The sequence below is a fragment of the Cyclopterus lumpus genome, chromosome 5 (genome assembly GCF_009769545.1).
Source record: "Cyclopterus lumpus isolate fCycLum1 chromosome 5, fCycLum1.pri, whole genome shotgun sequence".
Lineage (NCBI taxonomy): Eukaryota > Metazoa > Chordata > Actinopteri > Perciformes > Cyclopteridae > Cyclopterus > Cyclopterus lumpus.
Window position 1 is genome coordinate 22,354,444 of NC_046970.1, and position 60,948 is coordinate 22,415,391.

Below are 60,948 nucleotides of genomic sequence, written 5' to 3' on the forward strand. Positions count from 1 at the left end.
GAAGTTTTTACTCCCAAGCCAATCAGAGCAGAGGGGCGGGGCTTAAAGCAACAAGCGCTAAAACTAAGCTTTTCAGACAGGCAGTGTGAGAAAAGTAATGTTTTAACATTACTAACATTAAAGCACTTCTACTAAGTCCCTAACTACTTAGTATGAGCCTGAAAATGAGCACGACATGTCCCCTTTAACTGGCACTCCAGTGGTTTAGCATTGCGCCTCCATTAAGTTCAGGGACTAGCGAGAGACATTATCGTGCAGACGAGGCCGAGATATTCAGACTCGTGGTCCCTAATATGAGTCAACAGTGGATGCTGCATTTCTCATAATGCAACCTGATGGCATCTTTTGGGAGGATGCCATCAAACTCCACGAGCCCCCGAGTTTGCGTCGTGGACTTTTCTTTGAACCGTGTTGTCGTCTTCCGGCACCTACCTGAGATATAACCATGACGATATCACCTATTTTCTGAGACTTTAGAAAGCCTCTCCAAAGCCACAGAAAACGCGATACACCTGTTTAAACAAGCTGCGCGGCACCGCTCACGACAAGCAAACTGATCCTCGTGGGTCAAACGGCCCTTTAAGTAAAAAAAATAAATAAACAGATTACAAACTTTTTGTATTGGCCCCTCCTCAAACTTGTCAATTCTTTGCCAAGGGAGAAAAACAAAAAAAAACACATGTGACTCCCCTCAACTTTGTCAGTTTTCTTCATAACCATATGCCGCCTCCTGACACCATGTGTCGGAAGAAAATAATGCAAAGCACACACACACACACACACATCAGCAAAGTTATTGCACTGTTTGTATTAACAACGGTGTGACAATCTGGAGGCGGTACGCCATATTGCAACACCGCCATCTCTGCACGCCGAGCCCTGCCAAAGCTGCCATCTGGCAGGTGAGCTGCACGCTTTCCACCTCCCTTTCCCTTCTCTCCTCCACTGTCAGTTACCGCCTCTCTCTCTCTCTCTCTCCTTCTTTTTTCTTTATAAGTCCTTCTCATTCCTGCCTACCTATCTATTTTCACCTCCTCCTCTCCCTGTTTCGTCCCTGTTCTCCACCTTAATCTACCTGTGTATCAACCTCCCTCCAGGCCTGGATCACACACTGAAACAGGAGGAAACGTGAAGATTGTAAGTGTGTGTGGGGGGGGGGGGGGGGGGGGGGGGTGACGGAGAGAGGAGAGAAAAGAGGGAGGACGACGGCATACCGCTCGGGCAGTATTTTGTTCTCTCTCCTTTTCTTTCTCCCGTCAATGTCGGTACCATATCGCTATTTGTGTGTCTCTCTCCTCTCTCTCTCTCTCTCTCTCTCTCTCACCCTCTCTATCTCTCCCTCTCTCTCTCTCTCTCTCACCCTCTCTCTCTCTCTCTCTCTCTCTCCTGCCATCTATTGTATTGGCCCCTATGCAGAGTCAGTAAATCCACATGTGTCCGCGCACAAACACTACCGCACAAACACTCCTTCCTCCTCGGGCTGTAGCATCCGAGCCGTCGCGTTCAATCAGTGTCTCTGTTGGCAACGGGGCTCGTGTTGGGGGGGGGTCGGAGGTGCAGGGTCTCCAGCCATGGGTAGTCGTCGTCGTAGTAGTAGTGAGCTGCTGTGCACTCACACGGCGTGTAATTGTGTTACATACACTAATTCCCCTAATGCATTGCAGCGACTCCTTTGCCCCTGACCCACAACGCGTCTCCCTGATGTTCAAATTACTCTAAAATCGATGTCACGGTTTTTGGACCGGTGGTCATTTTACATCAAACGCTGTTTTTTTTAACGCAGCTATGGAGTTGTGTTACTGATTTCTTCCTCTTTTATTTATTTATTTATGGTTGTCTTCTGAAAAAACGTGCACTGGAGCTCATTAATCTCCGTAGGAGCCTGAGATAACACTTAAGTCCTGGGCTTGTGGGGGCATTTTGACAGAGACAGATGATCTAAATGACTTCACCTACAGCGGTCCGGCGTCGTCTCCTCGGTTCAACAATATATATTTTTTTAATGATGCAGTTTCATCTGCAATCTCTGTGCATTCAAACAAAAAACTGTAAAGAAAATCAATAAAAAATACAACGCTGGGCAAATAGAAATCAATGAACAAGCCAACGAACGATCCACGCTTCATTTTGTGTGCGTTTTCCATTTTAACTTTAAAGCTATAGTGTTCAGCCATTAAACTAATATCTGTAACTAAAGCCACTGAAGTCGCTGCCCCCCCCCCCCCCCCCAAAAAAGAGTGGAAATGAGTTTGTGCCTCTCAAATCATTGAAAAATGACCTCGACAGCATCCAGATTACACTGGATGATCCACAGATCCGCAGATTTAATAAATAGTCCTCCTTTGAAAGTAGAAAACTGGTCGTCGGTGTGGTTGTCACTGAACATGTTTTTTATTTGTCAATTGCCATAACAATATATTCTAATGAATTGATGTATATCAGAGATGAATATCTTAAAACACAGAGATGTCAGACCAAAAATATATCTGTATGGCTTGAAATCATGAGGAGCAATGGGGAAATGTGTGTCTGTTTGGGTAAAGTGATCCTTTAGAAATGTCTCTCAGAGTTTAGATTGGATAAACCCCAACTATACATTACTAAAAGTGCTTCAGATGAACAGCAATCATCACAACCCGAACCTCATTTGTATGTATTGCCGTCAAACGCTACAAACAGAGAGACAGAACTGAAAGTGGAGATTCATTTAAATTCTAAAATTAGCAGGCAATTGATAAAGTGCATGACTGGCATGAACGATGCTGAGGGAGAAGCCAATCTTCCTCTCTCTCTCTCTCTCTCTCTCACTCTCCAAGAGAGGCTTTGCCCTCTCTGGAGGGGCCAGGAGAATAAAAGCTTGTCCAACTGGCCTGCCAGATAAGCCGGAGCAGAGAGAGCACGCGGAGGGAAACGGGGCTCGTGTGGTTTGAGAGTCAAAGAGCCGTGAAGCCAACAAACGGCACTACTCACCCCCTCTAGCACCCAAACACACACACACACAGACGGGTGCTCCAAACACTTGGTCAACAGCATTGTTGAGGTTGGCACCGCTGCAGCCGTGTGTGCCTCAGTTATTTCAGGGCTCGGATCTCAGCTCCTGCCCATGCAGCCTTATCGGCGTCCCAGTGGCTTCTGCTCTGCCCAGACTGCCAAAGGCTGCACCAGCTCCGGCTGTAGGGAGGCGTGGAGGCGTGGAGGCGTGGAGGCGTGGAGGCAGCAGAGCGCCGACTGTCTCCGGGCTAAATACTTCACTCTGGTATTCTCCTGATGACCACTGATATCTGATGCTGTGCCCAGAATAATCCACAAGTGTGAGGAGTTCTGCTACAGAAGGCTGTGAGTGAAATGCATCCCTCTTACAATGCAATGATGTTTAGCACCAAACCCAACACACACACGCACCCACACACGCACCCACACACACACACACACACAATCCTGCTCTGCCTCCAGTCTGTGATGGGTGCTGAAGCTGAGGCACCAGTCCACATCTGTTGGTGGGTCCAGGTGCCCCAACCCCCTCAGCAGAGACATCATTTTGCTCATTTGCTCATGCAACGTTTGATAGAACACCTCGACTCATACTGTGCGCGCGACGCCTTCCGCTGCGCCCTCGAGACGCGTAAAGTCGACCCAACTTTGCCCTCCCGCACGCCGCCGGGCTGCTGCTGCTGCTGCTGCTGCTGCTGGCTTCAGCGAAGGAGAGGCTACTCACCTTGAAATGAGAGCAGGCTCGTTCACGAGGAGCGCGGATCCGGTTATATCGCTGGCTTCTTCTTCTTTTTCTTCCTTTTTTTTTTTGGGGGGGGGGGGGGGGGGGGGGGGGGAGGAAGGTCCCGCGTCCGTGAATGTGTGTGTGTGCGGACGCAATCAAGAAAAAGAAGGAAGAAAAGAAAAAAAAACACACACACACACACACACAGCAGCTGAAGACAAACAAGTTAATGCACGTATTCAACGCGCTGCACGCGACGCACAGCCCGTAAAGTCATCTGGTCAGCCGCGGAGAAAAGAGACGAGTGACCCTGCCGCCTCGTTCAGGGATTGATCGTGTTCTGAGGCTCTCTCTCTCTCTCTCCCTTTTTCTGTCTCTCTCTCTCTCTCTCTCTCTCTCTCTCTCTCTCTCTCTCTCTCGCGGTGTGGATGCCGGCGCTACATGAAGTCACCCATCAGTTCACTTGCACCTCACGTACAGTGTGCGCTTTTAGACCCAACCTTCCGTCGCGTCACCCTCTTGGCACAACTTGAGCGCGCTGCGATACGCGTGATGTCTTTGAGGCATTCGAGGTGTCTGCGGATGTACACAGCGAGGCAGATGACATTTCACAAACGATCAATACACGTGAACGTGTAGAAATCGAACATATTAGAAACATAATTGGACCCAGCCTGGATGCAGTACGTTATCAGCAGCGCACATGCATGAGTCTGAAATAGGCACATTTGTCACATTACAGTTATCTCAATATATTTTTTTTTTGTAAAACCACTGCTTTCCAGTGTAAAAAGGGGTTGTATTTTTTAAATGTGCTGTATATTTTGAAACCTGTATTCACACATCCTAATTGGGAGAACATTTGAAAGGAAATTGTGTCCCAGCAGCTCTCATGCTGGCCCACTCACTCAGTCAGATATAGACTGAGTGTGTGAGTTCCCAACACCACCTTTCACATTTAATTTTGCATTTTATGTTCATTCAGAATTCCAGATTAAAAAAAAAAAAAAAACGCACAGCGCACACTCCCAAATTTCCTTTGAAACACCGCCATCTGTGGGCTGAAGGACGCAACCGCACGCCCCTCTGTCACACACCTGTGACGTCACAGAGATTTTTACAGCCTAATTATTGAGTTGTGTTGTTGCTTTCTGCCTCAGGTTAAAGATCAAAACACGTGTGACTGTGGAGTAAGAGGCGGTATTATGGGATGCACGGATTCCCCTGACTTGGAAGGAGAAATGTACACACACACGCACACACGCACACACACACACACACACACACACACACACACACACACACACACAGATAGGCAGCAATGTGTCCAGATGAAACTGTCACAGAACTGCTGACGTTGCTTAAAAGCTCAGTTGGCAGCAGTTTTCCTGGTCTTGGTGGAGGGGAGTGGGGGGGGGGGGGGCAGCCAGCTGTCCTCCGCTCATTATCTGCTGTTTGGGGGGTTGAAGATGAGTTGGAGATGTCAGACGGGTTACCTGTTCGGGGTGAGCAGCTCTGGGTGGCCCGGGGACTCCCTCAGGGCCGACCAGATGGCAGCGATACACTCGGCACTGGCCCGGCGTCAGGTGCTGAGGTTCATCAGGCCATGTTTTACACTCACACACACACACACACACACACACACATACTGCAATGCAATTCACACACACGCCTGCAGACCTACAAACACATATACAAACATACACCTGAGGCAAGCCTCTGCACAGCCACAGCGATGAAAATAGGCACGCGGATGCTCACGTAGCTGGAGGGAAACTATAGTTTCAGGCGAGGGGGAAAAAAGTGATAAAATAGAAAAAGGCTCAGAATAAAGAACGCTTTATCTGACGTATATATATATATATATATATATGTGTGGCATAGGCTTTTAGAGATGTGTGATAGTTTCACAATTCATGTATGATTGTTAGGATTATATCTTTCTCCATGTTTTTTAGTCCTTTCATCCCATTCATCACTGAATGGTACACGTTGTCCTGGAAAGTGCCATTCTCCATTAAGCATGATGAGTCATGCGTGTGTCATGCGTGTGTATGAGTGACACACAGGAGGAGTTTTTTCATTTTTTTCTCAACATAGGTCAAGGCCTTCGATGAAGATTGTGAGTGGAACTGAGCTGTCGACGCTTGCACAAGTGAAATGACTCACCGCTGTCCCATTCAAGGGCCGGTTTGCAGTTTGTTAATTAGTTTTCAAATCGCGGGTTGCAGACCTGCGTTATCGGCGCCTTGAAGAGCAGCACTCGTACGGTGTGTCTTCGAGTCTCTGGGGGGGTGAGGGGGGGCTCACGGAGAGGAGAAGCCACAGGTTAGCTATCTGAATGAGGCTGCTGCTGCCTCTTTGAAACACCTCATTATATTGTTGCTGTTGAAAAGTGCTGTTTGGATTTCCAGTAGAATGTGCCACTCGCAGCAAAACAACAATGCGCGTGTCTCTCCCTCCGCTGCGTTTTTACTATGCAGATGGGTTAATATTTTTTATTAGTGTATTTACAGTACATCAATGTTCATGGTATAAACGCTGATTTAAGAGTCCCTTTTCTTAAGCTTGACTGATAAATTAGCCAAGACCTCTAGATCTGTAAAGGACTAAACTGGGAGAAAAAGATTGCAACGCCTTAGATTACATTTTAAACGTTTTAAAATGCTCACTTTTTTTTTTTTACGATGTCTGCAAATGGCTATTTTTATATGACTAACGTATGGTTGAAGGTATGGTTAGGGAAAGATACGATCTGGTACTATACACAAACTGTCTGATGTGCCCTTGACACTCTTAATTTCCTCCTCGCGTAAAGGACACACTACTTCCTGTTTTGGCATCGGGCGTTGGCATTGGACCAAAATCCGGGAGGCGGGGAATTGCGCAACATAAATTCCCTATAGGATCCTGGGAGTTTTATTTTTAAATGATGTCACGTATTTATGTAAGAAAGAAAGAATACTTGCTCGTATTCCTCATATGATTTCGTATTTCCCACTGATACAAAATCTATCAGTGTCATCCTCAATAATCGATTGACGTGATGTTGGTAAGCGTGTTATGAGAAATAATGTCCGTTGTTTCCTGTTTTGTGGCCTAACACCATTTTTCTTCTTCAGTGAAAGATAGTACAGGAAGTCTCTTACTCAGTGGTGTTTGATGACAATACTTTTGCATGTTAAAAACAACAAGTTGTAAAGTCTTTTTTTAAATATATATATATATATATATATATATATATATATATATATATATATATATGTTGCACTTTTGAGCCTAATGCAAAAAATGTAATACAAAAACTACTTTGGGCCAGATTTGTTTTGCTCTGTGATTTTCTCTCAATTGTTTTGAAGCAGGATTCGTCCCAAAGGGGCATTTTTTGCATGTTTTTTTTCGATTTAACTCGATTGTTATTATAACATCACACATTTGCCTTAAAGTGCTTTTCCAACATTTGTCAACGCCTGTCGTAAGACCGAAAGACAAAAAAAAAATCCCCTTAGAAAAAAACTAGAGAGGAGGGATCCTTCCTCCAGATGCGCAAAGAGCACACAAAAGTAATGATCATGAAGTTATGGACAGTCAAATTACACCAAACACTGAAATGACGCACTTCATTCTTAATGTTGCACCAGAGGGCCACCTGAGCACCTGATCCCCAAAAAAGGTAACCCCGCACACAGCAGAGACGTGTTCATTATGATTATGATGCTGTTGCTCCGAGCTTCTCCGAGCGGAGCAGCCAGATAGATGCAATCTACTTTATGAAAATTACCATAACAACACAAAGCTGTGGAAGGTGGCAAAGGGGGAGGCACATGCAAATGGTGCGGCAATGAAATAAGATTGCAGGTACAATCAAGCTGTCACGACACCCAGAATAATAACAACTGAAAGCCATTAAAACCCTTTCGCTCCGAACCGTTACACCTCACTGTGCAAAGAATAGGATTGAGAGGCCCTCATATACCTCGTTCTTCCTAAAGAGTCCAGCAACACACAGCACGGCTATGTGATGCAACTCACATCCGTCATCTGCAGATTATAATGAGGCATTCATCAAAAGGAGTCTGGCGTCGTGAAAACAATTACCCAACCCCGTGTCACGCGTTCCTGTTTGTGCTCTTCATATACATTTATTTCTCTTCTCTGTCGTCCGTACGGACGTTTTCAGACATTTTCCCATCAAACCAGCGTCATTTTTTTTTTTCAGCTCAGATCGATGATGGTTGGTGTTTAGGTTTTAAATGTGTCTGTTTTCAAATCACCAGCACCTACCGGTTATTCCTCGTTGTCCCCCCCCCCCCCCAAAAAACGATTAAAAAGACGTACTTGAGCCACAGCTTTAACGTTGCCCTTCATTACTTTTTTATTTTTTACTTTTAGAACAGCTGCCCTTATAAAGTATACTGTTGCATGCAGTATGCTTACATTTGGGACATTAGTGTGTCTGTCATCTCTGCACAGAATATTGTATATGACCGGGTGCAGGAGAACATCCTAGTGTTTTTGGCATACTGCATTTGTCATAGCATGTATTGGGACATACTTCATCCTTTTTCTGGGATACTAAATAGTAAGTAAGAAAGGATATTGGAACGCACTCCTTGTTTTCGCTTGCTTTGTGACCTGTTTTTAAAGATTTCTATTTCTATTTGTTCACAATACAAAAAAGAATATACATATATATATATATATATATATATATATATATATACACATATATATAAAGATATATAATAATACAAAGTTTAATAAATAACAACAGGGACACCCCTGATTTCATGGTGCTTAACTCGATTGAGACAACGCCACCTCTACGTCCTTCTTTCAGCATCGTGAGACAACCAGCAGAGAGAATGATCTATTACCTGAACTGCAGATCTATTACCTGAACTGCAGATCTATTACCTGAACTGCAGATCTATTACCTGAACTGCAGATCTATTACCTGAACTGCAGATCTATGACTTGAACTGCAGATGCATCGGCCACGAAACCTGCGTGTGACGCAACATTGGGAATTGCCCTCGTATCTGCCCAAGAACAGCAGTCTCAATGTAATGCTCCCCAACAGCCAGAGAGGAGAAGCCTGAAGAAGCCAAAGGCACGTCCTCAAACCCTCAACACGCCCACGAGTTTCAAGAAAGATCTACTGTGAGCTTCACAAAGCCGAAGCTCTAAGCAATTCACCATTTGTTAACTGTCCAATCATAGCTTAGCAACTGTAACTAGGCATGGCCGGCCTGTCAGACTTCACGAGCCAAAAAACTATACGGCTTTATTACAAGAGATGAATATAGCGCTCCCACTCACCCTGTAAGTCCCAGTGGCCGTACTGCAGTGGAACCCCCCCCCCAGAGACCACTTCCCCAGAGACCACTATTATACAAGAGACCCCTGGACAGCACCAAGGTCAACCGTTACTCTTTGTATTGAAGGTTATGTAGTCATAAAGTTCTCCCACAGCCTAGAAAAGTGATATGAAAGTGAAGGTCTTAGGGCCGGTCTGGTATCCACTTCTCATGGGGCCAAGAGTGATGTTGGTCAATTTAAGAGTTTGTCTTTGAGTAGAAGGAGGAATGGATTATCACACAACGGGCCGTATGTTTTAGCTGTGACCGTCGCAGGTTGGAAAGAAATCGGTGGAGTGACGTAGGAGTGAGTCCTTAAACCTGGAGATGAGTTTCCGGTTCCCTTGACTCGAAGGCAGTGGGTTCGTGAATGGGTTCTTGGTCCGATGCATGAACTAAGATCTCCGGTGGACGCAATTTTAAGAGATTTTAAATGTTCTCACGCCGATTAGTCGTGGTGGCGACTTGAATTATCATAATTATTTATGCGATTATCATAAATGTTTGTCAAGGGAACATGAATAAGTATATAACAAAAGATTATATACATATATGTGAATGTCTTATATATATATATATATGTCATCCCGGCTTCGCTCTATTGTGCAAAATTAAATGAATGTTGAATTTTTCTCAACTGGTTTTAAATTTAGAGAAAGCCAATAGACACAAACAGGAAAACCGTCCTTCACACATACTCAACACGCAACGAGTAATGAAGCGATGACTGTAAAATACCAGTTGATAATCATTTATATTGAAGATACAATCATCCGTATTGTAGACCAATTAGTTCCGATTTTTCCAAATTAAAAATCTTTTGACTTTATAACTCCGCCTACCTTTTATTATGCCCCGTGGGAAATGTGTCTACGAGAACACAATCACTGGTGCTTCCGCTCTCAATTAAAATCCTTGTTCAACAACAGTGGCTTGATCCATTGAGATGAACAATTATTAATTTAATCACAAACGATCTCACCCCAGCGAGATGCGAACACTCGAGCATCAACTCATTGACATCAGAGTCGGATTATCGGCTTTTGATTGGTATCTTAGATATATCTTTGTGTTTGTTTCTTCATGTATTTAACATTCTTCAAACAATGAATGCTGTTCCGTCTTCTAACAAGTGTTCGCTTCACGGAGTGTGAATTTGGGGATCTATTAATTGTTCATTGTGAGTATAATGACATTCAAATTGTTTTAAATGTATCATTACGGAATTTTACATTAATACCGTTTGTTTTCCTTGTCTGAAAAAAAAAGGAATATAATTATACTATAATATGCAGGTTGTAAAGCAACGTGAATCCATCACATAATAGAACGATAAATATATATATATATAACGGTCATAATTTCATCAAATTGGAACAACAAAACAAAGGGATAACATTACCAATCATATCAGTTGGACACTGTCCCGTTGATGTTAGATTTATAAAAGATATATTCATTCATAATTACTCTTAGATGCGTCTAATTTTGTGTGTATTCTGTATTCATACGTTGAAGCTTCAGTTCAATAAAAAGTAGAAAACACATCTATCTTAGGAGCCTCTCTCACATCTTTTTCACTCTCTTCACATTCAGCTCAATCCGTTCACAAATTAGATCAAACTGCACATTATAAACTAATGACAGAGACCTCATTCACAAAATCTTGACAGACTGGAGATAGGGCGAAAGATTTATGAATTTTTATAAACAATCCGCCTCCTTCCGCTGATTGAATTTGGGGGGTGAATTGACCCGTTTCGGGGATCGCGGCGGTGTGTAAGTGAAGTTCTCTGATCTGTTTATGCGAGCGCAGCGTTTATCATCAGTTTATTACCCTCATTGACTCTGAAGGTGTGTTTTTGTTCCGCAGTGAGAACCCAATTGTGTGTGAATGTGATATGAAAACACACAGTTTCAGTCGTGCATTTTCATCCAGCTGACATTTGCTGACATTTTGTGGCTTCCCTTCTTTCTTTCTTTTTGATCCGAGGCGCCCATAATGAGACGAATCAATACTGTAAATATTGAGAAAACTAAGCAGAAGTGGAGGACCGCAATGATTTTATTTGTGATGATGTTGCGTTGATGTGGAATTTTAAAATGCATCCATCCACATTCAGTTATTTTCTTTTACATTTGAACCGCTTTTTTGCAGATGCATCTTCCTCTCAGAGCCTCCGTAGCTTCACAAATGGATCTGTTTTTCTAAATAAAGGGCTATATACATATTTATAATGTGCTTTTTTTTTTTTAAAGTGATTCAAATACCAGATGGCACCTTGTATTTCCAAGGTTTTCTCACTGTCTTACACGTCTTTTGCCCGTCATTTCAGTTTTGGGTTAAGCTCACTCCTCTTTTCAGCACTTTATTTTTGGAGTTAATGGCTCCGTCACTCGGCTTTGCATCGCCTGCCCTCTTGGCTTGAGCATGAACTTACCCTGCTGGGATGTCTACCTTTTTCCTGGAGGTCATTCCCTCTTCGAACAGGTGGGAAGAACTTAATCGGCCCACTCAGCATTTCCCCATATCCTGTGGAGCAGGATGCGCTCTTTAAGCCAAATCGCTTTGGTACCCTGCCCACTGCACACATTTGATGTGTACGCACGAGTTCTTCACACAAATAGGTTGTTTTTTTTGGGAGGGAAGACGAAATACAATTTCATTGATTTTAAAAGTGAATTTAAGAAGCTCCCATATCTTGTTATCGAGCAGGCCAATCAAAGGCTGTTGTGTTAAAAGCCAGCACGCAGGGCAAGTGTGCGTCTCACTTTAAGAGCACTGCCATATTTGAACCAACATCAGACCATTTTTATTAAAGAATCCTCGGAAGAAATCTTGAATATGTTTGACCTTCTTTACTGGAATTAATTTCCATCTGGCTTATTGGATGAAAGCAATTTTGTGTGCCACGTAAATTTGGCATTTTTCTTTTCAGAGGAAGATACCGGTGTAAATATTCAGCAGGAATAGACTGCGGCCCTTTTTTTTGCAGTTAATGTGGTGAAATATGAAATTGGGTTGTGTAAGTGTGAGATCGGTTTGGTCAAGAGGGAAAAAGAGAAAAATCAAGAAGTAAAGAAAATGTCTATCGCTGCCATTTAACCAACCAGCTCAGCGGGATTTCAAAAAACAGCCCCTCTGCAGATGTTCTGGCGGTCGCCTTTTGAAACCTCAGCACAAATATCAGGGGAGGGTTTGGTTTAACTGAGGAAATGTTCCACGGACCTGATGATAATTCTGAAACGGGCTTCTAATTAAAAAAAAAAATGGCTGCCGACGAGAACCGGCTTGGGCACACCGGCTCAGTACAATGCGTGGTCGCTGATTACATCTCTGCAGGGTTTCTGTCGCTTTCAGTTTGTTTATTATTGGATTCTTTCACAACGCACAGCGAGGATGAAGCCTGGCGCTCGGGAACAGAGTTCAAAATGTGCGACGCCTCCACCTGGCCGCAGGAAATCATTGGCACAGTGGTTGAGCAAATAAAAAGACAACGGGCGGAGGAAGAAGAGTGCGCTTCAGCATCCATCCCTGGTTTTTAGAGAGGATTTGAGGAACCGTTAGAATTATTATCTAAAGTCAATCACAGGGAGGGTTTCAGCTCTAAAATTCTAATAATTTTTTTTTTTGACTGCCACTGCAGATTTTTGCATTGCTTTTTATGGCAACTGTGTCAGTATTTATCAGTGCGTGACCTTTTTTTGGTTTTAGATATCTGATCTCACAAGTGATAGCGGTGGGCTTTCTGCTGAGAGGTTCTGTACGGATATTTCTGGTTGCCATGATGTTTCCTACTGACGTTGCTGATCCTGTGACCTTTATCCTAGCGCCATTGTGAGATTGACATGTGTGGTTTATGAGTGAAATATCTCCACATCTTACTGGATGAATTGACATTGAATTCAGTACAAACATTCATGTTCTCCTCGGGATAAATTGTATTAACTCTGGTGATCATTAAATGTCTCCGATAATTTGGGTTTTGTTGCCAAATACCCACAAAAGTTACTGCAATTCTAAGTGCAATACCAAGAGGTGCCACAAGGTGGTGCCTCATTTTGTTGTTGAGAGTTGAGCTGCGATCGATAACCGAGCTGCTAAATCCAATTTACAGTAACACTATACAAAATAGCTGCATAAAGAGTACTTTTCCATTTTGGATATTTTGAGTATATTTTGCGGAAAATACTTTCATATTTCAGTAAAGGTTTGACGGGCTTTTATTTGTATTTTCACAAAGTGAACTAAATTAAAGAATCTCAATACTTCTTCCACCACTGACAGTATGAGCACAATACATATTCAGTCTCACATTAAAAAACAGTCTTTCCCTCACAAGCCTGAGACCAAATGAGGTCTGTAACGAACGCGGCTCGCTTAATCATAATAACAATAAAACGCTCCGATGTGAGGAAGGCATCAAGTTAGACAAATGGTATTTTAATTAGCATAGAAGAATGCTTCACGTCATGTGAGCAAATGCACCCAAATAACCTGCTCTAAAAAAAATCACGAATCTTATCCCGTCAACTGCAGGTGTAGCAGGAATTTTAAAAAAATGTCTCATCGTGTCTCATCGATCCAAAATAAAAAATAGCTATTGTAATAAAAGTAATAAAAATAAATTAATTAGCCTTCTTTAAAAAAAAAAAAAAGATGCAGCTCACTAATGTGTTTATTTGGCACTTTGCCGTGAATATCTGTCAAACCTTTAGATAGGGAGAGCAAACACACATCACAAGTCTTTGAATGTCGATTTCAGCACCACGGGCAGCTGCTCTCATCCTCCTCCTCATCCTCCTCCTCATCCTCCTCCTTCAAAATTGCCGGTCCAAAGCAATCACAAAAGTTTTGATGAGTATATATCTGCCTCCGCAAAGTTCCCGATGTGACACATTTGCCCACAGAATGCCTTCGGAAACAAGAAAACACACACACACACACACACACACACACACACACACACACCTGGGGGCCAAATCCATATCTCTTCTTGCTGTAAAATAATTACTTCTCTGACAGGCCCGTCCGGCCCTCACATCACGCTGTCATCCCCGCGGTTTTTTCTTATCATGGTTTTTTGACGTTTGAATTAGGTGGTGCGATGTGCAACACGTTCAGGACGTGAGGCCGGCTTGTGTTTGCTGTCGCAAAGAGTCGCTACGGGAGAGATGATGACCTGCACACCGTGCCTTCGCTGAAAAAGCTCTAATAAGCGTGGCCTGACGCCCGGCCCGGTGGAAGCGCTCCAATATCCAACCGTCTGATCAGCAGGTCAGCCGGGACGTGCATCCTGATGAATGAATCATTTCCTCTCTCGTATGTCTTCGCAAAACACACACCGTTGTCCAAAAAGGCCGGATTGCGAAGGACTTCAAATACAAGACAGGGATGTGAAGAGAGGAGGACACACAAACACAGTGCTGTTATGAATATGTGGAAGAAAGAAAATTAAAAAATAAAACACTCTTCAGGGAGAGAAACATGTTGAGGGCAAGAAGAAATGATTTATGTCTTCAAAAGATGTTTTGTTTTTTATTTTGTTCCTCTCGGTATTGGTGGATTCCTGCGAACGCGTCGGCTGCTGTTCAAGCTGGTTTTGTCGCCGCCTCGCTCGGTGGGACAAATTATCAGACAAGCACTCGGTCCCGGTTCCCCGTCGCTTCCAAATAGACCTCGCTCAGTATTTGTTGTTGCGGATGGATAAATATAAAAGAAAAAGAAAAAAAAACGTATTTAGCCATGTATTGTTAATCTAATGCCACACTGAATTACCTATCTTTAAAGCAATACTATATGAAAATTGTCCCCGTTCATGCACAATTTTCTCTATTACTTCAATTACATAACTATATGTTTGAACTTTTGTTAAGATACACATCAACGGAAAACAATACGCTTTGGGCTGAATGCTTTGAACGCGGCGGGGAAGTTGGAAAATATCAAACGGTGGACACATTGTTCTCTTTTCATGGTTGATCAAGAAAGAAAAATCGAAAAAGTAATTACCCACAAAGGCAAATTTAGTTTATGTGGGTTTAAATAGCACATGTCTTCCATATGGGAGATCACTATTTATACTTATACGCTGCAATCCTACAATTAACACAGGATTACGTGTCCTAAACAGAGGATTTCGAGCTCCGGCTGCCTGTATCGTGAGTGAATCCACGCTCATATTCCCCCAACCTAAACGGTGATCAACTTCCGAACGCCGCTTTTCTCCCACAATAGCTTTTTTCACGAGTCGACTAATCCCGGGTTTTCTCCGCTAAGACGAGCCGACACATTATCAAAGGTTAAGCTACCTCGCAGACACGGAGGGAGCCCGTAGAATTCAAATTTCGGTGCGAGTCGTGCGAGGCGGCTAATGAGAGCTGGGGGGGGGAGGATTATCCGAGTTATTGGCCATGATCGGGTCAATTGGGAAGGTGGTCGTGGCATCGGGAAGGCCGAGTTGGGACCGTGACGTCTGCCGGAGGGAGGATGAGAGGGGCGGGGCGGGGGGGGGGGTGTTCTGTCTCAGTGACAAGCAGACATGCTCCGGGGTCATGCACAGTGGTAATTCCCAGAAAAGGTCACACAAAATGACACCCTGCCTTGGCGTTAAGCCCGGCCCTGCCTCTCTTTCCTCCCTCTCTCTATCTCTCTTCAGAGCTATAATCTGTCTGACTCGTCTTCCTGGCGCTGCCCGTTGTCACCTCTCAGCCTCACTGGAGCCACCTGTGCGAACGAGAGGGTGTCGTAAAAAAAGGGCAATCTCTGTCACATTCCTCAGATGTGGTGTTTCTCCAGCTGCTTGGTGTCCGATTTTAAAGGCACGGTGTACGGCAGGGAAATCAATGAAAACGGATTTCACGGTGAACGTGTATCAATTTCTATTATTTCTTTTCTGTTCTTTTTAGCACCTGAGAAGGAGGAACAGTGTGTCACAGGATTTATTACGGCGTTAGCGATACAATGCTAAAGCAATTTGGTCAACTCCGGCAGTAAATTGGCTTGTCACATGAGGTGGCATTACCAAGATGAACGGAAAATGCCAGAGAGCAAACATTAAATTATGAAGGATGGGAATTATATTAACATTTAAATGAGACAGTCGCGGTCCAGTGGGATTACAAGTGGTGGGTGTTTATGGTGTGGAATGATGCATCGCGAGGATATCGGAAATATCATTTATTTTTTTTGTGCATTTTATTACGTACCAGTGGCAACGGCAGTTTACCTCCGAATAGGCATCCTGATGAAACTCACACGATAACTAATCATCGGGATTGGCTCATTAACAACCGGTCTATCACCGGTTGGGTGTAAATAAATGAGATGTGGGTGGGAAGAAAAAAAAACGAGAGCAGCGACGGAGTTCACGTTCCCGTTTACTCCACACATCTGCTTCCTCGGCTTCTTGTAAGACGAATGTTGTCGCGTGAGTATTTTCTCCGAAAATCACAGCTCCATGATTCCCTCCATACTGCAGCTCCAGCAATCACAGAAAGCAAAGAAAAAAACATGTCCGTGGGGAAAACGGGGAAGGAAAATGAAAGCGGCGAGTTGTGGCCAATGACCTTTGCAGACTCCTCACATCATAAATGTCAAAGGTTTTCTGTTTTTAATTTGTCAGAGTTTCCAGGGAAGCCTGACCTATGCCTATACTTTCAACCACAGCATTCCCATCACAGCAGTCGCTGGAGCGGCACCTCCAAACCTATTACTACCCTGCCTTCGCTGAGGCCGGTGCTGTCAACGCTGCAAATTAGCCCATTTGCAACCTTTTCATAATGCGCCGTAGCAAGCGGCGGCATGTTTTTGGGGAGGGAGGGCTGACGCTGAACATTGTAATGTATTGCAAATGTGACACATTGCGGACAAACCGTGAGAATATACATTGAAATGTGGCAGGTGTCACGTTCGTGCTTTCCTGCAATCCATTATGCTTTCCTAGCGCATGTTGACCTTTGTTATGTGTTGTATTGTGAGACGCCGTTACAGAAAAGCACTGTTAACTGTGTGATAGTACACACGTCCTTAAATTCTTTCACACGACGCCATCAATACAAATTGTGTGCGTGTGTGTACTTAACGGGGAGAAAAATAACATAAAGGTTAGCTTTGGATTCTCTCAACGATGGACTCGTCCCTCTTTACACATAGTCTATTTGGTACTGTACCTTTTGATTGGAGCAGGACTAAGTCCTCAAAAGCCTGTTTAAATGTTAGGAGAACAAGACTAAAAGAGTCATGAGGCTGTAATTAAGCTCTTAGCTAAGTGCTAATAGCAACATGTGTTCACAATGATAATGCTAACCTGCTAATGTTTAGCGGGTTTAATGTTTACTGTGTTCACCGTCTTGGTTTTAGCATGTTAGCATGTTGACATTAACTAATTTCTATTAAATATAGATGATATATATGTGTGTGTGTGAGTCAGCATGGCAACATGTGGTCCTGGAGACACCTACAGTAGGAAGAACTACCACAGAAGCTGTTTGGAGTGCAAAATAATGGCTCAGTAATAGCAAGAGAGACAGAAGTAGGGTGGTGGGAAGTGTGGAAGGGGCCATTGGTCCCACTACGTTACGGACCCGCCACCATTTGGCGTGGCGGCTGGTGTGGTCCCATCACAAGATGGTCTCTATGTGTCAGGGGATCAGCAAAGCCAGTGGGAGTAATCTTCTGGGGACCATGAACAATCCTTTTTCAGTCTGAACCAACGAAGGGCTTCAACCCTTTAGAGCCACCGTGCATCGCAAAAGTGAATAAATGAGCACAGTTCGTGAATTTGCCAGCACATTCTATAAACAATCAAATGTTTAGATTTATTTATTTAAAACTCTGTTCCACTACGGAAATGATTTCCACAGCCATAGCTTCCTATAGCTGGATTGATGAGACCTTGATTTTCATCTTAGAGACCCGATTAGTGATTTCTGAAGTAGAAGTGGATTTCCCCCCCCTCAAAGCGTTCTTTGTTCCTGTCTTGCAGCGCTTGATCAATGAAGGACTCGTAGTCATTAGAAGACCTTCTGGTCGATTCCACATTAGACTCCGTAAATTGACTTTTTTCTTTTTCTGCTTCCGCCTACACGGTGCTCTCCAGAAAGCCGGGATTGTATTTTCAGATGAAAGTGTTGGCGGCCTCGCTTTACGATCTAAATATAGGAGGGTGAGGTCTGCTACAAGCGTTTTTAATGTTTCAGAGCCTCTCCGGTGACACAACAGCACTCAATGTCACATATATTTCTGATGCAATAAAACAATCCATTAATTATGTACCCGGGCCGAAAGCCCAAGACTGAAGATCCGAATGCAAAATGCTTGACTTGAGGGGCGTCTCCTTGGAGGTGAAAGATAGAAGAGGGGAGAAAACTCTCTCATAGCAGCAGAGCTCCTCAGCATGCAGTGAGGATGCAGTACGCTGACCTTCATCCCGTAACCCCCCCCCCCCCGAGACCCGATAGGCTGCTGGTTTGGACATTTGCCGAGGTCAGGTGGAGGGCCTCGGTCCTGCGGGGAGGCGATGAGGTGATGGTGTCCAATGCCCTCTACTGTTAATGAGTGTATCGTGAGCGACCATTGGGGGGTAGAAGGTGAAACTCGAGGTGAAATGGTCTCACACCATTCACTTAAGTGGGCCAGATGTGTGTCGTGCTGTTTTTGTTTATGTGTGTGTGTGTGCGTGTGTGTGTGTGTGTTGAAGGCTGTGGAGTGGGTGGTGGAGGAGGAGGGGTCGTATTTTGATCTTGGTGCAAGAAAAGTATCCGCTTAAATTCAAATTAGACACAAAGATCACTGCGGTGTAATTATCTGCGACGGCCAACCTATAAGCAATTATGTCTAAGGTTGAAAATTGATTTCAATGAAACGAGATGAAAAGGTTCTCTCCATCTTTTTCTGCTCCTCTCTCTCTCTCTCTCTCTCTCTCCCTCTCTTTACTTCAAGGCCGGGCAGCTTTGATTATTGCTCGTGTTTTTTAAGTAGATTTGCAGTGGAGTTGCAGTTATGAGATCAACAAGGGATCATATTATCATGTCTTTCAAGACGAGTGTGATCAATAATCAAATTAATGAAGCAGAAGTCGAAACATTCATTCATTTTTTCTTCTTCTCCAAAGCAAAATAAAATACATATGTAACTGTCATTGACTTTTATCTGCGTGATTATTTCTTTTGCCTACCAGATATGATTTAAAATCGATAAACGGAGGTTGAGTTTGAATCTTGAGTTTAGTTTTGAGGAGCAGAACACGATTCATGTCCCCGACTCTCTACCACGACATGAATTTGGAGATATTCATCAGGAGAGTTTTCTAATGCTGTACGGCAGACGGTAAAAAAAAAAAAACATGTCAACACTGCGTTGTGCGTTATTTACATTGTATGGTGACAACAACACATATAAAGGACATGAACTAAAACGGAAGTAGTCTGAAACTTGTCGAAATGTGTGGATTTTAATAAGAATTCTTACAAAAGCTTAAAAAAGACTTTCTTTAAACCAGTCAAATACATTTTTTTGTGAAAGTTTAAGGCTCTTCAAAATGACACAACTGTGACACATGAACTTATTAGGTCGATTTTAGATTTAGAGTCATTATAAATATATGCGTTTTATGTCGGTGCAAGTATAAACATTCATTTATAAACCCCAAAAACATAAGCAAGGCTGGAAAAAACCCCGGGTCCCCAAAAAACCTCCAGAGGCCTCAACATGTCAGCCCTGTCGCCTTGAAATGACGCAGTTACAACATTGTTATTTACTTTTGCTTTTAACGTGTCACAGATAAGTTTCATAGTCATTTAAATTCAAACCATAAATGTTGAGGTTTTGTGGTGTTTTTTGTTTGTTTTTTTCTTTCAGTTTAGAACGATAACCATCTGTTATAAACTTTTTTTTAAACTTCAACCGTAATCTGGGAGAGAGAGAAAAAAAAGTTTCCCTTCGAAATGTAATTAAGAGTGCAGTTTATTCGTATGGTAATGCAATTTTGGAGGAGACACGGTTGTCATGTTCACAGCGTCAATTGCTTTTCAAATGTTACAACTTGCCAATTTGTTTTCCACTAGAATACAATTAGTACTTGTTCCTGCGTTATTAAATCATCTCGCGGCCTCTTTCAAGCGGAATATTCCCAGATCAAAATGTGTTTCATTAAATTGCCACGAACCAACTGACCTACAGAACGCCATCTGGGTGCAAACAAATATAAGAAGAAGCTGCCATCTTTTACTGTGTCACAGTTTAACTCGTGAGAAATACTCATTAAAAAAAATGAAATTGTACCAAAGGTTTGATCTAATTAGCATCTACCACGTATCAGCGCCGCGCGGCCTTCATTCTGGTTGCCCCTTTTATTGCAGTTACCACAAATAATCAACAGGTGGCGCTCTCTCCTGCCCCCTGTTTCCAAAATGCACTTCCAAGTGTGCGCTGCCAGATTTAGTGATGCCACAACTCAAACTCCAAAATGCTCCTCCCAGCTCACAAATACCTCTTTCAAAAAAAGGTCAAGTCCTAAATGAGTTGGCTGGACTCCGTGAGCGTTAACGGAGCAATAACGGAGGCCGCTACAACCCCAAAAAAAACCACAACCAGTGTGTCTTGATTAGTGAGGTGGTCCTCCTCCTCAAGCAGACCTTGGAAAGCAGAACGCATCTCCTCCTGGTGTGATGTTCACTCAACCGGTACAAAGCTCCGCTCATGCCTTTTGTAATTACTCCGACAGCAGCTGTGCGATGCACAGAGCATCCATCGGATCTATTATTCAGCTTTAAGTGGGTGGAGTGACACCACTTATTCTGAAAGAGCGCAAAGGAGACTCCATTTTTTCAAAGTTAGTTGGAGCAACGCTCCCTTTTTCCATCGCACGCCAACATCTCCCCACCGCGGGCAATGTGTCCTCTTATATAAACCCCATGAATAGTGTAGCACTGTAGGTGCTCCGTAAAATACAGCATATGGAGAGGAACAACAACATTTGGGACTGTTACAGTAACTTTGGCTCCAAAGAGACGCCACGTTCTCGTCCCTTTCCTTCCTTGGGTGAAGGGAGGTGCTAGCCGGATGAAATATGTGTGGCTGTTGTGTCCGCACATGCCCACGTTGCATAACTTCACAAAGGTCTGTGATTGCCATCTGCGTCTGTTTAATAGAGCGCTCGTAAACGTCTCCGACGGCTTTTGGATTCAGAGTGGCGTGCAGACGTCCTGCTGAGTATAGGGCTTTTTTTGTTTTGCCCTCCAAACAAACACACACACACACACACACACACATCAAACTACTTCAGCAGAATAGATGCCATACGGACATGTCACTGGTTCACAATCAGGGATGACTTGGATCGGCTCCTCTCTGCAGGATCTTTGTCCTCACAACAGGGCAGAGCTGCACTTTTTTTTTTTGAGTAATAGCTCATCAAACGCCCCGGGGCCAGAATGAAGGCGGTGGACACAACGTGCACAAGCCGAGCACCTCGACGTGCAGACAAGATGGAGCAGGGCTTGCTCCATCTTGTCTGCATTCCACAGCGAAGTCAGGGAAGTGGCTCGTGGAAAATTCCACCTTTGTGGCATTTAGAGGGGTGTGTGTGGGGGGGATAAGATAAAGGGCAGAATCCTTGTTACTGCTACGGCGTGAATTTGGACATGAGGAAGGTTACGTTTGCCTTTCCGTTAAAGGTCGTTGTTCGGATCCGCTGCTTGATTTGCAACCAATTTGAAGTCGTGGAAAATAGGATTTGAAGGACTATAGATCAACAATTTGGGGGATAAAGACAGTCGTGGGCTTTTTAGATGAGGATGAGGGAGGATTGACACCACTCTCAAGTCTTTTTTTAAAAAAATTTATGAGGAGACCATTTCAACAATAATCCAGGAAGTAATTGCACTCGGCAGAGAAACAGTCTGGCACACAACCCCCCCATGAAGAAGAAAATTGTCGTTTTTACACTTGTTATTGACAGAGCTGCAGTTTCCCCCTGTTTGCAGTCTTTGTGCTATAGCTGACCGACTGCTGGCTCTATAGCTTTATATATATATATATATATATATATATACCGTATCTAAAATACCAAAATATCACACTATTACTGTCGCTATAGGCTTTGTTTAAAAGTTACAGTTCAAAGGTCAAGATTCAGTCGACTCTACACATGCAGTGTTGAGAGCTGCCAGCCTCCACAAACACAAGTCTCATAATCACATAAAGTATAATTCAAATCAACACGTGCACTTATTCACCGAGAAGAAGTAAAGAGCTGTTTTTTTTTTGTGGGTGTTTGTCGTATGCAGAACTGGTTTGATGTCGGTCTTGCATCATATTCAGGAACGTCACAGCACTTTTCAGTGATGCAGAAGTGCTGAATTTTGCATTTAGCTCCGTTTTCAGGCCACATTGAAAAAAATAAAGAAATCATAGGACCGAGCAGGCAGCCGCAGATTCATCCTCGCTGTTATTCCTGGAGTTTAATTCAACTTTTACATTTTTTTTTTTTTTTTTAAAAAGCCGCGTTAGCTGCCTTTTTAACCGAAATCATTTAAAGAGATTAAAATCTGGGCGCTGGGTTTATGCATTCGCACATCACTCGGCATGAATCAGCGTCCCTGAGGGACACCGGATTGGCTCATCAAAGGATAAATCTCTTCAAACCGACATGTCGGTGAAGCCAGCTCCTCCCTGATATCCATTCATTTCTCTCTTGAAATGAAATCGTTCTATTTAAACAGTGATCTCGATCTCAGTGAGACTACCTGAATAGAGATTAAAAAAAAAAAAAAAGCTCATACACCCCTGAGTCATACATTATAAGCCACAAATTGAGACGTAGCGCTTCCTGATATTTGGTCTCAGCTTTCAGTTCAGCCAAATTAAACGGTGACTCCTGGTGAAAGATGAGCAATATTCTGTCATTTCTCATAAGTTCATGTGACATTATTTACATGTTTGTTCATAGAGGTTTTTTTCTTTCCTTTTTTGGTTGTTTCTCCAAGTCAGCAACTCTCTCTTTCTCTTCCCTGCGTTGTGATACGCTGCCGGATTGGGCGCAGTGCATCTTGAATGTCTTTCAAGTCTCGGCACAGCAGTTGCATATCTTACCTGAGAGCGGTGGAGTTGCTGCTGCCCCGGGGGCCTCAGAGCCTGCCACCCCACCCCCACCCTCCTTCAGTGTGGCCCTTGGCCCTCAATGGTACACTGGGAATGGGCGAAATCTGCTCCACAGTGTCCCTTGTCAGGGATTATGCACACATATTGTAAAGGTAGTGCTTATCTAGACAAACGTGTTTTGTCTGTTGTGCAACATTTAGCTCTTTTCTCCAGCTGAATTTCACATTCTCTCTCCTTCGAGTGGATTTTGACTGATTTAAAAGAAGCGTTTTTTTTTTTGTCTTGTGACGTTTTCTAAAAAAATAAATAAAAAAAAAACGACTCTGATTGTAGATTAAATTAAAAGGAGTTCTTATTCACTCTCTCGCCCGAGAGTCAGATGGGAAGCTCAGTACCGCTCTCATGTCTGCACAAGAAATATGACGCAGAAGATGCAGCCAGTTGGCATCGGGAACGAAAAAAAAAGACCAGTGCCTGGCTCATGTTGTTGTTGTTTTTTTTCACACTTTTAGAGATCAAACTAACGACATTTTGTTTTTAATTAGTGCGCTTTATACGTTGTGTTAGCTTTGGACAGAGTGAGGCTAGCTGCTGCCCCGTATCAGAACGTCTCAGAGAGAAGTATCGATCTTCCTATCTCAACTCTCAGATGAGAATAAAAAAAGTGTTTCCCAATGTGTCAAACTATTCCTGCAATACGTTGTTGCCTCTAGATTGCCTGAACTATAAAGTCAACCATTAAACCCCCAGGAGCCTCCGGATTTATGTGGATGTAAACCGGCAGCATTTCAGCCTCTATAACAAAAACGGGTGTTAATCAGGATAAATCCAGAATTTATTGTTGATTTCATCACAAGAAACAGGGCCGACCGTAACTCTAGGGAGACTTCTTCCCACCATCTTGGACACGCAGCTCGTTGCTGACGTGCGCTGCAGCATTCCAGGCAAGCTGAAACACGACCGTGTCCTTCCCCTTGTGCGAAGGGAATCGGTTAAACTGGGTGGATGCGAGGAAATGGATCACACACATGCAACGCCGTAACTTCAGAGTGCAAAAAGAATACAAAATAAAACATTTAGCGTTGAAGTGTTCTGACGTCAAGTTTAGAGCGCGTCGCTTTCACATAATTCAAAGATGTTGCACTCATTTGAAACCACTTCTAAAGATACAATTAGCCCTGCACTTAAAAAGAAAAAAGGCCACTGAAGGACTTGATTTACATAAAAGCAGTTATTTTGATGGCATTCTCCATCAGTAGCTTCACTCCAACAGCAAATAAATCCTCTAAACAACACGCCTAAAGAAACATCCCTTTGAAGGAAAGGCATAGACAGTATCAGCAAACCTAAAAAAAAAAAAAAAAGGGCTTATTACATCCGTCATTTCCATAAAATGTGGGTTTTGAAAGTACCCCGGGACGTGTTTATTACTGATACATTCTCACCGCAGTAATCAGCCCCAACGTTTCCAGTTGCTACAGTCAGCCAGAACCTTTCTTAACTGGAAAAAAACATCGGAGAGATTTTATGGGATTAATAACCAGAATAACTTTCTTCTTCACTGGATTCACTTGATAATTTAGACGCTAACAGGTTCATGCTGCTTTGAAAAAAATGCTTTCAACGTATTATTATCTACTTTTTTTCTTCTTTCCAGAATTGATTTTAGGAGGTTAACGTGCTCGTTTACATTGTTTCCATGCATCAGCATATAAATAGTCAATTTTCTCCCGCATTAGTGTAACCGGCACAATGTTCAGCATGAACACGACAAATAATGTTTGTGTAACTTTAATTATATATTTTTCTTTTGTATGGGGGAGGAGAGGGTTTGGTTTTAACATTCAGTTCCAGAGTAAAAAAAAAAAAAAAGGGCTATATTAGGGTGTGGACTGGCTTCAAGGCAGGAAAAAAGAGGCGAGGTTTAACCCGGCTGCTGCCTCGCTATTGGTGGACACGGGGGACAAAAATGCCTGTACCTGGTGCAGGTAAACAGACTGGCAGACACAGCAGGGATGGATCGGCCGACGGGATTTACTGTCACCCTCGACTTCATTTAATCGTCACTCTGAACAACTTCACAGCTGAGTGTGTGGCTTTTGTACAGGTTTGTGTTGTATTCTCTGTCTATCTAAAAGGAAAAAAACAGAAAAGGTTAGCATTTATAGGATTCATTTTTTTTTCTTTGATAAATATCAGGTGCCGGTGCTTCATTTTCCACACACACACACACACACGGTAGTTTGAGCATTTCACACGTCTGGCCTCGTCTTGCAGGTGAGTTGCAGTCCGAGGTCGACGGCCTGCGTCCTTTAGGTGTCGCAGGTTCTGTTTCGGCTGCAGAATGAAGTCTCGGAGGGGAGACGTGAGAGCTGAAAGTTGCCGGCGATTTGAGAGTGCAGGCGCGGTAATAGAGGGTTACATCTGTGTGGGTTTTGGTCTCGACTAGTTCTGCAGAAAACCACTGGGGGGGGGGGGGGGGGGTTCGAAAGACTCGAGAAGGATGGAAAACCGTGAAGAAACAGGTTGGGTCTTGTGCAGGGAGAGGCCTGGTCTGGTCTGGTCTGGCCTGGTCTGGCCTGGCCTGGCACGCCCCTCCACGCACGCGCTCACAAAGAAAGAGAAAAACCTGTTTTTCTTTTTACGGATTTGTTCTTTTGTTCTTTTCTTTTTTTAAACTGGTGTGCAAAACTTCTTTCCTGACAGGAAAAAAAGAAAGAAAGAAAGAACGACATTGTTTTCGTGTGGAAGGAAGTCAGCCGTGTCAACTGCGTCTGCTGCCCGGGATTCCTCAACGCTGCTCCAACGAACCCATCCATGTATTCTATCCTTCATTCCACCGGAGTCTGTGTAAAGTGCCAATCAGATTTCAGTGGTTTGAAGAGTAAAACGCATGGAATTTGTCATCAGAGAGAGCTTTTCCTGAGAATAAGGTCACACGGAAAAAAAGATGCGTTAGCTGCCTTTTTTTTAATGGTTGCAATGTTTTCAATAAAAGGTGAATGTTACTCTCAAAAAGATCAACCTCGTTGTGTGGCATTTACTGTCTCTGCCGTTGAATGCAACAGTTCTGCACAAGCACAGAAAGAGAACTTCTCCCCCCCCCTCCTCCCTCTTCCTCCTCCTCCTCCTCCTCCTCCTCTTCCTCACCTGCATTGCGACAGCAGTTGAAAAGCGCCGCACTGATTGCACTTTAGAGTTATTGCAGGATCACAGAGTCCTGGCAGCCCCACTTTATGTCTTTTGGACTGTCACTCAGAGGTTGTTATGTCCTCACCATGTCTCCCTGCCCTTGCTTCTCTCCGAGACATGGCGATTACATAATGACTAAATTCCACACATTACCACACATCCCACAACAAACCCTTCAGGGGTTTCGTACCAAGACGTAGTCGTGTGTCCCTGAAGTTCTCCACTTCTTATAACCGCACCCAAAGAACTCATATATTGTCGCCATTGTCTTGAATGATTCAGTATTGAGTAATGAACATCTTTTCTCCAAAGAATATAGTTTTCCCATCAGGTTTTTAACTAATTCTCTGTTGGACAATTAACCTGACTCATTAGCATTAGCGGATTCTATTCAAAGTCTTAATTATAGCTAAATGGGCAGCTGGAAGTCATTTGACAGCTACATTGAGCCCCGAGTCACCCGGCAATAATTCTTCCACCCAATTAAGATGGAGAGAACATAAAGAGCAACAAAGCCACATAGTGCCAGATCAGCAGAGATGCACACAGACCTGCGTTGAGTAACAGCGTTGTTGTGACAGTTTTCTTGCATAATTATACACAGCGAGACAGTCGGTTTCCCCTGCCCGCACATACACCATTTCATCCAGAATCACAGCTGCTAAACTAAACCCTCGACAGTTAATGAATTTTTTTTTTAAGCATCATTATTATGAATTCACAACACAAAGGAAAGAAGAGTCTTTCCTGCCATTCACAAAACAGAACACACCCAATATATAGAAAGGACCCGCGTTATAGAAACATGGCTCCTCATCCTCTCGGCTCATTCTGCTGCCCCTGTGAACAAGCGGCCGTCCCAGCAGGCCTCACATCGGAGAACGTGTCTTTCTCCCGAAGGGGCTTCCTCTTCACGTCACACCTAAGCCGGCCATTCACCTTCCTGTTGGACGCGATGATGACCACGGGGCTCAGCGACGCGTAGAGCGAGGAGAAGAATATACGCAGGTCGGAGATCAGCGAGGAAGCCATGGCCTTCCTCGCGGTGAGAGTGTAGACCCAGAGCCCGTTGTCCACCCCGTAGAGGACCACGTACAGGGTCACGAGGGCTACCACGGCTTTGGCAGCTCGCCGCTCCGCCCCGCCTCCCATACCGCGCAGTCCCTTCACCTGCTGGCTGTGCTTGTAAAGGAAGACCAGGATGATCAGACTGGCTAGCGTCATGAGGGCCATGGGCACCACGTCTCTGCCCACCTGGGCCGCCCCGTTCGCCTCGATGGACAACTTTGAAGGGAAGTTGACGTAGCAGAATTGGACGTTGATGCCGTGGTTTGTCTGGCTGGAGTTGTTTTTGGTCCCGAAGGAGAAGAGTATGGCTGCCGAGGACATGCAGGTGTTGAGGAGCCAGAGGAAGAGGAACACGAAGCCCAAATGTTGGGCTACAGCGGTGCGGAAGGAGGCCCAGTGTGATCCGGGAGGGGCGACGCTCAGGCACTGGTAGACGCTCAAGGCGAAGGTGAGCCATATCGAGAGGGACCGGGACGTTCTGTAGACGAAGATCACGGCCTTACAGCCCACGTCTCCGAAGACGTTGGCCAGGCTGAAGGAGGCCAGGGTCTCCAGCAGACAGCGGACGGCCACCACCAGCAGGTTGACGCAGGCCAGGTGCAGGACAATGACATCAGATGGGAGGAGGCGGCTCTCCTGGTACAGCAAGAGGAGGAACGCCAGGATGACGGTCGCGTTACCCGGGACTCCCACAACAGTGAGGGACAGATAGAGCATCCCGCGGACAAACACCTCCGATGGCATAACCCGCTGGGGTCGGAAAAAAAGAGAGCACAAGGCCACGCCACCACTTAAATAAACAAGGTGTATTCAGGTGCAATCAGAAGAAATCACTTCCGGCGTTTACACCCCTAGAACAGTCGAGGGTAGCGAGGGCTGAAGTGGACCTTCTCCCTGATCCCTCTCTGCTGAAGGAGTCGGGTTGTTTGTGCTCTTATACTTGCAAACAGGTGACAGTTGTTGGATCTGTTTTTCATGGTCCATTGACTTCTCTTCCCTCAGCCTCCAATTACTGGAGATCAATTCAGATGACTGATTCTGTCACCTGGCTGGGTTTCAGACAGGATAACAGATCCAACCATTGGACATAAAACAGGGTGTTAATGAGTAGATAACATCTATGAGCCACAAGTTTATACTCAAGAAAGATTAAAACAGTTTGTCAGTGTCACCGTTTCCCCGAGTGGAGACCGCTAAATATTTTGTTGTTGTTGTTGTTGTTGAAATTACTGATCCTTTAATTAGATTTCCTTGTCAGACCCTTCATATTGCTTTTGTATTTTTTATTTTTTTATTCTGCAATCAATCAATTAAGCCACTACCTATTAAAAAAAGACCTCTCTCGTGCTAGTGGAACACCCAACACCACAGTGTCCTCCAGTGGAGGAAGTTGAAACCAGAGGACGTTCCACTCGGTCTGCATGACGGATCACTCCACAAGTTTCATTTGTGGAGTGTGACCTGGCATACCATTTATGATTGTCTAATTCATCCAAAGCCATAAAAGTTCTGAACATTGAATAAAATCCAAACCTGCGATGCGGTTTGTCAGGTGCGAATAAGGTCGGTTGCATAATTTAACCGCAACATGTCCTAAAGCAGGCGATGAATAATAAGTCTGTTTCTCTCCGAGCGCATGATGAGACTTGAAATTAACACAGAAAATACCACAACGTGCAATTCAAAGGGATTAGTCACTTGCACAATAGCCTTATTATCATATTTGGAACATGATATAAGAGGATTTCAGATATCGATGGTGTTGAGTTGGTTTATTTATACTTGATTGTGAAATGTATAATATAATATAATAACATTTACAGTAATAGTTGCAGCTTTTCTCTATTGAGTACTTTTACTCTAAGTGTATTATCCTAATGTTATTTTTTTTACTTAAATACCATTTTAATGCAGGATTTTCACTTGTAATGTGGTACTTTTTATAGTATTTCCTAAACCGCTGTGCTTCAGAACACTTCAAATGTAACTTTTCATTGTCCCTGAAGGGAAATGCATCTTTCATCCAACAAGGTGAAACACAGATCGCTCAGCAGACTTGAAGGTACATAAAACACGGTGGAGAAAAACAATAAAACGTAACGCGAATGGGGGAAAACTGAGAGAAAATTCAGACGGGCATACCTAAACTGATGAATGATGTCTGTGGATCTGAAGGCACTCAGAGGAATGAAGACACATTCGAACACCGTGTGGGATTGAGTTATGCCACTTGTATGTTAGAAGGACACTAACAGAGAAATGAAATGAAAGGTCGTGGGAGGTTGAATGTGCACCCTTCCACTTAAATGCAAACACTGAGTCTGAGGCCCGTCAATATCAGACGGCACACTGCTAAGCCAAAAGCCTCTTAAACCACTTTTTTTTTTTTTTGTTGCTAAGGGACAGATTAAGAGGCGCAGTGAGGGGTGCTCTGAATATTCCTTCTTCACCAACCAAAGCCTCAACCGCATATTTAAAAAGGTGCAAAAGGTTAAAAAGTAGACACATCTCTGAACTAATTTAACTTGCATATAAAACCCGCTAACTTTACTACTTCTTGAGATAATACAGCATTTGGGAACACTAAGTAAATCATCTGTGATGCCAAATGGACGAGACTCACGTGTAAGTCTTTTTATTATAGACCATTAACTATGATGTTATCCATAAAGGCATCCTTTCATCAGGAATACAATGTCACTGTATGCACAGAAGAAGACAAAAAAGACATTGCGCATATTATTGACACGACCTGTAATGAACTATATAGATGTAAACTTCACCTCGAAGGATATTATATTGTAATGGAAGCGAATGTAACATAGAAATTTTATTTGTGCATTCGGAAAAAAAGATTGTCGGGGGGGGGGGGTACATTTGAACTGCACATGATCCGATCCCCTGAGAAGGACAAGCTTGAACTTGCCATTTTAATTAGCTCTCTGAACATGTAAACATATTATTTTTTTTCTAAACGACAGACAGACAGACAGACAGGAAAACAACACATCTTATGACGCTTTATTCCAAAAGCCCAACTCCCAGGAGAAAAAAACAAGCTTCTTAAACAACAATGTTTCAGCGCACAGAAAAACAGAACTGGAGAATTGACCAGTTGGTTTCCAGCGCTTTTAATCCGGAGATAAGGAGACGCTGCTGGAATACCTTGATACCAATCCCAAACTTCTGCTGGAGCGATTATAAATAACATTTTGTCCCTGCGCCCCCAATTAGTACAGACATGCCTTTTTATATGGCTAATTGTCTGTCTCCTCTGTGTCTTTTAACACGCTCCCAGGACATGAAGGAGGAAAAGGAGCGCAGACCGAAGGCACCAGCTGTGCATGTAAAAGCCTCTTGATGGCTCATTCAAGGCATCATCAGGCCGCTTTTTGCATCAACAATTAACTACTCGTCTCCGCTGTGGGGGTTGTTTAACTCTATTCTTTAATACCGCGGGGAAACAGCATTATAATGTTTGTCTGGCGAAGTTGTACGTGTGGAAGTTAACGCACAGGGGGAAAAAAAAAACGCCACTGAAGTTTAGAAGTCACATATGTTTATCTGTAATACTTTTTTTCTGACTCATTTCCCCCCCGACACTGAACACAAAAGACTAATTGTGTTGATGTTACAGCCTGACGTCGCACTTCCACCCCAGAAACTCTTCGGATCCGTTTCAGAACAATAATCACGTTCCCGTCTGTGCATTAGAAACAGATTTGGCTGAATGTCATCATCTTGGCCATGGCAACAACAACAACAAAAAAATTCCATTTCTAACACAACCCTGATGGGGGACAATCACAAGGTCACTCGATGGCCGCTGAGCTCGTGCAAGTGTTGAGGAGCCAGAGGAACACAAAGCCCAAATACTGCACTAACTAAGGACATCCACGGAACTCTTATTTAGTACACAATGTAATCAAAAGTGTATCTGACATTGATTGCTATGATGCTTTAACTGTCTGAGAGAATGACATCACGTTCATTGGATGCATGTTAGGTCCGAACAGGAGGAATAATGACAGAAAGCAAAATCTGTTCATTATCGTTTTTTTATTTACAGTTGTTCGATATTCCCTTTGCAGTGAGATTGCCCTCTGGAATCACAAATGGCAACCTGTTGGTGTCTAGATCACACCTGATTCTTTTTCAACCTGATTTGGTTCCTATACACAGTCGTAAACAGGAAGGAGAAAAAAAAAAGTGTATTTGTTGCTCCTGTTGCTTTAATTTGCCAAACTGTGGGCTGAACACTGCAAAGTTGGCCGGTGATCTCAAGGGGCATCGGAGACTATAAATTGCAATTACACAGGCCATTAAACACGTAACGCACAACAGGCTTTACTTTTCATCTAAACTTCAGGTGAGCATGGTTTTCATCCAAGAGATTGCTTGATTATGTTCTGGCTGGTTATATTAAGGTTACTTTCTTAAGTTTAGTTGCAGTACGTGGGGGATGTTCCCCACGTAACAGATTTTATTCTCTGTCCTCTTTTCAGCTGCAGGCCTTGGGGGTCATGGATCTGTGCGTGACCATCAAAGGGGTCTCCTTCCTCTTGCAAACAGGCATGGGCATCTTGGGGAACGCGGTGGTGCTGCTGGCGTACGCCCACATCATCTACACCGAGCCCAAGCTTCTTCCCGTGGACATGATCCTGTGCCACCTGGCCTTCGCCAACCTGATGCTGCTGCTGACCCGCTGCGTCCCCCAGACCATGACCGTGTTCGGGATGAAGCACCTGCTCAATGATCCCGGCTGTAAGGTGGTGATCTACGCCTACCGCATCGGCCGTGCGTTGTCGGTCTGCATCACCTGCATGCTCAGTGTGTTTCAGGCGGTGACCATCGCCCCCGCCGGGCCCCGTTTGTCCAGGTTGAAGCCCGCACTCCCCTCCCTGGTGCTCCCCACCTTTGCGGGACTGTGGCTCCTCAACATGGCCATCTGCATCGCGGCCCCTTTCTTCTCTATGGCTCCACGCAATGGCACCGTCCCTGCCTTCACCCTCAACCTGGGCTTCTGCCATGTGGACTTCAGAGACCACCTGTCCTACGTGATCAACGGAGTGGCGGTCTCTGTGAGGGATTTCGCCTTTGTCGCCCTGATGGTGGGCTCAAGCGGTTACATCCTGCTGCTCCTCCACCGCCACAACCGGCAGGTGAGAGGGATCCGTCGGTCTCAGGGTGCCGGGGCGGAGACCAGGGCGGCCAAAACAGTGATCACCCTGGTGGTCCTGTACGTGGTCTTCTTCGGGATCGATAACGCAATCTGGATCTACATGCTGACGGTGGCGAAGGTGTCACCCGTGGTGGCTGACATGAGGGTGTTCTTCTCCTCCTGCTACGCCTCTCTCAGCCCCTACTTCATCATCTCCTCCAACAAGAAGGTCAAGGCGAAGATCGCGTGTGCAGCTGAGCAAGACCAACCGTCCGTGGACAATCAGGCGTCGAGTGACAAATGACGCTCTTTCTCTGTTTTGACAGGCCGTTGACTAACAAGTCAGCAGAGTTGTGTTCACAGACCTCATCGTTTTCTACACTGCTGCAAAGATGACATTTACTGAGACAGTGGACCCTTTTAGAAAGTGGTAGAGACAGTCGTGTCTTTCAATGGTGTTACAGGGTTTTCTCTTATAGATAGATAGTTACTTTATTATATATTATATTTATATTTCCATCAACAGCACAAATATACTGTACCCTGCTATGTGTTTTGTGGTCATTTTGAATGTCGGCATTAACTAAAAAAACACACCATCATCATTATTACTGAGCTGAAACAAAGTAAATTAACTTCAAGAAAATATGGCAAACATCCCCTCATTATAGCTTCTCAGTTAAGAGGATTTGATGCTTTACTTGATCTTACACTGATGATCTTTATTAATTAAGGATATCGTGGTCATGCTTTTGAACATGTCACACGGTACGTTTTTTGTTAAGCGTGGTTCAGATTGGGGGGGGGGGGTTGGTCAAAATATTTAAATTAGCCTGTTTAAAGCTTATTAAAATAATGACCATCAAAATTCATTCACCATAAATATATTCTCGATATTATGGGAAGGGCTTTGAAATTGAAATTCTGGGAAAAAAGACAACTTTGCAGACTTTTTCTGGTGACTAATCAAAAATCTTACAGAGCGGTTGCAGTATTTCTCCAGAATTTGAAGATTACGCTTTTGGCAGCGAGATTTTTTCCAGACTAAACTATTAATTGAGATGGTAATTGTTTGAATAATAAATCATTTAAATAATTGCTATAATCATTGTTATCATATCCAATATGTTGCTGTCTCAATCTTGCTGTGCTGTGATTGGCTGAAATGTTAGGAATAACTGACCTTAGGGTCCATTTAGTCCGTAGTACAGTCTTTCAGGCAGCCCTTTACTACTTTTAGTGTGCGACAAGTTTCATCAGACAAAGTGTTATGTTAAAACATAGTGCACAAATAGTTAAGACGACGTCTTAGAAAATATTAGTGGTTTATTGTCTCAATCTTTAAAAAAAAAAAAAGGATTCTGGAAGCAGCCCAAACGAGCGCAAACTCCGCCTGCGAGACAGCGCTTAGGTAATCAAACAACCCACGATAGCACAACAAACCCCGGAAAAGGGAAGCGGAAGACTGAAACAAATGTGGGACAAAAAAGTGAAGTTTGTGAAGTACCGAGTGACAGTTACCTGGAATAAACGCATCGATAGCTAGACACATGTTGACGAAGGAAAACGTTTTAGAAATGTAACACCCACGAGCCACCAACCAAGCGTCAGTTGTGTTGAAGCGAGCCCCCCCCCCTCGTGTTTGACAACACGACGCCGCTGAGATGACGAAGACGTACTTGACGAGCGGTTTGTGATGATTATTAAAGCCGTTTCCAGTTTGTGGCAAATCAACGCGCACTGTTTCCCTTCAGGTGAGTTTCCACCAGCCTGCTGCTAACGTTTCCCCGGTTACAGCGGCTCAGTTTTTACCGTAAACGGACGTTTGCCTCGTAACGAAACCAACCGTTGGGGCGCGAGGACAGCTAACGTTGCGTTCAGTTTCCTCTGTTAGCCGTTGTTTTTTTCTATTATTATGTTGTTTTCGTGCAGTGGTGGAAGAAATACTTAAAATGTTATATATATATATATATATATATATATATATATATATATATATATATATATATATATATATATATATATATATATAATATCACTTATATGACATGTGACCTGACTACTTAATATACTGCAGGGTAGCTTAATATATAATAACAAAGCATAATGCACTTGTTGATTATATGTTGTGGTAATAATCTGAATCTGTATGTAAAGTAACTGCAATGCTGTCTATATAACAAAAACATATATAGTGAAGTACAATATACAATATTTCAAGTATAGCATAAAATGGAAATACTCAAGTGAAGTAGCTCACAATTGTACTTTTAAATACTGTATTTGAGTAAATGTAGATGGTTACATTCCACCACTGCTTATATGTCAGTTGTCTGTAACCCCCCCTGCACCCGCCCCCTTGTTTTGTTTGTTTAGTGAACAAATCTGGATTACTGCCCAGTCCTCTCTGTTTCCTGCCCTCTTTGTGAAATGTCCTGACTGTGACTTCACTGGTTCCAGCATCAGATGACAATGGCCAGAATAGCCTGGTATCAAGAGAAGGTAACACACATATTTACATGTTCAGTTGTTAACATGCTGTTTTATCCAAAAAAAACAATTAAAATAAGAATCTTGAGGTAGGTGGGTAGGTAAGACAAAATATACTATTTTGGGATGCTATAAGATACATTTACATTTTTTATGTAAAAAAAAAAACAACAACAAAAAACAGATTTTATTTAATTGGAAAGTTTTATATCAATAAAGGCAAATTATTTGACAGGAGCACGGCTCGAGGATCAACAAATACAATTTTTTGTTATCTGTTTACCTTTTTTCTGGTTTCGTATGGCTGCGTAGAAACCAAATCAAGTTGGGGGGGGGGGAAGAAGAGGCGTGACTTGTTCAACCAGTTACTAAATGTTGAGACATGTAGGGAGATATTTACTATGCCTGTCGGGGGCTCAAGGCTGCCGAGGGCACGAAATTATGCGTTGGTGTAATTTTCATGTTATGAGCCTAGCTGCATTTCACCCGTGTCAATAACATCTCACGGCAGGCTGTTTACGACTTGCGTTGACATGTCTGAAAAGCAGTAGAGCGCAAAAGAAAGTGTGTTCAGCTTATGGGCTTAGAATATTATTTACACTAGCTAATGATCTATTTAGAAATGTCAGTCTCATATTCATTCATTTGGTATTTTCTGCCTTTAAATGTCAGAAGAAAATGTAATTGATTAATAACATTTCTAAATTCATTCCCAGTTTATTTGAAGCAGTTTTTAGAGCCGTATTCCTCAATGTATTTATTAAGACACTGATCAGCTCTGCCTCTCTGTTTCTTCAGTCTCCATAGAAACGAGTAAAAAAAAAAAAAAATACAATTAGATTTAAGTGCAATTGATTGTACTAATTCCCCATAAGCATGAGACCAAGCAGAACCTTGGTGCGGTAAATACAGACCCTTCGTAAATACTTCTTTTTTTTGCATCTTACACGATGTGCAGAATTAGAAATAACAGCTGGAGACAAGGACGACACAGAACAGTGCAAATAAATAGATACTGAAAAACTAAATTTGTACACGTGAAGGTGACTATATAGTGGATACACTGTATAGTATACACTGTGTAGGATTTATTTTAATAGTGACAGATGGTATGTAGCTTGCAAATTGTGCATGAGGGAAAATGCTAGTAATGTTCTGTCGTTGCAACAGATCGGGGCCTACGATCAGCAAGTCTGGGAGAAATCTCTGGAGCAGACGGATTTAAATGTAAGACACCAGCAGATCTCTGTGAAGAAATACATTTTTTGTATCTTGTGCATTGCCACTAAAGCGAAATCACCGCTTAAACCTTTCACCTAGGGTTTGGACAGCCAACCAAGAAAGACTGGTCACATCAAATCAGACCTCATTGATGTCGACCTAGTAAGAGGTGAGCGTCAATGAGGAGTCGAATCTGTCGTTCGTTGGTTTGATAACAGAGACACTCACATCGTCTGCATACAGACAGCTGCACACCCACCAACATATTGTCTCTGCTGTCAGCTAATACCATACTATGTCATCAAAAGGACTTTGTATGGTCGAGGAATGTTGTCATGTCTATAATGGTGTCATTGAAGCTGTGTGAGCGACTTTCTCGTTCCTCTCCCCCCCCCCCCCCCCCCCCAGGATCAACATTCAGCAAAGCCAAGCCAGACCGACCCTGGACGGCTCTGACCCGGAAGGGTCTGGTCAGAGTGCTGCTGTTTCCGTTCTTCTTCAAGTGGTGGATCCAGGTGACCTCCAAGTCCATCTCCTCATGGATCCTCGTGCTGTATTTCCTGCAAGGTTAGCTCACCAGTTCGTTTCACCCTGGGGCTGCGAGTTTCTAAAGAAACACCCTAAATTTGATATTTAATTCAAATCATGACATCATGACAAGAATCAGGGCGCAAGTGACGGACTAAACACTGTGAACTGACTACTGAAAGACCTCGGTCCTGTTCATTCTTGTCTTTTATTGAAGATATCATTAAAACGGTTCTTCGGGAAGAGGTTTGAATGAATAGTAATTACTTCCTGAGCCGCTTCTATATTTCCATTAGCAATCATTTATGTGCTTTAAAAATCCACAGTGAATATATGGAGGCCAGCTATCATAAATCGACATGCACACTGAGTAAGGGTTTTAAAACGTAGCTAACAAAGAGTCCCGTTTATTGTATTGCAACAGTGACATTTTGAGTGTGTCGTTCTTCAGTTAAAACATGACTGCTGCTGCTGGAGGGAAATTTGGGCTATTTTGCTTTTAGAAGAATTCTTTCACACTACCAGAAAGAAAACATCTAAAGTACACATTTAGTGGATTTTTACTACATTTTGTCTGTTTGCATTTGTAGAAATCTCCTAAATTCACAAAATGTAGCATTGGATATTGCCTCATTTGCATATTTAACCATAGCATTTCTGAAAATACCAAAATATTAGAAATACCAAAAATAATGTTCTTATTATAAGCATCTTTTAGTACATCTTTTTGTACCCTGTTCACCTGTTGTGTCTCCCCTTAAAGATTGACTGTGCTCAGAAACCCATTCTCGATCATTAAAGGAAATAAATATACGTGTGTGTGTGTGTGTGTGTATATATACACATATACATATATATATTTATAAACAGTGTGTGATGATATGTACCCAATTCAGTACCTCCATTTGTCTCATCTTACATTCATTTATGTGCAACAGTAAGCGTGTTAGCCATCACACCTGAGCAACACAAGAGAGAGACCTCATTAATAGGCATGAATCCTGTTATAATGGCTCCCCTCGGGGACCGTTTTGTTTGCTGTTGCCAAATGTTTTGCTCCTTTCAGTGGCAGCACTGGTGCTGTACTTTGAGGTCCCTGGGGCGAGTGCCAGCGAGGTGTTTGGGCCCATGTGTCTGATGCTGCTGCTGGGTACCGTGCACTGCCAGATTGTGTCGACTGAGTCCAGCCGGTGGCCCCCGGGCAGTCCAGCTGCCAGCTGCACCACCAGCCCTGCTCGCAGACGGAGGTTGTGTTCTCATTGTTAGGCACTGCACACTCATTTGCCTTAACAAACACACTCTCACCTCTTGGCACGTGCGTAAACACGAATAAACCCCAAGGACATTCTTTCATCAACCTGAAGTTATTTCATGCAGTAAAGCCTCTCTAATACTCTCAAAACTCCTGTTGGTTTTTTTGAGCTAATTTTTTGATGCTCGCCGTAAATTTACAATCTCTCGTCTTTGACTGTCCGTTTTATTTATTCCGTCTCCATCAGGCCGAGGAAGGGCAGAGTGCTGAAGAAATCAGAGGAGAAGACTGACAACGGGGACGCGGTGCAGCATGGGCCGTGGCAGTTTGAGGAAAGCCAGCGACTGTACAGGAGCGAAGAGCGGAGGGTACAGTCACTCGTCTCACTAGTCAAGCTCAGTGCCGTGGTGTGAAGCAAAGAAGGAGCAAACTGATGACTAGTCAAAGTCAGTCAATAAATATAGACGGGGTGTACTGGATATGTAGTAAGAATTACAAGCCGAGTGCCTCATAGTTCCATTATTTTTAAGAGAAGAAAGAGATTTAGAATTGCTATCTCTAAAACTAGGCATCACTCACTTTTATTTGTGTGTGAACTGTCCCTTTAAGAATCTGTGGCTGTCTAACTGATCTTTTTGTTTGTTTGTTGCTATCTAAATATCCCTACAAAGGCCGATTTTTATTCTAACCTGAATTAATAAAAGATAAAGATTAATACCTGTATCTTTAATGCATTCGATGAACCTCCTCGACTGCCTAGAGCTTTAATAAATAAGAACCTTTGTTGACGTGTTTTTATTTACTCCAGGGCTATTGTCAGATGGTCTTGTTATTTTGTTAATTTCCTGTATTACAGCACTGAGTTCAACGCTGCCCTTTTAAAATCCATTCTAACTGCAGATTTAAACTAAATGTACATTCAGCAAATCTTTTTTAAACCCACATTTACATTGAAGTAAAATGTCAATCCGCTTTTGAAAAAAGCCCGTTTAAGTTATAATATCTTATTCTTTATTTTTCATAGATGATGCCATTCAAAAATGATTAGTTATATGAACAATTCATATAACTAATTCCTGCATGTTTTGTAATTCCTCTTTTAAGATATACGCGTCTCAATATTCTCTCGCAGGCAGCAAGAAAATCCGGATTTGGGGCATCCGACGAGCTCTCCAGTGAGGAAGAGGAGGGGGTTCAACCAGTGGAAGTAATCCTTCCTAAATCTCATCAAGAGAGGCACCCTGAATCAACGTGGCCGACTTCTGCACCAATGCCTTCTGTTAGGAAGAGAAGTCAAAAGTCTAACCCCCCATTGAGAGCTCAGGTAAACCTCGTTGTCACACTGTGAGTCACTGAAACTTTGCATCAGTTGCGTGTTCCTCGCATCGAACAAGCAGTTCAGAATGATGTGAAACTACTCCTTTTGTATACTGACAACAGGAAGGGGCCTCCGTCAAGGTGAAGCCCAGAGAGGTGGACCGCCTCAGGCCGAGCGAGGGCTCGCGTCCCGCCTCCGACACCGATGACACACTGTGGGAGGAGCTTCTCCAAGGGCCGGACTCCGCCTCCACGGGGAGCAGCGACAGCGAGTCGAACGTGAGGTTCAACGCCGCCGGCATGGCTCTCCCACAAACCACCACTCTGAGCAGTGATGACGAGAGCCTCCAGCAGGGAATCGCCGGAGTAAGACCGTCTTAAATACTCTTCGTGGTGTCTCAAACTTGTCCGACAGCGTTACAACTTTATGACGTTCACGTTAAATGTACGTTAAATACGAGCCGCCCCGGTTGGTCTCAAACCCGTGTGAATCATTCACCGCATTTTCTTTACGCAACTGGATGTTGTTGTTTTTTTTTATTGTGTTTTCTTTCAGAGCCAGATGTCTTGGCTGCAGGCATGTCACCCATCCAAGGACCGTGTCAGTGCCATAATATGGGAGCAGGGCGAGTGTAAGAAGGCAGACATGTCCGTATTGGAGATCAGTGGGATCATCCTCACGCGGGTACACATCATGCTCTTTACTTTGGTATTCATTCTGTGGGTGAAGATGGCTTTTAATCACACGTGTGGTGGGAAGATCTAAAAATATAAGTTCAGTGATGAAATAAAGTGACAGATAACATATTGAACATTTAGCTGTCCGACGTGTTTAATCACTTGTAGACATTAGAAAAAATACACAAACGCAGACTGTGTTCTTTTTGACACAATCTTTTTTTACCGAGTTTGCTGTAAAAAAAAAAAATGGATTTGCTGTTATCAGCATGACAATGTTTGCAGCATAAAAATATGTCTCTTTCTCTCTCTCTCCTGTTTCTCGACAGGTGAAGTTGGTGGAGCAGGGTATGGGTTACCTTGTGCTTGGCGGGCTGATGACCGCCACGCTGGCACTGCTCCCCTTTGCCTTCCACCTGGCACATCGTCTGGACATGGCGCTCCTCGGCTCCCTGTCCCTGAGGCAGCTGGGCGAAGTGGCGGTGGGGCGGCGCGACGCCCAGGTCTACGTCTTCTTCTTCGTCACGATGGTGCTGAGAGTCGGCCTCATAGGACTGTTCTTCTTCATGATGTGTGTGGCCGAGAGGACGTACAAACAGGTAATGTCACAGTCAAACAATTGAATACAGAGACATGATACGTACTGTGAGCTTGAACTAGAACTGAAGCAGGAACAATGATTGTGTTATTACAGCTGAATTTAGTTTTTTTTTTATGTACTTCAATGAATTCTGACAGGATCTCATCCACCAATCTCTTTATTCACCGGTCTTCTCTTGGCTGGTCTTCCCTCTAGTGGCAGTTAGGAAACATTGAAACAGAAAGTAGCCCACTCGACTTGCTTTCCATCTCTGACCGTGTGTGTGTGTGTGTGTGTGTGTGTGTGTGTGTGTGTGTGTGTGTGTGTGTGTGTGTGTGTGTGTGTGTGTGTGTGTGTGTGTGTGTGTGTGTGTGTGTGTGTGTGTGTGTGTGTGTGTGTGTGTGTGTGTGTGTGTGTGTGTGTGTGTGTGTGTGTGTGTGTGTGTGTGTGTGTGTGTGTGTGTGTGTGTGTGTGTGTGTGTGTGTGTGTGTGTGTGTGTGTGTGTGTGTGTGTGTGTGTGTGTGTGTGTGTTGTGTGTGTGTGTGTGTGTGTGTGTGTGTGTGTGTGTGTGTGTGTGTGTGTGTGTGTGTGTGTGTGTGTGTGTCCATGTTTCCGCAACAGAGGCTCTTATTCGCAAAGTACTTCAGCCACATCACTTCAGCTCGCAAGGCCAAGAAATCCGAGATCCCTCACTTCAGGCTGAAGAAGGTCCAGAACATAAAGATGTGGTTGTCGCTCCGCTCTTTCCTCAGGGTTTGTCTTTCTCCCGCTTTTAACTCTTTGGTTACCGCACGTTGTTTTCACCGCCACACGCGTTGTGTTGGCGTCTCGTCTTTGCTCGTGACGGTGAACTTGCTTGTTCGTTGCAGAGGCGAGGGCCGCAGCGCTCCGTCGACGTCATCGTCTCCACCATCTTCCTTTTGGCGCTCTCCATTTCGTTCATCATTTGTGCCCAGGTCAGTGCACATCTTGTTTTGATTTTGTGCAACTTACTTCCTTATTTTCATGGCTTCCTCATTGTCGTGCTGGGAAGAAATCGTAGGACTTATAAGCTCTGACGGCCTCTCTGCGGTACACGGCCAAGTTAAACACTGAAAAATGATCAAATGACATTAAACTCGGCATTTCAACTATCAAAACTCATTTTTAGCCTCTTATTCTCAGATACTCACAGGCGTACGCACGCTTACATCTACACGTCATGTCAAAAGGGGGTTTGGGTTTGCTACATAAACCAATACGAAGGTTAATTAGACCATCATTGCAAAGCATGTCAAAGTAAAAATATACCGTAATCAATATATTAAGATGTCTAATTATTATAGCAAAATTATTGCCAACGATCTTTTGATTCTCGTCAATATATTGGTTGTTTGTTTCATCTTTAGATAGAAATCTGATTTAAAATATTGATTTAAAACCTCTGAAAGAGGTCGTATCTGTCGAGAGAAGGCAAATGTAATAATGTTGGTGGGAGTTTGGAGTAGAGACAAAAAACAAATAACAGGAAGGCAGAGAAATCCTAGATTTCCACAACAACAAAGTGCCGGTGGGACCAGTATGAGTGCCGTTGTTTTTGTGGCTCCTCCTCAGCTGCTGCACAGCCACCAGACATTCCTGGACTCTCTGACCAACTGGGAGCTGATGGTGTGGGCCTCCTCCCTCATCCTCTTTCTCTTACGGCTGGCCACGCTGGGCTCCGAGACCAACTGCAAATACAGCAACTCCTCGGTGCTGCTCACCGAGCAGGTAAGCACCCGTTCAATGCCGGTTTAAGGAGATTACTGTGATTTTTTTTAAATTTTTTATATTGCACCATTTTTACAGAATGTAAAACTGCTTCTTGGTTGCAGATCAATTTGTATCTCAAGATGGAGAAAAAGCCCAACAAGAAAGAAGAACTCAATATCGTGAACAACGTTTTAAAACTGGCTACAAAACTGATGAAGGTAAGAACATAAATTGTCCACACAAGAGTGGCTTTATCTGAATTATTGTAGTTGTTTTGCTTTGGAATACAGTATTTCTACCGCAGAGCCCAAACTTTACTCTCGTGATTATTTTTCAAGATTAATATATTGTAAATATTTGTATTTTATTCCTGTCAAAGTATGACGAAGGCAGTATTTAACAATAGTGTTTCCCCAGATCCTAAACCAAGTGTCTTAATAATGATAACTCATTGATACTGTGTCATTTATATATGACCGCATAGTCGACTTCACTGCGAGTCATTTTACAACTGAATAGTTTTCTATAAGAACAAAACCGTCTGAATCGGTTTATTTTTAAAACAATGAACGAAACAAAAAAAATATCCTTTTGCCTCCTTACTAATCTTGAACTCTGCCCGAAAGTTAGAGCACAGAATAGCATTTAAATTACAATTTAAAAGTAAGGCCTCGTTCTGTTGGCCGTGTAGTGAATATATTTTAACACCACTGATATCATGGCGTAAGGGGTTCAGGCGGCATAAACTGCAATGTTCCTGGTCATCTCATTCTCTCTCTCTGGCACGATCATATGCTCAACAACGTAATCAGCTTCTATGCGTCATTTAGGATTGACTCAAGACATCTCTAATAATGTAATACTGAGAGGTATAAGAACTAACTCGCTTGCATTGTAATTAAATTAGTTTTATTTATAGCGATGGCCCGACCCGTGACATGTCTTCCCTCTTTCCTCCTCCAGGAGCTGGACATCCCATTCAGACTGCTGGGTCTGACTGTAAACCCTCTCATCTACAACATCACCAGAGTGGTCATCCTGTCCGCCGTGTCCGCCGTGGTCAGCGACCTGCTCGGCTTCAACATCAGAGTGAGAGTCTTTCTGCCCACTGTTCAAATACACGGAACTGATTGTGAAGTTTCATTTTACTCTTCACGTAAAGCAGCATTCAGCCTGTCAAGACAAGGAGTGTGTCCTCTGCGCCTCTAGAGGGAGCTTTCTGAATTTTTGACAGTTGCATTGTGGGAAATGTGGGATCTGGTGGGGGTTTTTGTGCTTGATCAGGAGACTAAAACTCATGTTATTTATTTTTTTTAATTGCTCTCCTTTGAATACCCCGACTTTCTAGAATTACAGTAATAAAACATTGAAGTTGCCGTTAAATGCAAATTGTTCAAATTTTGCATTTAAAGTTGCATATCACTAACAAACTATTGGTTTAAGTAGCCTACAGGGACATCTTAGAAATATCTTACCCTCAAGGTCATCTGGCCAATAAAGTCATCTTGAGAATTTAAGATGCATCATGATCTTTTAGAGCTGCAATAAGGTGTAATTTTGAACTTTAACTTTGGCTCTATATTTATAGGGATGAACCACAGTTGGTATATCTTTTCATCCTCTAATGACAGTTTTATCTCTTCTGCTTCATTTCCAGCTGTGGAAAATCAAGCCTTAATGTGAGAACGGCCGGTCACCGGAGACCAGAAACTCCCCACGTCTGCTGCACACAGCGTCTCATCTACAAAAAAGAAAAGAAAGAAAGAAAGAAAAGTGCAAACCTACTGACTGTGTAATCATTGTCCGTGCCTTCCAGCTGAAACCTCTGTCCCTCGAGTTTCATGAGTCATTCGCGAGCCCCGAGATGCTCCGACAATCGCTCACACGCCGTTACCGGCTGCTGAGGTCGGAGATCATTTCAGGCTTCTGTGGCTTCCACGTTTCCAAATGTGTACAGATGTGCGAACGCGACATGAACCGCGAATGCAGATGTAGATATTATTGGCGTATTCATTGATGTTTCTCATCAGTTTTTAACATGTAAATCTAAATGGGCTGCCGGCTTAATTAAATGAATTTTTCATAGGATCTAAACTTTGATTTGAACCTTTTGTACTATTTAATAAGGAAACCTTGTGATTGTAAGTGGGCTTTATTTATTTGGGGTTCTGTTTTAGACCTTGTAATGGTACCTGTAAATCATAACTCTGTGACCACTATCTATATTGAGGGACCATTGTTGAATGAAATGACTATGCAATGCTTGTATAGTTATATGCTGAAAAGAAATGTTTAATAGAGGTGAATAAATGTGTTTTTGTCATCCACGGGTCAAAACATGTCTCTTTTTTTTTCCCACACTGGGTTGCACGTCATCCTCTGCAGAGCTCTTATTGTGTTGAGTGCATTGACGTATGGTCTATTATCAACGTTACGGTAAGGAAAGGAGGGGACAGCGTGACGTAGAGGCACACCTCCCGGCTCGGAAGGACACCAGCCGGCCCGAGGAGGCACCAAGGACAAGCCGACCAGACTGGCTCCTCCGGCCGCAGCGGCGGGTGCAAACTCTCGGTCCGGCAAACTGCGAGAGATCCCTCTCCCCCCCCTCCCCCCGAGCCCTCCCCCTCCCCCCTCCGGCGTCCGCAGAGGCTTCCCGTACCCGCACGACTCGTGTTATTATTTACATATCGATCAGGTAAAAAAAAAACATAATAAATGCGATGCTGTCGTCAACGCGTCCTGTATAGAATATGTTTGATACGCGGATCATGTTGTTGTGCATTTTTTATTTTCGTTTTGGGATTATGTTAATGTGTCTGGTGTTGTTGTCGCATGAAGTCAGTCACCGCGGATGAAGAGGACATTATTGCTTACTCATATGTAAATACGGTGCGTTTAAGCCAATCGGATTGCTTCCCCTGTGGCAGCATTTTCATGCTTTTTTATTATTTTTTTTTGTGGAGAATCCACAGCTTTGTGTGCAATAATATCCCGTTCTATCAGAGATGCATGTGAGTAATATGCTGCATTATCTGACTCCTCTTGTTTCAGCCCAGCTTGGAGAAATCCCCCTGCTGAGACTCAAACAAGACCCTCGTCATGTCGAGCACTCAGATAGACAGCGGCTCGGCTGAAGCCAAGAAAACAACAGACATGAGAATGAACGAGAAGAAGTGCTGTAAGTAAAAGTCCACGAGCTTCCCACAATAACCACATTTAAAATGAGTTATGCTGCACGAGGAGTCTACAGGTGCTCCTGTGACACGAAAGCCTTGCATTGTTTCCCTCTGGAATCGAGTGCGACGCCTCCATGTGGTTTCCACTCTTCTTGAAAAGGAAATTGCATTTCTCTCCCAAGGAGGTTTCCTCCTCCTAATTTATTTAGATCCACTGGTGATGTTTGCGTCTAAAGAGACAATTGTTTTTAGTCCAGTGCACACGTGGCCTAATTATTATTTTATCCTGCAGCAAAATGCCCTTTTTCTTGCAGTATTTTCACTGGTTTGCGTTGAAGCGCAGGCAAAACGTTCACATTCATGCAGCGTTTTATCGTGCAGGTGACTCCCACTGGAGGGGCAGACACCATATAACTGTGCTAACGTGCTGTATACCATCTGTCCCCCCGTGTAGCATGGGCCTCCTATATGACAAATTCTCCAACGGTGATCGTAATGATCGGCCTGCCTGCCAGAGGGAAGACCTACATGTCGAAGAAACTCACGCGTTACCTCAACTGGATCGGAGTCCCAACCAAAGGTACAGGAAGTACATGACATGTGTGACCCAAAAAAAAAACTGTTTTCTCTCTGTGTCTCTTTCAATTTCCCCCCCCCCCCCCCCCGACCTTTAAATCACAATCAAGCTCTCTGCACAGACTGTAAATCATAATCAATATGGCCATCGTGTCATGGGTGTCCTATTTAACTCAAAATACAGTATGTTGTGGTCTAAAAAAACAAATTTTAGCGATTTTAAATCAGATTTTTTTTAATCTAAAGATGAAACAAACGACCTAACCGATATATTGACGAGAATCAAAAGATCGTTGGCCATAATCTTGATATATTGATTACAGGTGAAACTGTATATTTTTACTTCGACATGCTTTGCAATGACGGTCTAATTAACCTTCGTATTGGTTTACGTAGCAAACCCAAACCCCCTTTTGACATGACGTGTAGATGTAAGCGTGCGTACGCCTGTGAGTATCTGAGAATAAGAGGCTAAAAATGAGTTTTGATAGTTGAAATGCCGAGTTTAATGTCATTTGATCATTTTTCAGTGTTTAACTTGGGCGTGTACCGCAGAGAGGCCGTCAGAGCTTATAAGTCCTACGATTTCTTCCGGCACGACAATGAGGAAGCCATGAAAATAAGGAAGTAAGTTGCACGAAATCAAAACAAGATGTGCACTTGTTTCACGTCATTACTCCAGCACATTCATATATTATCCATCCATCAGTACGTCTACCAACTTTTTTTTTTTTTGTGTTCACAGTGTGACAGAGCTTTCAGTTTTATTTCTCTTTTGGATATTAATGCCAACATTTCCCCGGAGTAACATGGGTCTGTTTGGTATTCTGCAGCCTCCACTGCTGCGTCTGTGACTACGCTGTTTTAAGGCCTGCAGTCTAAAAAAAAAGAAGAAAAGATTAAGAATAAAGATTCCAACTGTCTCTCTCTCTCTCTAACTTTCCTTCATGGTCATAATCAAAATGGAGTTTGTCATTCACGGCTAATGTAAAAATACGACAGGCATCTTGACGGCATCCCAGCGCTGAATCGTGACCTAGATATTAAACAAGCTGCCGCTGTCACTCTGCAGCTGACACAAGCCCAAAGAAATACCTCAAATAAGACCATCATCTTTTTTTGTCTTAGACTAGCAGCCTTCTTGATGAGCAAAAAGAACACGATTCCAACGACATAATACGACTAATACCTTCTGATTTCTGACATTTTCCACGTCGTTTGATTGAATAAGAATGAGAGTTTCCATGCATGTGCTCTCTCTCTCTCTCTCTCTCTCTCTCTCTCTCTCTCTCAGGCAGTGCGCTCTGGTCGCCCTGCAGGACGTGAAGGCGTACCTGTTGGCGGAGGGAGGTCAGATCGCGGTGAGTCCTCTCTCTGGCTCTCTGTGTCTCAATGTTGACTCATTTCAAAAAGCAAAAAAAAATAAAAAATATCCAGACCAGAGAAGGACCACATCATACATGAGTAATACTTTAACCTCCATTGTGTTTATTTTTTATTTATTTTTGTAGGTGTTTGATGCAACAAACACAACAAGAGAACGACGTGACCTCATTCTAGGTTTCGTGAAGGAGCATGCGTTCAAGGTCAGAATTTCTTTTTAGGGGGGGGGGGGGGCTTTGGTGGAAAATAGCCGTTGATATTTAAACAATGTGCATAGAGCAGTTTTCTAGACTTGGCCTTTAACTCCCAAGATTATTTAGAGTCGGCTGTTTTTGTGTTTACCGTATATCCCTAAAGTAGCATAAATAGAAGAGGAGTAAAAAGGTTAGCGGACGTTTTAATTAGCTAATCAATTTAGTTTAGAACATAGATAAGTACTTTGTGGAGTTTTTGACCACTAGGGGCACTATGGAGCAATGCTTTTGGAGCAATGCACGTTCTGCTTCCTTGGTGCTCCACTGAATTGTACTTTTTTCTTCTTCTCGTAATGCACCAGGAAATGCAGAGAAAAAGATGAATGTAAACAGTTCAGGAATTCACACAATTAATTTTGGTGAGAGTAGGTGAATGTAAACATCACATGTTTTTGATTCCAAGAGAAACTCCTCAGGGTGCCTTTTGAGCTCTGGTGTGGAAACAGCTGATCACGTGACCTGGGGTTGAGTCGATGGACAGTTTCAGGACACTTGTAGAAATGTTGACCCCTCTTTTCCCCAACAGGTGTTCTTCGTGGAGTCGGTGTGTGACGACCCGGAGGTCATTGCTGCTAATATTCTGGTACGATCTTATGTCCCGTAGGACATTCAAATGGTTTGACTGGGACTTGTGACTCGTCTGGGTCAAACCCGTAATCTATTAATCTTCACACTTATCTGCAGTGTTATGTGAGAACATTGTTTGAATGTGCTGCACAGGAAGTGAAAGTGTCCAGTCCGGACTACCCCGAGAGACACAGAGAGAGAGTCATGGGCGATTTCCTCAAACGAATCGAGTGCTACAAGGTTACTTATCAACCACTAGATCCAGATGATTATGACAAGTAAGAACTGATCACATCCCTTTAGCTTCTATTTGTTTTTTAAACATTATTTAATACTGTTTGCATTAAAAAATAGAAAACACATGTATGTATGTGTGTATATATATATATATATATATATATATATATATATATTATATTATATTATTATTTATATATTATATAAATATATAAATTATATATATTATGGAATATATATATTATATTATATATAATATATATACTATTATATTATATATATATATATATATATACACAGTATGTATATACTTTGGAATATTTTTTAACCAAAGCAGTAAAATTGATGGTGTCGGTAAACTAAACTATCTGACTTACCTCCATGATTCCTTGGCCCCTGCAGGGACATATCTTTCATCAAGGTGATGAACGTGGGCCGGCGTTTCCTGGTGAACCGGGTTCAGGACTACATCCAGAGCAAGATCGTCTACTACCTCATGAACATCCACGTGCACTCTCACTGCCTCTACCTGTGTCGGCACGGCGAGAGCGACCACAACGTCGACGGCCGCATCGGAGGCGACTCTGAACTCTCTCCCCGAGGGAAACAGGTTCTCTTTTCATAACCCTCATTTTTATTAACTCCCATCGGTGGGATGAGGTGTACTTACCTGCAAACAGACGGGTGATGGGAATTCTCTCTCTTTTATCGCTCGCATCCAGTTCGCCCGCGCCCTGCGAGACTTCATCGAGGAGCACGAGTTGTTGGATTTGAAGGTGTGGACGAGCCAACTGAGAAGAACCATCCAGACTGCGGAGGAGCTGGGCGTCCCTTATGAACAGTGGAAGATACTCAACGAGATCGACGCGGTCAGTCCCGTAATCATCGGACAGTCTGCTCAAGATTCACGGATTAACTATATTTTATTCAAGTTTTTCTTTTAGATGCTGTAGCCGGAGGAAACGGGGCTTTCTGATAATATGTTACGCAATATCAGTTGTTGAGGAAGCATTCAGATCCTTTACTTAAGTAAATAAGTAAATCTTGAACTGAAAATCTTAGTTAAGTATGAAAGTATAATAAAGAAAATATAGTTAAAGTATTAAAAGTAAAAGTACTCAATGTAGAAAATGTCTGTCAATAGATGTATCTATGAATAGTACTTTAATTTATGACAAAACATCATATTTTAAAAGCTATTTGAATTCACAAATCTGAGTTTGTAAATTAACTTTGAGCGTTCAGATAATTGTAGTCAAGTAAAAAGTACAATCTTCTGAGATGTAGTAGAGTAGAAGTAGAGGTGGCATGAGAAGAAAAAGACTTGAGTACCGCAAATGTGTACTTGTTATATTCCGTCACGACACAATTCCCAAAATGAAAAAGGCTTCAGTGTCGAGGACAAAGACACAACGGGGGGTTTTTTTCCAGCATACGGCAACAAAAGGCCTGAAGAAACCAATATTTTCAAGACAATCCGGCAATCTTAGGCGGTGCAACGAGGGATATACTACTTTATATAGTCGAGAATATGAGTTAAAACCCCAATTAGTTTTACCCTTAAAGGTTCTTCACACGCCTGATTACATAAATATGATGCGTTTCAGTCTGTATGCTGGTTTTAAAACATGTGAAACTGACATTATTCTTTTTAAATAATACATTTTCTTTATGTAATCTCCACGTGGACTATATTTAAATTCTGCACGTTGTGTTTTCTTGGCAGCGAAGTAAAAGAAAAATGGCGTGGAAGCTTTTTGTGTGTGTGTGTGTGTGTGTGCGCAGTGAAAGGACACGCACCTCTTTACTTGTTGCTTTTGACATTAAGAAGAACGCTGTTGTCCTCCTCCAGGGAGTGTGTGAGGAGATGACTTATGAGATGATCCAGAACTCGTTCCCAGAGGAGTTTGCCTTAAGGGACCAGGACAAGTACCACTACCGTTACCCGGGAGGGGAGGTGACCTCACGACACACCTTCCATACAATGAAGTGATTCATCTTCGTTTAAAAGTGTCCTTCTGTGGTGGGTTTAAAGCTCTCTCTCTCTCTCTCTCTCTCACTCACTCGCTTCTCTCAGTCCTACCAAGACCTCGTCCAGCGCTTGGAGCCCGTCATCATGGAGTTGGAGAGGCAGGGCAACGTGTTGGTCATCTGCCACCAGGCGGTGATGCGCTGCCTGCTAGCTTACTTCCTGGACAAGAGTGCAGGTCACACACACACACACACACACACACATACACACATCACCCCACCAGCAGACGATAAGACAACTTCCCATCCTCTTCTTCATCCCATAGAAGATCTGCCATACATGAAATGCCCGCTCCACACAATCCTCAAGCTGACCCCTGTTGCATACGGTAAGCCTTTAACCTGTGGCTCTCCGTATTACACCATAACACTGATTATTTTTTTACCGCATTATATGCATGTATTTTCTTTCCCCCCCCCCCCCCCCCCCCCCCCCCCCCCCCCCCCCCCCCCCCCCCCCCCCAGGTTGTAAAGTGGAGATGTTTTATCTCAACGTGGAGTCAGTGAACACGCATCGAGACCGGCCTCTTGTAAGTCGCTCTGCGTCGGGCATGAATGTGATGCCAATTCTGTTTTATTCTCCCTTCCCCCCCCCCCCCCCCCACCGTGTGAGGCTTTGCTGCCTTGAATCCCTTTTCCCGTATCCCTGCTTTTTGTCCTTTCATCTTGAACCCTAATTAATCAGCCTGGCTTCAGCTGCAATAAACGTTAATTTTTTTGGGGGGTTGTTATTTTACCGACGGCTGATCGTGCCACCTTGCTCGGCTGATCTGATCATTATCATTTCTCTGGTTTCAGCCTGATATGAAGATTGATTTTGAAAAGTGTGTGTGTGTGTGTGTGAGAGCTACTATCCCTTTTTTTTAATAAATCTTGATAGCAGCAAGTGTTTGTCTGTCTGTGCAATCAGGACTGCACCGTTTCGGCTCATTAATGTTTGGTGTAATAACGTGGCAGAAACAGCTGTGTCCGGTCAGGTGGCCCCACCCTTGGGTGTTTGTACATTCCCTCATCTTTTTTTCCCTTAACACTTGCAGTATTTCATCTCCTACCAGGATAAAAACCCGCTGGACTCTGCTCTCATACATCGGCGGAATAGTTACACGCCCTTGTCCAGTCACGACCAGGTCAAGCGTCCCAGGCTCTACAGCGCGGGCAACCAGCCCTGGCTACCGCTCGCCCCCACCCCTTCAGCGCTGATGCCGGAGGGACGGCAAAGCCAAGTTAGTGCCTGTAGCTCCGGGCTCGCCCCCTCTCTAAAATCCGTCACCGTCTACTGTACTCAGTCACCAACCCCACCACAGTTGCAACCCTGTGTTTGGCATCCCCTCGCCTCAGTTTGGGATCCTCTCGACGATTTAGTGTCCGTGTTGAAAACGGTGTATGTAGGATCCATTCTCTCTCTCTCTCTCTCTCTCTCTCTCTCTCAGGGCATGTCTTGGATCTTGAATGGGTCTTTTTATGTTGCGCCTGTCTGTTTCCAAAGTCAGATGTGTTGTCTTTGCATGACCTCTTGCTTCACCACTGGGCTGTCTCTCTCTGGCTTGAATATGCAGAACAGCACAGCCTCCATGGGATAGAAAAGACACACACACACACACACACACACACACATCAAAGACATCTTGTACTGTATTTTGTCACAACTACACATTATTGGCTAAACCTAACTTTTTATAAATCTACAGTGATGATTCCATTTTTTAAAAACTAAATCCCATTTGAGAAAATTAACACGCTATAAAAATGACGGATGTCAAACTTTTTTTTAGAAATGCATATTCATATGTGTACGTGTTGTATATTTGTGGGCCTTACCTTGTGGGTACAGTGCTTCAGCCCCTCTCCACATTTCTATCTCTCTCTCTCTCCACTTCCTCTAAACCTGTCTCACAGCCTCGGACAGGAAGCAGTTGTCTGTGAGTATTTGGGAGATTTGGTACATGTAGCCCGCCCTTCATTTTCTTTCCCACAATTCGACTCATGTCATAGTAACCCATGTCACATTGTTGTCACAGCGGTGCATTTTCTTTATGTTTTCTAATCTTTCCGGTTTCTCTAACCATTGCACTTCAATGAGAACGAAAGCTGCCGACGGCTTTGTTTCATCTCTTATCAAGAAAACTATCGGGCGCTGATTCTGTTGTAGTTTCATAAATGGCCGCGGCAACGTAAAACTCTTTGATCATGGCATTTATTCGACACCTAGATATACTTCTAAATGGGAAAATATTGTAGGAAATCTCAGGCTATTTAAGTATTGACTTCCTCATTATTATTATTATTATTATTATTGCATAAAATAAAGGCTCTACTGCGTATGATGCTCGGAGCCAATCATCCAAGGGGTCAGAATGTGATTTATAATTAATCACTTCTTCAGAATGTGCTAAAGAAGAGTCTCCACTAATGGGGACTGCCACATAATGACCTAATCTTTCAACTTAAAAGACTGTTTACTTCCAATCCAATGGGATCTGCTGCTGTATGGCATTGATGTGTGAACCTAATGGCTGACATTTTTTCTTTTTCTTGAAGGAGTCCCTGTGTGAAGGAAGCGACTTTGACAGCCCCGAAGAAACTAGTGTCTGTGTCCGCTTCTGAGTGAAGACGAAAGCCTCTTCCTCCACGGCACAATGTGGGCAACAGTCCTGGGATCAGTCATGAATCAAAGGACTTTTTCTTTTTTTAAACCAAACTTTTGAAAATGATGGGTTAACTTTACTCTGCATGCCGAGGCTGTGAACTGGAAGCCTTATCATTAGTACCATAAGCACTTCTGCATGTGGGACGAAATCAATCAATCAATTAAAAATAAAACGGGCAACTCATCATCATTGTAAATATTGCGATGCCTAACTGAACTTAAAGTATATTGATAGCTCTTCTGTATGAATGTAACAAGAGCAATTGTGTGTAACTATGATGAAAAAGCCCATTTTCAGTATTAAAACTACAATATGTTATAAAGTAGATGCAGTAAAGATATTTTTATAATATGAATACCTTCATATACCCTGCAAACAAGCTGTAGATCTTATCAAATGTATTCAGAGCTATCATCTATTATGTCTTATGTTATTTGAGAGAATGTACTTTTCGGGTTCTGAAGGAAATTCACATATGAAATGTCTTGTTTGATAAATACATTGGTGGACACACTGTGTGCCAGAAGCAGATTAAAAAAAAACCTTAGTATTCTGTCAAAAGCTGCCATTTCATAATGTATACAAGCTAGTGTTATCTGTCACAATGTTAACTAAATCATAAATCAGTTAATGCATTGTTCGTCTTGCCTGTATATACGAGGAAGGGATATTGTGCATCAAAAGCATAACACAAACTTGTATTAAATCTGTTAATGTATTTTACCCTTTTAAATTCTCTACATCAGCCTAGATATACTTTACTTAATAATAGACAGTGACACAAGTTCCATTCTATGACTGTAAGTTTTGACTGTTGCTAAGTTGTTCAATCAGCCTACTCGTGCCTTTTAAGCGGTCAATAAAAGTGAATTTTGAAGTGACATGAATTTATTCCCCGTAGAAATAAAGGAGACACTCGGCACGTAATATTTTCCAAATGGTTATTCTATTATTTGTGACCTTCCTTTAATTGTTCTTTGTTAAGTACTTCTTTTTTTTCACACCCCTTAAAGAACTGAATAAAATATATATAAATAGCGTTGCTTGATACATATCAGGCCTTAGAGTGGAAGAGGTCAGGGTCGTTACAGTTTGTGATTATGGGACAGATGGGTGGAAAACCTTACAAAATGATTAAGTCAACTGTTAACTTCTTCTTCTTTATGCTTAAAGTGGTGTTAATTTGGGAAGAGTATTATTATTATTACTTATTTTCTGCACTAATCCAAAATCTAATAGAATAATCTCATTGGCTTTTTGTCGAGGGAACCGGTGCGACGCTAACTTTTGTTCCAGAGATAAGAAATCAAAACATTTACGCTAATAACTAAACACCCAACCTTGGAACGGTCTTTTTCCCAGCAGTATGTGTTTAGATAAGGCCTGTAGTTTGTTGAAAAACAAACTAATAAGTTGTTAAATTAATATTTATGTTTTTAATGAGGCTGAAATACAATAGTTTCCAGTTCTTTAAATTAATGACAGTCCCTTTTGTTATTAGGGAATTTACGGTAAAGTGCGTGGTTTGTCGGCCATAGAGCGTCATGACGTCGTAAAAATGTAAACTGACGTTTTCCACGTCAGTCTCCCACTGGGTGTTTATTGTTTGAGGCTGGGCTGCAGTCAACTGCAGGTAAGAAGAAGAAAAAAAACAATAATTTAGCTCGTTGACATGCCACCTAAAGTACCATGTATGTGTATATATATGTCACTTAGCAGGAGACATGATTTACCTGGTTGCCTAGTTACCTGGATGTAAAAACGGTCCACTTGTGGATTAGCATGCTAACATTAGCAGATGATACTGGCTAGCGAACACGTTACACGTTTGTGTTTGTTTGTGAGTCCGAACAAGTCGCGTTATGTTTCGTTCATGGCGTTATTTGTTCAGGACAAATGTGTCGATACCTCCCACGGCAGTTTTGTGTTAGTTACACGACAGTTGGCTCCACATAACGCCGCTGTTGTGTCTCGCTTGGCAGGGAGCTCCTAGCTTAGCCCACTTATCTCTCTGCCGTTTTACTAAGTCACCAAGAACAAAGAAAACAAAGCAATGTCGCTGTCATGTGTTTTTACCCAGCTAATGCTGGTCGTCAGCAGTTTTATTGTTATGCCGGGTCCATTTAGAGAGTAGCATTATAGCACCAACACACTGGTTCTGGCTCTGTTGCATAGGTTAAGCTAACACACACAATTAGCAAGCTAGCTAGTACAACTAGTTAGCTTCCAGCTCTACTCGGTGAATTCCGAACTGACACTAAATAACCACCACTAAGCACGCGATAAAGTGTAACTTGAATTTATGTTTTCTGAAAGGGTAAAACTATGTTTTCACAGATTCAGTTTAATCCCCATACCGATTGGTTACATAGAACGTTAAAGGACATAGTACTCCACTTTTCAAGTCGTATATTGTTGTTATTTAGTTAATTATTGGTTAAGTTGTGCTTCTGATAGATGCCATATTTATGACATTCTTTAAACAAATTTCCCTGGGGATAAATAAAGTATCTATGACGCACTTTTTAAAAAAAACAACATTTATTTTAAATAATACAGTAGGATTTCTTTTTTTTTTGACATACTATACCATTTTTTGGTAATTCTTTCCTCATGCCGTACTACACAATTATTTTGTTATTGCTTTTTATGGCATGCTAAATATTATATTCTTTATGACACTATTTATACTATGACATGTTTTGGCACTTTTTATGCCATGCTACACTATGATTTACAAGTGATAGTTTACACATTATTGGCACATAACCGCCCTTAACGATTCCATTTTTCAAAACTGAATCCAAAGAAAATCCCCAAAATATTCGACGATGTTGTACATTTATATATATTTTGTCTTGTGGGTACAGTGCTTCAGCATCACCCCGCTCCACATTTCTATCTGTAGCTTTCCTTTATGGTAAACTGTACTCTGACATACTAGCAATACATATTACTGTTAAGCATTATAATTACAGCAGCAGAATTGAGATTATCCTTGGATATGAATACAATTTGATAAATTCTATTCAGGATTTTAGTCATTAACCAATGTAACTAATAACAAAGTTGATTTTAACACTCTTTTATTAATTCAGATGTCCAGAAAGGGTCCTTGATGGCTACAATCCCTTGACGACAAATGCTTTGGTGGATGGGCGTACCGAATACCTGCCGTCTTACTGACTTGTTGTCATGTGTTTTTCTAGGCAGGATGTTGCGTCTTCGCTGTAAGACCAAAAATGGCAGCCACATAATGCAGGGCTTGACTCATCAGTCCTGTGTGCAAGAGCTGAAGAGTAAGGTGGAGGAGCTGACCGGTATCCCCTGTGATGTGCAGAAAATTATGGTTGGGTATCCACCCTCCAGCCTTGATCTTCAAAATGGAGACGCTCACCTCAAGGACTACCCCATCAAATCAGGCATGTTATCAAACATCCAGATAAATTCACAGCAGTTATTGTTCATATGACTATTGTATTATTTGATTACATGTTTTCAAGACACGCCACGACTGTTATGACTCGGCGAACATTAAGTACGTTTTAGAAGAAATAACCATGAAAATGATGGACTGTGTTCTGTGAATTACGCAGAGCATCTGGGACAGTTTCGCTAAAGAAAGTTGCTGTTTTTTAAAAATTCTTTAATGCTATGAGGAACCTAGATGAAAGTCAGTTCACCTCATTGTCAAAATGCTGAACTGTGTTGTCTCCCCCTCTACAGGAGACACACTCATAGTTGAGGAAGAAAAGAACAAGCCAAAGCCTCCTCAGGATCATCCCACTGTGACTAAAGCTCCACGCCTGGAAGCCTCACCCACGCTGGCCCGTCGAGTGGTCCCAGCTGACAACTCCTGCCTCTTCACCAGTGTAAATTATGTGGTGGAAGGTGGTGTATATGACCTCGCCTGTGCCCCCGATATGCGAGGCCTCATCGCCCAGATTGTATCGAGTGACCCCGCGGCGTACTCCGAAGCGGTGCTGGGAAAGACCAACGAGGAGTACTGCACTTGGATAAGACGCGACGACACCTGGGGGGGAGCCATCGAGGTGTCCATCATGTCCAAGTTCTACCAGTGCGAGATCTGCGTGGTGGACACTCAGACGGTCCGAGTGGATCGATTCGGGGAGGACGCCGGCTACCACAAACGCGTGCTGCTCATCTACGACGGCATCCACTACGACCCGCTGCAGAAGGAAACGCCCGGCTCCGACGCTCCGCCCCACACAATCTTCTCCACCACGGACGACGTAATCCTGGCGCAGGCCCTCGAGCTCGCGGACGATGCTCGCCGCAAGCGTCAGTTCACGGACGTTAACCGCTTCGCGTTGCGCTGCATGGTGTGCCAGACGGGCCTGGTGGGACAAAAGGAAGCCCGGGAGCATGCCAAGGAGACGGGCCACACCAATTTTGGGGAAGTGTGAACACTGTTTTTGTCTTTTCTGCCTCGTTACAAATACAAATACAACCACAACCCGTCTGGAGACTCCGTTGGTCTCTTGTCAATCTGCTTGTGTGATCCTCTACCTCACATTGTCCAGCGACATCTAATGGAGAATCAGCAGAACACTGTGTTCAGCCTCTAACCTGTTTAGTATTTCTTTTTAACTGCTGTCAGTTCTCATGGTCCGAAACACGACTGCAGTACTCGGATGTCTTCAAACCATATTTTTAGTCTGCTGGGATGGTTTCAAGTCGGTCAGACTGGGTCAAGTAAAATATGCAAACCTTTCTTAGGATATGTTTTAATCTCTTTGGGTTACTCGACGGCTTGGTTGTATTGATGACTAACCAAATGGCAGCTCACATATTGCCAATTAGAAAATGCACCAAATTGCCAATACTTACCTGTGACTGACTAAACTTATATTTTATAAAACCTCGCTATCTGGCTCTAGAAAGAGTTTAAAACAACCATTGAGAATTATTTGCACTACGATGAGATCCTATTCACTGTTGTCTTAAGCGCAGCACACAAAAGAATGACTTATCATCATTTTGGTTACGTAGCATGTTTTTCTTTTTGGACTGATTCATGTCAAACTCTTCCATTTTAAGAAAAGAAAAAAAGAAGATAGTTTGGTTAATTGTAGCTGTACGAATTGTTGAGCACAGTTGGGCTGTGTTCATGCTGAACTAGATTGGTCTTTATTCAAACGGGACATCTCTTTGGATCTACTGAGCCGTGGGATTGAGGTTATGCATCTTCAAATATAATAACGTTCAGCACCCAAAGTTTGCCTGATTTACTCATGTCTTTTGTTTTTTGTGAACTTATTTTAGATCAGGCAAAAAAAATAATGGTGCCGAAACAACATTTTACAAGTTCTGTAGCGCCGTTACCCCTTATGGGTACGACAGTATTTCAGGAGTATATTATTTTAACTTTAGTGTCATTTTCAAGTCATCATGCTGTTATCTTATAAAAAAATAAAAAAAATTAGAGTATTGTTTTTATGCTGCTGCATATTGATTTTAAACACTAAAGAGTGATGAGGGGTTTGTATTTCAGGACACAAGTCATGGAGAGGGTGGTGGCCGAGTGAGTATAAGACGAGCTGTATATCCTCCTCACTTACGACGTTTACTGTTCAGGTACAGTCCACACATCATGTACTTATCAGCATTAACCATTTGTCTTTTGCAATTTAAATGTTCACCTTTTTTATACTTGCAGCCCAAAAGTATTTCTCCACGAGTCGAAGACCCTTTGGTTTAATATGTTGTGCATGTTGTCCAAAAAACACAAATGCCATTTTGTTCCACTGTCTTTTGCACAACTGGAGCATGTTTTCACGTTTAAAAGTCGAGCAGCATCATCATCATCATCTCCTCTGAAACTCACTGCCTGTAAGGATGAAGCATTCATTTACTTGTGTTCAACCACGGGTCAAAGATGTTAAATTGAAGGAGGACATTAATATATTTTTGGGGGTTAGCCCACATCTTTATGGCCTCATGTTGTGCAGAACCTGTGTTTCTACTTCACATATCTGTGATGGCAATATTGGGAACTAGTGTGTGCGAAATAATTTAAGTTTAACAATGGAGGGGACTTGATTTGGGTTTGACTTCGAGATGGTGTTGGATATTAACAAAAGGAAAAGCTCAAATGAATTACGATGTATTATTTCCTCTGTTGCCTTTTCTGTAGTTTTTTTTTAAATTTAATTTTAGGAGGGGTTATGGATTTGTCAGCTGACTCAAAAGTGAAACTATTGAAATGGCTTTGTTGTATTTTGTATTCACCAAGTTCTCAAGACTCTTCAAGGACAATAACGATGAATGTTGCACACAAAGCACTGCAGAATAACTGGATTTACTTGATTATTTTTCAGTGTTGTCACAATTAAAAGTTATAGCCGACGTGTTTGTTATACGAGTCGTTTTGTATCAACAAATGCCTTTTTTTTTGTGTTTACTCCTGACGCCATTTTCTTATGCCATGGCACTGATGTCTATGTGGTCCTCAAAGGAGGGAGAACTTTTCTCTCTCCTCGTGAGCTACTAACAGGAAGACCGATGCCCAGGAAGAGAGTTGGTGGACAGAGAGCCCAGTGTTGGACATTTTCCAGGTAGAAGAGGAATAATATTTTGGGAAATTGTCTGACCAGATTAAAGTTCTCTCTCGACGGGTCTTTAGAGCCAGAAAAGTGCCATCAGAAGGAAACGTGTCACCGGTAGAGCCAAGGTGATTGGGTGAGGCTGAAGTGAACTGAGCCCAGGTGGACAGGGCCGTTTGAAGTCGTTGGGAAGACTTCCCACGTAAGAGGACACACGAAAACCAAGTGGCACCATCCAACCCATTGTCTACTTGCAGAACCAATTACAGAGGAATTGGCTGATCAGGAGGACAATGCAGGTCAAGATGAAGGAAAGAACCAGAGCTAAGAAGGGATGTGAGGTCACATCCGCCAAGCTCTGCCTTGTTGCAGCATGTCTAACGTTCATGTTGGCACTCCCATTTATCTGGTGGGAGGCGCAGCGAGAGAAGGAGAGCCCCATTTCACAACCCCGAAAGCGATAAGGAGTTTTTTTTTGTTTTAAGTTACAATTACATTTTAAGTTACAATTACATTTTAAGTTACATTTAAAGTTACAATTACATTTTTAGTTACATTTTAAGTTACAGTTACATTTTAAGTTACAATTACATTTAAAGTTACAATTACATTTTTAGTTACATTTTTAGTTAGAGTTACATTTTAAGTTACAATTACATTTTAAGTTACATTTTTAGTTACTATTACATTTTAAGTTACAATTACATTTTTAGTTACTATTACATTTTAAGTTACAATTACAATTACAACTTTGTTGACTACTTTACAAAAAAGATAGACGACATACGCTCCTCATTTACTAATCCATCTTCCATAACTACACCTCCAGTAACTTCACCTTCTTCCCTTGTTTTCCTCTTTTATCCCCCTGTCTCCCAATCAAGTTCTTTCCTTGGTAACCTCTGCCCGCCCCAACCACCTGCCCCCTTGACCCCATCCCTTCTCCAGTCCATTGCTCCGGACCTTCTTCCCTTTCTCACCCATCTTATTAACACCTCCCTCTCAACCGGCTGTTTCCCTAACTCTCTGAAGGAGGCAAGAGTCAACCCTCTTCTGAAGAAACCCACTCTCGACCCATCTGAAGTCAACAACTACAGACCTGTCTCTCTCCTC

The 60,948-nt window shown here is 42.9% G+C and overlaps 5 protein-coding genes across 12 annotated transcripts; 4 read left to right on the forward strand and 1 right to left on the reverse strand.

Annotated features, from left to right (window-relative positions):
• Positions 1-27,184: 27,184 nt before the first annotated feature.
• On the reverse strand, positions 27,185-28,183 carry LOC117731107 (olfactory receptor class A-like protein 1). Its single transcript, XM_034533261.1, has one exon. It carries the CDS (start codon positions 28,181-28,183, stop codon positions 27,185-27,187), a length of 999 nt encoding a protein of 332 aa, XP_034389152.1.
• A 3,762-nt stretch (positions 28,184-31,945) lies between these two features.
• On the forward strand, positions 31,946-32,904 carry LOC117730309 (olfactory receptor class A-like protein 1). The gene has a single exon (XM_034531912.1). The coding sequence runs from the start codon at positions 31,963-31,965 to the stop codon at positions 32,902-32,904; it is 942 nt and encodes a 313-aa protein (XP_034387803.1). The 5' UTR covers positions 31,946-31,962.
• A 1,116-nt stretch (positions 32,905-34,020) lies between these two features.
• phtf1 (putative homeodomain transcription factor 1) lies at positions 34,021-44,724 on the forward strand. The gene is made up of 17 exons (XM_034531903.1): positions 34,021-34,354; positions 34,977-35,102; positions 36,261-36,317; positions 36,411-36,480; positions 36,720-36,878; positions 37,906-38,086; positions 38,339-38,459; positions 39,224-39,415; positions 39,532-39,774; positions 39,965-40,093; positions 40,416-40,685; positions 41,288-41,419; positions 41,536-41,622; positions 42,260-42,415; positions 42,520-42,615; positions 43,361-43,486; positions 44,055-44,724. The coding sequence occupies exons 2-17, from the start codon at positions 35,067-35,069 to the stop codon at positions 44,073-44,075; spliced, it is 2,076 nt and encodes a 691-aa protein (XP_034387794.1). The 5' UTR covers positions 34,021-34,354; positions 34,977-35,066; the 3' UTR covers positions 44,076-44,724.
• Positions 44,725-44,884: 160 nt separating this feature from the next.
• pfkfb2b (6-phosphofructo-2-kinase/fructose-2,6-biphosphatase 2b) lies at positions 44,885-54,146 on the forward strand. 7 transcript variants are annotated; one of them, XM_034531910.1, is made up of 16 exons: positions 44,890-45,092; positions 45,449-45,575; positions 46,028-46,153; positions 46,680-46,776; positions 47,444-47,510; positions 47,661-47,735; positions 48,313-48,369; positions 48,507-48,631; positions 48,993-49,200; positions 49,313-49,459; positions 50,443-50,547; positions 50,668-50,797; positions 50,888-50,950; positions 51,087-51,151; positions 51,677-51,844; positions 53,160-54,146. In XM_034531910.1, the coding sequence occupies exons 2-16, from the start codon at positions 45,497-45,499 to the stop codon at positions 53,223-53,225; spliced, it is 1,578 nt and encodes a 525-aa protein (XP_034387801.1). In that variant the 5' UTR covers positions 44,890-45,092; positions 45,449-45,496; the 3' UTR covers positions 53,226-54,146. The 7 variants fall into 7 exon arrangements, with proteins under 7 accessions (XP_034387798.1, XP_034387801.1, XP_034387799.1 ...); XM_034531908.1 differs by having other exon boundaries at positions 44,904-45,092; positions 51,659-51,844; XM_034531904.1 differs by having other exon boundaries at positions 44,932-45,092; positions 51,659-52,002.
• Positions 54,147-54,806: 660 nt separating this feature from the next.
• On the forward strand, positions 54,807-59,638 carry yod1 (YOD1 deubiquitinase). 2 transcript variants are annotated; one of them, XR_004609524.1, is made up of 4 exons: positions 54,807-54,902; positions 56,479-56,691; positions 56,996-58,867; positions 58,950-59,638. XR_004609524.1 is itself a non-coding variant. In XM_034533604.1 (3 exons), the coding sequence occupies exons 2-3, from the start codon at positions 56,484-56,486 to the stop codon at positions 57,694-57,696; spliced, it is 909 nt and encodes a 302-aa protein (XP_034389495.1). In that variant the 5' UTR covers positions 54,807-54,902; positions 56,479-56,483; the 3' UTR covers positions 57,697-59,638. The 2 variants fall into 2 exon arrangements, 1 of the variants encoding a protein (XP_034389495.1); XM_034533604.1 differs by having other exon boundaries at positions 56,996-59,638.
• Positions 59,639-60,948: the final 1,310 nt, after the last annotated feature.

Coding starts and splice junctions, on each gene's coding strand:
- LOC117731107 (XM_034533261.1), bottom strand. CDS start 28,183: ATGCCATCGGAGGTGTTTGTCCGCGGGATGCTCTATCTGTCCCTCACT.
- LOC117730309 (XM_034531912.1), top strand. CDS start 31,963: ATGGATCTGTGCGTGACCATCAAAGGGGTCTCCTTCCTCTTGCAAACA.
- phtf1 (XM_034531903.1), top strand. CDS start 35,067: ATGACAATGGCCAGAATAGCCTGGTATCAAGAGAAG. Junction 36,481..36,719: donor TGATGTCGACCTAGTAAGAG/GTGAGCGTCAAT, acceptor CCCCCCCCCCAG/GATCAACATTCAGCAAAGCC. Junction 42,616..43,360: donor TGGCTACAAAACTGATGAAG/GTAAGAACATAA, acceptor TTCCTCCTCCAG/GAGCTGGACATCCCATTCAG.
- pfkfb2b (XM_034531904.1), top strand. CDS start 45,497: ATGTCGAGCACTCAGATAGACAGCGGCTCGGCTGAAGCCAAGAAAACA. Junction 47,736..48,312: donor TGAAGGAGCATGCGTTCAAG/GTCAGAATTTCT, acceptor TTTCCCCAACAG/GTGTTCTTCGTGGAGTCGGT. Junction 52,003..53,159: donor GTGTCCGTGTTGAAAACGGT/GTATGTAGGATC, acceptor TTTTTCTTGAAG/GAGTCCCTGTGTGAAGGAAG.
- yod1 (XM_034533604.1), top strand. CDS start 56,484: ATGTTGCGTCTTCGCTGTAAGACCAAAAATGGCAGCCACATAATGCAG. Junction 56,692..56,995: donor GGACTACCCCATCAAATCAG/GCATGTTATCAA, acceptor CCCCCTCTACAG/GAGACACACTCATAGTTGAG.